This window comes from Monodelphis domestica, chromosome 2, assembly GCF_027887165.1.
Source record: "Monodelphis domestica isolate mMonDom1 chromosome 2, mMonDom1.pri, whole genome shotgun sequence".
NCBI classification, from domain to species: Eukaryota; Metazoa; Chordata; class Mammalia; order Didelphimorphia; family Didelphidae; genus Monodelphis; species Monodelphis domestica.
Window position 1 is genome coordinate 42,936,794 of NC_077228.1, and position 72,089 is coordinate 43,008,882.

General features: G+C 39.0%; 1 protein-coding gene across 5 annotated transcripts; it reads right to left on the reverse strand.

Moving 5' to 3' along the window:
- Positions 1–8,903: 8,903 nt before the first annotated feature.
- LOC100009738 (calcium-activated chloride channel regulator 1-like) lies at positions 8,904–60,419 on the reverse strand. Of its 5 annotated transcripts, none has more exons than XM_056815389.1 (15): positions 60,309–60,418; positions 59,750–59,973; positions 43,078–43,218; positions 42,748–42,895; positions 41,515–41,620; positions 39,042–39,219; positions 36,426–36,647; positions 35,428–35,661; positions 30,764–30,938; positions 26,484–26,590; positions 18,514–18,729; positions 17,531–17,792; positions 12,232–12,396; positions 10,169–10,537; positions 8,904–9,339 (listed from the first exon to the last, which is right to left on the reverse strand). In XM_056815389.1, the coding sequence occupies exons 2-15, from the start codon at positions 59,906–59,908 to the stop codon at positions 8,951–8,953; spliced, it is 2,871 nt and encodes a 956-aa protein (XP_056671367.1). In that variant the 5' UTR covers positions 59,909–59,973; positions 60,309–60,418; the 3' UTR covers positions 8,904–8,950. The 5 variants fall into 5 exon arrangements, 4 of the variants coding, with proteins under 4 accessions (XP_056671367.1, XP_056671366.1, XP_056671368.1 ...); XM_056815388.1 differs by having other exon boundaries at positions 10,169–10,540; XR_008916077.1 differs by having other exon boundaries at positions 9,200–9,339; positions 10,169–10,428; positions 60,309–60,419.
- Positions 60,420–72,089: the final 11,670 nt, after the last annotated feature.

Sequence of the window (72,089 nt, forward strand, 5' to 3'; positions counted from 1 at the left end):
ATGTGAGAACTGAGGGGAGGGGACTTAGATGGTTTCCTTAAAGATAGCGGGTTCTGAGGAGAGGAGGAGGAGAGGTTTTGCTCTGAGCGAGGTGGCTCTGAAGGAGGACTGAGGAGGTTGCTCTGTGGGAGGACCAGGAGAGAAGGCTGACTCCGAAGGAGGAGAATTCTCTGGAAACATTTCTTGAAAGGGGGCTCTCTTGAAGGTGGAGCCTGAGGTTGGCATGAGAAGCCTTACCTAGAGAGATCTTGGATGAGTGATAAACCAACTGACTGATTTATTCATTCTTATTCCTTTCTTCCTTTCTCTCTTTTTCTATTGATTAATCAGTGTATTATAAATTAAATTTCTCTATAAAACCCAGTTGGCTTGGGCATATTCATAAATTGGGAATATATTCCCTGGCGACCATCTTATATTTATATAAAACCAAGACACAGTAGAAAACATATTTCAGCAGTCATAATTGATATATATATTTCCCTTGCTCCCAAACATTTTAATTATCACAGTTTATGGCTCCCACTCTCTTATCTACAACTATTTAACACTCAAAACTATTTTAAATCTAACACTACCCATGAGCAGTTAATGTTTTTCTAATTGTTCAAGTGTAGTTTTAGTTGTGTGGAGAGTGTTTTGTAGTTGTGTTCATATAGTTCCTGTGTTTGTCTCGGGAGGTAGATTCCTAGGTATTTTATTTTGTCTAGGGTGATTTTGAATGGGATTTCTCTTTCTAGTTCTTGCTGATGAGCTGTGTTGGAAATATATAGAAATGCTGATGACTTATGCGGGTTTATTTTGTATCCTGCAACTTTGCTAAAGTTGTTGATTATTTCGATTAGGGCTTCTGGGATTTAATGGTTACAAAGCACACCAAGGACAGAGAATGTCCTGGGATGGTACAGAGGCATGTTCTGGTGTCACCTGGGAATGGACCTCTTCTGAATATCTAGGCTGTGTAAAAAATGGACTTGAACTCTGGACTACAATCCCCACAAGCCTTTGCTCTACTTCCCCAAAATGCTTTGTAATCTCACGGGAATTCTGAGGTGGGTCGAGATTGAGGAAGGATTTATGCTGGTGACAAAGGTTTTGGGTCTCTTCTGGCTCTTTTTCCTTCTTTTGGACTTCCGTTTTGGAGCAGAGGTGTCTCTTGCATGATGTGAAGTTTTTTTGTCTAGGCCTCTGACCTAGGCATGTATTTTTTCTTAATCCTGTATTTTCTTTAATCCTTACTCCTTAATAAACCTCTAAAAAATATAATACTCCTTGTAGAGAGAAACAAATTTCTACCTGCCTCAGTCTCCCCATATTCCTAAATTTTAATCTTTACAGCTGCTACATGAAACCACTTACTTTGTCCTTTGTGACATGAGGAAATCTTTTCCCTGCCTTTTCCTATAATTAGCACATAATGCAAATTGTAATATTATAGTTTCCATTGCCTCAAACAACCTTAATAATTGAAAATTCTTAAATTGTTAGGGAACATACATTGAGATGTAGGTGAGGTTTATTCATAGATGACTTGTATTTGTAGCCTTAATTTTCCACAGTTGAAGTTTGGACTTTGAGCTTGAATCTATAGCTCAAAGTTTTTTTGAATTTCTTCCAGAATCTAAGGTAAGCAATACATCCATAAAATATTGTTACTCAAGTGTATATAGATGGTTATAGTTAATGTGTTCTTTGCAAAAGGATATTCTTTCAACTCAGGCATCTATTCCTGTCAGAGGATGATTTCTGAAAAAGTCTGTTGGCTAAGCTACCCAAATGCAAATGTGTAATGCCAATTGCTATTGTACTAATTTTCTCTGTTTCTATCTGGTGTTCTAGTTTTTGCCCTAGTCCTGGTTTCTACACTTCTCTCTTAGGAGCTGACTCTCCCCCTTGTGACCTGTCTGCCAATCAGGGGAAGCAGTTACAGGACATCCTTCAGATCTCCAAGCTGTTCCCCACCTACCTAGGACCCATGCATGCACTAAGGACAGGCCCCTAAAGCCCTGGACATTGCCTATAGTCAATACCTCTCTCTCCTAACAGTAGACAGGGACAACTCTACAACAATTCTCAGCTCTGCTCTGAAGAAGCTACAGAAACCTGAGACCATTGCCCCTTTTCCCTTAGATATTTGGAGAGAGGGGAGATGACTCCCAGAAATTCGGGGAGACTATTGTCAGATAAATTCTTCTGTTCCCTTATATCCTTGTGACTCCTAGCAACAGTAAATACCTTCTCCCACCCAAAGGTGCCCAATGGTTGTGTCCATCCTCAGGGTTGACCTCCCCTATGTAGCTAAAGCTTCCATAGACTCCAACCAAGCTATAACAGCAAAGGTCTTAATTGGAGAGGGCTAGATCTTCTATTCCTCCAGCAGGGTAGACACTGTGCTGCTCTAGATGCAGATCACACAGGTCTAGTTAGGGATTCTTTCACAAATCCCCGTGGACTTGTGGCTTTGTAAAGGAGCGCACTAAAACAGCCTAACTTGTGGTCCTAAGGTAGCAATACCTGCCCCTAAATGACATCCATGCCCCTATGAGAATATTGTACCCATGAGTAAGGTTACTCATGGTCCTAAAAGAAGTGGCGAATGAAGAAACAGATTAATATCATGGGAACTTGCAACCCAGATGATACCCTAATGGACCCTTGTCCCAAGAGCTAAGAATGACATATCCTTATTTATGTTTCACAAGGTTATGTTATCCCAGGTTTCACAAGAACATATTATCTCAGGGTTCACTGAGCTGACCGGCCAGACCATATGTTAAAAGGAGCCATAAGGACCCTGGCTTCAGGAATTCTTGTCCTTCCCCCTCATGACATATCCAAGGAACTGATAAGGACCCCAGCCCCAGGAGTACCTGTTCACTCCTCCCCAGCCCAGGAATTCCTCTGTACTCCCCCTACGCTAGAAGTGTATAAAAAGCCTGAAAGCCCAAGACCCAAGGCCAGCACTTTTGGTGCTGAGCCTCAAGCTATAGTTTGGTTAATAAAAGTACCTTTTGTGGATTGCATTCCTCTGTGTGTGTGTCCTCCTTGGAATCAGAACCAGAACTGGACATTACAGAATGACTTATAGTCTTTTTCTCTATGTATTTAAGAAATGAAGCCTTTATTTGAAAGACTTATAAAGAATTTTTTGTGCCATTATGATTACTGTGTATTATTCTCAGTCCTATTTCCCTCTGTTTAGTTTCTGACTACCATCTCCCAAAATTTGTCCTCTTTTCTATCAGCCCCATTCTCTATCTCTTATCTTCTTATCTTCCTACTTTTCTGTATGTAACCAATTTATGGTGTATGTTCTTCCCTCATTGATCCAATTTTGATGAGAGTAGGGTTCACATGCTCCCATCCTCACCTTCCTTTCTTCCCCTTCCCTTTAAAAACTCTTCCATGACTTTTATATGTGAGATAATTTACTTCATTCTATTTCCTCTTCCTAGTCTCCTAATTGATTCCTCTTTCTTGCCCCTTAATTTAATTTTTTTAGATCCCATCCCATCATATTCAACTCACAACTTTGCCCTCTGTCTATGAATATTCCTAACTATTCTAATAATTATAATTTTTCAGGTGTTAAAAGAATCATTTTATTATTTAGGTATATTAAAAAAATTTACCTTAAGGAATGTCTTTTTCAATTTCTCTTTCCTGTTAATCTTTTATGCTTCACTTGAATCTTGTATTTGAGAGTTAAATTTCCATTCAGTTCACATCTTTTCATCAGGAATGTTTGAAAGTCCTCTGTTTAATTGAATACCTGTGTTTGCTTTTGTTTTCTTATCCCTGAAGGATTATGCTCAGTGGTGCTAAATAAGTGATTCTTGGTTTAAGTCCTACTTCCTTTGCTATCGGGAATAGTCTAGGTTCTCTGATCCTTTATTGTAGAAAGAACTAAATCTTATGTTATCCTGACTGTGGCTCTACAATATCTGAATTGTTTCTTTTTGCCTGCTTTCAATATTTTCATTTTTAAGTTGAACTTCTGGAATTTGACTATAATATTCCTAGGAGATATCTTTTAGGAGATGATTGGTGGACTCTTTCTATTTCTATTTTTACACTCTGGTTATATAATATCAGGGCAGTTTTCCATGATAATTTCTTGAAAGATAATGTGTAAACTCATTTTTTTTATTTTGACAATGGCTTTTAGATAGTACAATAATTTTTAGATTATCTCTCTGGGATTTATTTTCCAGGTTATTTGTTTTACCACTGAGCTATTTCACATTTTATTGTATTTTTTCATTCTTTTTACTATAGTTGTTCCTTGATGTCTCATAGAATCATTAACTTCCACTTGCCCCTTTCTGATTTTTACAGCTTGATTTTTGTGAGTGAACTTTTTGTATCCCCTTTTCCATTTGGCCAGTTTTACTTTGTAAAGATTTCTTTTCCACAGTTAACATATAGTCATTAAAAACAAAACCTGAAACTGACTGTGACTCAAATAAGGAACTCCTTATGGCAAAACTCATATTTAAATGAAAGAAAGAAGGGAAAACCATCAGTCTGTTCACGTTTGACCTAAATAATACCTCATATAAAGATTTAAGGAATTAGATGTAGTAATTAAAATACCTAATGAAATAGAGAATGTAAACTGATGAAAATGTTTCTTGATGCAATGACTCCTGTACTCTGGCTCATGAATAGAGAGAGCTGCTAAGGGAACCTGAAGCTGCTTATTCGTGATGGATGGTAGGAATGAGAAATGCTGAGGGATGCTAGTACAGGGAAGCTGCCACACAGGGGGACTGCTCTGAGGAATGCCTACTGATCCCTACCAATGACTGATGGATCAATCTATTTCCTAACCACCTCCTCCTTTTCACTCCCTCCATTTTCCAACCCTCTCCTTCCTGCCTCCCTCACCTCCCAGTTCTTCTTGAAGCCTTTGGCTTCTTCCCTCCCCCCTGAGTGAACTATAAAGGTACTCTTTTCTTTTCCATTTCAAGTCAGGGGGTTTATTGGGATAACATGACTGGAAACTGAGGTAAGAGGGATGAGGATGTCCCTAATCTAAAATGAGGGCAAATTGAGGGTTTGAGAGAGCAGTCTAGTCACAAACTGTGACAGAGAGACAGTTAGAAAGATGGATGAAGGAGAGCTGTTGAAAATCTTCTTTTTCACCAAGCCACCAAAAAAAATCTCTCCTTCAGCATGGCTTTCCTCCAACTCTTGGTCAGTCAAATCTCAGAGAGTGTAGAGGTTTCCCCTTGATCAGAAAGCCCCAAACCAAGCCAGCCCTACAAGGTCATGGACAGAAGCTAACTGGGACCAGTTCTCAGCTTCTTCTCTTCCAGTCAGGCTCAACTGCCTCTCCTCCTCCTGGGAACATTCTGTCTGGAACCTTCTTCCTGATTGACAGACAGGTCCCCATCCTTGCCTCTTGCATCTTGGCTTGTCCTGCAAAACCTCTCTTTCTCTTCCTGTCTCTATCACACTAAGGAACTGTGGCCAGAAGTTCACAATATTGTATGGGAAGCAGCAACAGAAAACATTCCAAAGGAAAAGAAGAGCAAGAAACCAAAATAGCTTTCTGATGATGCTTTATAATGGATGAGAAAAGCAAGTACAAGAAACTGAAAGGAGAAAGGAAATGTATGGGATGGAATTGTGCATTATTCCCCAGTATACATTAATAATCATAGATTGGCAACTTCCTATAGAAAATTAGTGAGTTAGGTGCCCTTTTCTAGGGAGATATCAGTCTCTCCTTATGAAGAGTAGAGAGATCCCCCTCCCCAAGCAATTTCATATATATTCATACCTAAATATAGACCTTTAACATACTCTTTTCTAATATGACTAAGAGATGCCCCTCCTTCTTTTGGTTCCTGTGGGAAAGATTTTGGGTGTCCTAATTTCCATGAGAGAAATCTTAAACTTATAAGTTATAATCTTGACTACATGTCCTAAATGTTTCAGCCTGAACAAGTCTAAGTTTTGATGCAACTGAGAAATTGCAACCTTAAGGAATTTTCCATATTTTAAGGAAATTTCCATAACTTGGAAGTGTTGGGAAAACTTAAGGAGGATAGAGGAAAACAAGATAAAAAATAAGACAAAGAAAAGCATTATGTCACACACAGATGGTGGGAAAGAGGAGAAGGTATTGTGTTGAATCGCTAGAAATTCTGAGAAAATTTGAGCATCAATGGCCATTGCTTCTGAGAGGTGTCTCCAGACAGAGGTCATTCCCTCACTCCCTCACACACTCTCTCTCCTGCTCTCCTCCTGCTCTCTCCCCTCCCCACCCCACTCTCCCCTGAGGGCATTGCTTCTGAGATTTCTCTCCAGATAGTGCTCCCTTACTCTATGCCCCCCAGCCCCCTCCTGAATAAGCCACATGAGCTCTGCCAGCATCTTACAAAGTCTCTTATCTGCTCATTAGAGTGATTCATGAGAGAATGAGCCCCCCCCCATTCTACTCCACACAGAAAGATATACTCAACTGAAAGTAGAATTCCAGAGACTAGCAAGGAGAGAGAAGGAAGTTTTCTGAAGTGAGCAATGCAAAGAAATAGAAGAAATAATAGAATGGAAAAGACAAGAAATCTCTTCAAGAAAATCAAGGGAACGTTTCATGCAAAAATGGGCATGATAAGAGGCAAAAATGATCGGGACTGAACGGAAACCAAAGAGGTTAAGAAGAGATGGCAGGAACATAGGGAAGAATTATTCAAGGAAGATCACCAATAACCATAGTGGTGTGGCTACTGCTCTAGAGAGAATGAAGGCAAGTGACCTTTTAGGAAGCATTGCTAACAGTTAGGCTAGGGGAGGAGACAAAATTCCAGGTGAACTACTTAAAATCCTGAAAGATCGTGCTATTGAAATGCTGCACTCAATCTGCCAGAAAAGGAAAATACCTTCTCAGTAGGCCATGGTACTTTCACAAAAGTCAGCCATTTATCAGGACATGGAAACATCATAGTTAGATGTAGAAAAGCATAACTATGAATGCATCCTTTCTAGACCATAATAAAAATTGTGTATAGAATTGGGGACCATGGAAATACAAAGTAAAAACTAACTGAAGGCTAAATAACTTGATCCTAAGGGATGAGAGGGTTAAAGACCAAATAAGTAGTTTCATTAAAGAGAATGATAATAATGAGGCAAAGGCAGTAATTAGAAGAAGATGTATAACTGAATGCTTATACCAGCAAGAGAAAGAACAGGTCAGTGAACTAAGAATGCAATTTAAAAAACTTGAAAAAGAATATAATTTAAATTCCCAATTAAACACCAAATTGGAACTACTACAATGGTCGTTTATGGTACTTTACGATTTAGCACTATCTATTCGAAACTGCCCATCCCCTCATTTTACAGATTAGAAAGTTGAAGGCTCAAAGAGGTGAAGATATTTGTGCAAGGCCGAGCAGAGAGTGGTCTAGTTAGAATGCATTGGAATCTAGGTTCTTTGATTTCATAGCTATTAACCTTATGGTAAACCAGATTTATTCAGTGGTCAACTCTGTGATTTGTTTATCTTATTCTTACTTTATCATATTCTGATAATATAGAATTGAAACTATTATTGATTATTCTAAAATATGCTTCTCTTTCAACTATTAGCAAAGGTTAAGATACTATGTAAGTGAGTTATTCATTTAGCTGTAGCTATAGCTAACATTTATATAGTGCTTCCAAGTGCTTTATAGGTATTATCTCATTGGGTCCTCTGAAGAAACCTGGGAGATAGATGCTATTATTAGGCTCAGTTTTTCAGATGAAGAAATCAAGATGAACAGAGGCTAAGAGACTTGGCCAGTCACACAGCTGGGAAGTGTCTGAGGCAGGACTTGAGCTCAGTTTTTCCTGATTCCATGCCCTGAGCTCTCTCTCAACTGTGTTCTCAGTTGCCTCCAATTCATCATAATAATGGAACTTCTCGGTTATTTGATAGGATTAAAGTCTGTTTCGATTTTCAGTGCCAGTGGGAACAAATTTCGGCATTTAGCAACTTTGTGTCTAGAAGCTTTGAGTGTGGCTTATTTATGGACTCAGTGTCTATCTACATAAGACTCACCTGTGTATGTTTAGAGAGTATTTATTATAAGGAGCCCCCAAATTTGCCTTCCACTGTGATGTCACAGATAGAAGCCGTTTCGATGGGAAGTAGGAGAATGAGTCCCTTTCTCACCTTGTTCTCACTAGTACAGGAGTACTACTCAAATAAGCTACCAGTTTAAGGGCATGGATTTCCTTCCTCTTATAGTTCAGGTGTAAGGACCCTTGTGAATCAGGATTCCCCTGATTCACTAATTCTGAACTTCTTCCATACTCCATGCTACCTTTTGATTCTGTTGCTTTATTCTGATAATTTCCATTAAAATACCTACTTTCCTTTATATAGTTATTTTGTCAGTCTGACTTTGCTGGTACACAGTGAGAAGATTACCAGGAATCCAACTGCTCCAGTAGATTTGGGGATAAAGCAAATTCAATGATTGGCCCATTTGGGAGGGAGGGCAGTTTCTTCCTATTACAGGTATTCTATTCATGGCTTCCTTGGCTGAAACACCCCCTTTTTAACTTCCAAATAATTCCCAGTTTCTTCAAAACTGTCCTAGTGAACTCAGCAAAGAGAACAATTATTTAGCATTTATCTCCTGTCTTCAGATTAGTTATCATTTTATTTCTTAATTCCTACATCACTTCTAATCCACACACACATATACCTTCAGGCACAAATATGAAAAATTAATGTTATTTCCTGTAAAATAAAATTATCAGCTAATAAATGAAGTGACTATATGTTTATATATTTATTTTCAATACATTTTCAAATGTTTTAGTTAATCCATTTATTCATTTAATGTTAACCGCATAGTTTGCTTTAAGTTTATGTACAAATTTATAAGTAGTCTACAAAATTCAGAGAATCCTTTTATTTTGTACTGATATTATAATTATTCCATCTTTAGTCTTGTGTTCTTGTATTGCTCAAAAGATACACTATGACACATGCAATGATAGCAATAGCTACAAGGATGCCAACCACAGATAGCACTATTATTGAAATGCTAGTACCAGGACTGGAATCATTTTGATCTTTTGGAGAACTAGTGAACATATATACTTGAGCAATGTTGGAGATGGGAGACATCAAGTTGGCTTTATCAACAGCCTTAATAGCCAGATAGATGACGGTGCCATTTTCTATTCTGAGGCCTTTTGGTTTGAACACGAAGACTTCCTTGGAGTTGGCATAATTTGGAATGAGGTTATCAGTATTCACTTGAAGAGCAGAATCAAAGTATGAGCTTAGGGTAGGTAAATCTTTGCTCATTCTTATAATATACCGATCAGCTAAAAGAGAAGAGATTGTTAGTTCAGGACCATAGACCATACAGGGCACACAGGGTATTATTCACTGGGAAGTTTGTTAAACAGAGTCCAGAAATAAGCCAAGTGGTCAAACTAAGCAAGAATTACTTGTTTCGAGGGAAACTGAATCTTAAATGTACCTCAAAAGTACTTGAATCTACCATATAGACTAGTAGTAAATACGGACTAGCTGAAAACTCTTCATTGGCCAGGGAATTTGACCTTAAGTTCCCTTTAAGTAGAACTGGATCTAGCCTTTGGTCCATTTGACTGGCCAGAGGAAAAATATCTCCCTGTGTGTAGAGGCAGTGTTTAATGTTTAGAAGTCCCTGCTAGGACCTAACAGAACTGAATTGGGCTGGGATGCCCACCTGTAAGTAGTTGTTAGAGTTACCCCAAAAGCCTCCATTGCTCTGTATCTTCAAAGCTATAACCTAGGAAAGGGCACAGGCCTACTAGAGTGTGTAATTCTCCAATCATGGTCATCTGTATCCCCTCTCAGACCTTTCCCACACATCTGCTCTGATGTGCTAAGAGATATATCGCTGAATTATTTCCTTAGCAGTTTTCCAAGTTAAACTTTTATTTTTCAGGGCTCAGCTAACCTCAACTGTTTGTTTCAGAGTTCTGGAATAACTCATCCTCAAATCAGATCTGTTCAGTTAGCCAAATAATTGGTTTTTAAATCACTGTTTTCTGGATCTGTTAATTTTGTTCTTCATAGCCCAGCCTTCATTTTGTGGGTTTTCTACTTTTCTGTATTGCCAGTGTGTCTCCTTGGTTCTGAATCCAAACGGAATGGGGCACTTACCTCGTCCTGTATCAAAGTCATCCCCGGGGGCTGTCCAGGTCAGACGAATGTGACCTTTTTCAACACTAGCATCTAGGTCCCTGATTCGACTTGGCGGGAATACATCAGGCGTATCAAGCACATCAGGCTGGGAAGGCCGGGAAGGCCGGGAAGGCCGAGATGGCCGGGAAGGCCGAGATGGCTGGGAAGGCCGAGATGGCTGGGAAGGCCGAGATGGCTGGGAAGGCTGAGAAGGCTGGGAAGGCTTAGAAGGCTGAGAACTGGGAACATTTGATACGTAAAACGAACCTCCTGAGGATACTACATTAAAACCAGTTTGAGATATAAATGGACCAACTGTAGGTTTTGGTTTATTAACTTGGATTTGACCTGCTGTAGGGAAAAAAAAAATATGCCAATAATCTTGCCTTTGATGGTCAGTTCCACACAATTGCTATGAATTTTTGTCATTTGTTATCTCAGAACGGAGGTGAGCTGGGACTTGGGCCCAACTGAGCTCTAATGTAGCTTCAGACACCAGCTGTGTGACCCTGGGCAAATCACTAAACCTCTATCTGCCTCAGCTTCTTTAACTGTAAAAAGGGGTTAATAATAGCATTTATTTCCCAGAGTTGTGAGAATACAATGAAATAATATTTGTAAAGCTACTGGCACACAGAAAGCATTAAATAAATGTTAGCAGTTATTACTATTTTGCCCTTTATCTTTCTACATACAAAATAACTTTTCTTATAAGCAAAGCCATTCATAGTATGGGACAAGCAGTTTGTTGGCCCAGAATGCTGATATCCAGAGGACATATTTCTTTCCCACATGGATGTCCTTTCTTCTTGCGAGGACTCATTTCTTCCACATAGTCTACTGTCTCTACATCTCTTGTCTCTCCACCATACTGCTCCACCATATGGCACATCCAATCCCACACTACCATTGCTAGGTTGTAATCTACATTCTCCCTTAACTCCCATGGGGCAGAACTCTAGGGAAGATGAGCTACCAGGTCCCCTGATATAGCTGTAGTTATTATTAGACTCTTGTCCACTGTTTTACCATACCCTATTACACTTCAGCCCCCACAACTTTTGACCAAGGGAGAAGATTTCTATTGATGGCTGCATTGGCTCTGAAGCAAATACAGCAATATGGCTGATGAACTCCATGGAATTTCAAGGAAGTAACGATTTGTTAAAAATCAATTGCTTGGAATAATTATTCTGGGGCATGACCTCTAGAATAAGTGATTTCCAGTATTCTCAGGGACAGTTCAGCATCATTTATTATGTTCTGAATATCCATACGATCCACTTTCATCTTGCTTAGAAACCTTATATTGGCCATGCCATCATCAATGGCAGATCTTCCTTTGCCCATTTTTTCTGCTAGTTTGTGTTAATAATTTCCTGTTCTCTTCCTGTTGGTGGGTAAGAGGGACATGTCAAAAATTGACCTTATTTTGCTCAATGAGGGTAAAAAGAAGCTACAACCCCAAAGTTGCAAAGGAGCATATGAAGCAGTTAGAGGTATTCTAATATAGAATGAACTTTTTCAATGGATTTCTCCATCACTAGAGACTTTTTCAAACAGAGAGTCTATGTAGTATATTGTAGACGGGGTAGTCTTGTTTCAGAATTGGGTTGAACTACAAGACTGGAAATCCCTTCCAGTTCTGAGATATTGTGATACTTAGTCCTAATCTTTCTGCTTCTACTCAGGAATTTGTGTCTGGGCAATATTGGAATATTTGTGTCTTAAAATCCTGATTTTTCTACCAGTTATATATACACTGGGACAGATTTCTTTATTTGTAGAGGTCTGTGGAATTTAGACATATTTGAAGTAAAGTAAGATGCACTTTATAAATAACCTCTGTATTGTAGAATTGCAGAATCTCAGAGTTGCAATGGGCCCGAGTGGCCATGTACCACATTATGTGAAAAGAGCCCACTTAAACTTAGGTATTCAGATTTAATAGTGATGGGGAACCCCTTGTGAGGTCGATTCTCATTTCTGAGGCAGTGGCTTTCATTGCAGAAACGCTCTAATTGCTAAGAGGTTTTCCTTACCTTGGTTTATTGAGCCTTGTATGTACATGGCTCTATTCACTTGGGATCTTGACCTTTGGGTGTTTGTTCTTCCCAGGGCTCTCACTTTTAAGCTGTATTGACCATCTGTTTTATAGCCTAGGAAATATCTTGAGTAGACCCCATCATTCTTGAAAGAATCAGCACCTTAGTGTAGAAATAAAGGCGTTAATACTCAGCTTCATGATGAATGGATATGTAAATTCTCAAAACTACAGTTAGACCTAGGAAGACACTAATAGACTCTTCATATAGGTGTGGATTTACATGTATGCTATTTCGACACACAGACACACATATTCTTAAAATGCTTCAAAGTTTTTAAAGGTTATTTAAGAAATATGGTCTCATTGGAATCTCCCAACAACTCTGTCAGGTAAGTCATAAAACACTGATGTGCCCAAGTCAACTTGTATTAGAGATAACTGACTGATAAGTTTTAAGTGTGAGTATTTACCCTATGGAAATGCCTAACAATCAAGGTTTTATTTCTCGTTTTATTGATTGTCTAGATAAAAATGTGATGGAGATTAGACCTAGAAGTATGTTGTGTACACTTTGTCCCCCAGAGAACCAATTCTTAGACATTTATCAGCATATCCCTGAGGAGAAATATTGTTATACCCTTTATTCAAGTGAGAACACTGAAACTTAGATCAAATAAATGAAATTTCCACAAAGAACTGTTAACTATAATTGACAGGATTTGAACCCATGTCGCTTGCTTTTCTCCAGATCCAGTCTTTTGCTAAGTATTATCAATTCCAACTCTATATCATCTCTTACATCAGTTTTTTTTTTTCCTGCTCAGATAGCCACTGACCAATTCAGGCATTTGGATGATTATAATAGCCTCCTAATTGGTCTCACTGGCTTCATTATCATTCCTCTGCAGTCAATCTACACCACAGCTGCCAAATAGACACCTCTAAAACACAGATCTAAACACTTCACCTCACTGTGCAAAAATCTTCAACTGTCCTCTCAGAGCTTCATCTGCCCCAAACTCTAAAAAATACTTGTTGATCTCTTCCACCTCATGTTAGAGTATTGTTATCAATTCCTTATATATATGTATATATATGTATGTATATTTGTATGTATGTATGTATATTTTTGAATCTTTCTTGAATTCTTGAATCTCTCACTTCTTCGCCTTCGCCCAAGTGCCTCCCTGTTCCTCCCCATTTTTGGAATGTTCTTCCTCCCGTCCCTTGATTCTTGAATTCTCTCACTTCCTTGAAAGCATGGCTCAGGTCCCATCTCCTACACAGGGGCTTTCCAGATTCCCCAGACTTGCTAATTATTTTCCTATCCTCTCCCACACCCGAATTTCTTTGAACTTACCATGCATATACTTTGCATTTACCTCTCTGTGTATATGTTGTGTTCAGCTATGTAAGAAGCATGGAAAGGAAAACTGAATCAAGTTCTGGATTTTCTGGCACTGAGTTGGAGCAAACAACAGTTGGAAGGTTAGAGTGAAATTGATGGACAACAATGATAGTTGGTGGGGGGAGGGGTGTCTGGAGAGTGATAGTTGGTCTGGAGGTCTCTTTATCCTGGGTCTTGGACTATTGCCCGATCTGTTCCTTCTCCTTTCTTTGTATCTTGTTCCACTGTTCCAAAATTTTTCTCTCTAATCTCTGTGACATCATTATCTAATTGGATTTCTTCTATCTGCTCTTTAGTATTTTTTCCTTTTTGTACCCTCTATTTGTATGTCAATGCAATTTTCCCCCAATTCCTTTTCTTTACAGATTACCAGTATGCATTCTCAGTAATTCATGAACTTAGTAAACAGAGGATTTTTGACAAGTGCAGGCAAAGAGATTGCATATGCCAAAGTCATCATGCAACTTCTTGAGAACTTATGACTGCCCAAGGAAGCGGTGATAATCCCCTACAGATCACACACAGGAGCTAAAGATCACATGTCCATAGGAAACCATAGAGCTGACATTACAACACAATTTGGAGCTAGAGAAGGACCTCTTCATATATTGAATTTCTCAGTAGTTGAACAGGACAGTATAACTAATGCCTACAACGAACGGGAAATTCAGTCATGGATAAAGATCTTGGGGGCAACTAAATCTGTTTCAAAAACATCTCCTGAAGACAGTGGAATCACAAATTATGTTCAAATAATGGGGGCTCTCACTTGTGGTTCCTAGTAGCTGCTAGCATGTGGCAGTGGCCACACCCTGGGCAACGGCTTCGACAGGCCGGCTAAACCTTGTGAAGGTAGCCATCGGGTCGTAGACCCCTGGTGAACCAAGGCTTTGCTCACCCAGCATATGAAGACTGGTTCATCTGAACATACGGAAGAAACCAATAAGAAGGTTCAACAGCTGAGATGACGATGCAGCAAAGCACTGTGGAGCGCTGAGGGTGTGTTGGAGCTCAAAGGACAACATGGCCACCCAGTGCAGTTGAGGAAGTCTCCAGTTTTAACGATTTTTACTGCCATTGGACCCAGCCTTCCAACATTGAGAGAGTGGGACTATCTCTGTGCAACGAATTTTCTACTTAAATCTCTTTCACGCACAAATGTCTTTGTGCACACTCATCTATACAACATAGATGAAAACACACAAAGATAATCGTCATCCTCGATTACCAAGATACTACTACTAATGGGCGCAACAGGGAAAAACAGAGAATACCAAAACTAAAATCCAAGATGGTAACTCTAAGACCCCTAACAATAGGACACTATGGAACCCAAGCCGTTATCGATTCAGTGAGATGATTTTGAACTGCACCAGGAATATCCTCATATGTCATAAGAGTCTGTCAAAAATGTAACATTTGTATGCAGTTCAATCAGGAAGTTTATAAGACCAAAAGATTAGGTGGTTGTCCCTTAGTATATTTTCCATTTGAATGCATACAGATTTTATCAATATGCCAAAAGACAAAAGGTTTAAGTATTGCCCTGTCATCCTAGACAGACTTATTAGATGGCCAGAAGTTTTTCCTGCCAAAAAGAACAATGTGGCATTTGTGGTCAGAATCCCATTAAAAGAAATTATAACTAGTTTTGAAATTCCCACAAAATTGGACTCAGACCGTGGGAGTCACTTTACTCAATCAATACTCAATGATATTTATAAAAATCTAGGAATACAAGCAACATACTGGATACAATATCATCCCCAAAGTTCAGGGCAAGTGGAGAGATTAAATAAAGACATCAAATTATCGATAGGAAAATTTTGTGCAGAAACAAACAAAAAATGGAATGACATTCTACCATTAGTTCTGTTCCATCTTAGAACAAGATCCAGTGGAGATCTTCACATGTCTCCATTTAAGATGCTATATGGACATGCAATTTGGCAAGGAATGACTTGTAAAAGAGCTTACGTTGCAATGATAGGGGGAAGATTGTCAATTAAAAAAAATATATATAAGCTTTTAACAAAATATATACAAGCTTTACAAACAAGAATAGCAGAGTTGCATGAAATGGGCTTGATAAAACAAACAGTACCCATGGATTACAGTTTCCACAACATCAAACCAGCAGACAAAGTATACTTAAAAATTTTCAATAGGAAATTGGCTACAAACATAAATGGACTGGACCACACAAAGTATTGCTTACTACCCCAACAGCTTCAAAAATTTCAGGGGGAGATTCATGGTTCCACTGTTCCCACATAAAACCAGAAAAATCTGATACCATTGTAACAGACATAGAAGATGAATATAGCTACACAAAAGATAGCACTGTGAAATGAAAACAAGAAATGAAAACAAAAACTGATTAACCTAAAAAACTACACCATAAAGAAACAATAGTGACACATAATGTTTAAGACAACGAGATCCCAGCAGTCAAGCATGCCACAGCAAGAAGAAGACAACTTTCCAGTCCAGAGGAAAAGCATCGTAGAGAAAAAGATTTTAAACCAGTGCAGAGGAAAAAATGAATGAACAATCTTATCCTGAAAAAAATGTAATAAGGCAGCAGAAAATGCTGCTCCAATCTGAGGCTGTATTTTGAGACACGGTGTCCAGGATAAGTAAGAGGATTATTTTACTCTGTTCAGACCAAATCTAAAGTCTTGTTTTTAATGTTGAGTGATACATTTTAGGAAAGATGGGTAAGTTGGAGACCTCCAAAAGGAGGGCAATCAGTTCCATAAAGGGTCTGGAGATCATTTCATATAGGGGCCTGAGGATTCTTAGCCTAGAAGAGGGACAATTGAGGGGCTATGACAGCATTCTTCTGATATTAGAAGGCCTGTAATACAGAAGAGGATTTGGATTAGTTTGCTTTGCCTCAGAGGCCATGGGTGAAAATCATGGAGAGGGCCATACAAGCTGGCTTTCAGGAAATCCATGAATGGAACAGAAGTAGTGATTCCCATCTCATTGAGAGTATTCAAGCAAATACTTGATGTCTTCTTTTTAATTATGGTACAATCCTGTTCAGAGAATCTGGGAGATTTCGTAGTGAATTCCAAATAATTTTCAGATAATTCAGGAAGAATCCTGTTCAAGTACAGGTTATATAACTCATTGGTCTCCACTCTTAGCTCCCTTCCCACTCTGAGTTTCTGTGATTCTTTGGGTTGGAGGGCATTATTGGCAGGATTCCCGAGTTCTGCTCCTCAGTATTTTCTTATAACAAACCAAGCCTTTAGCAAACACATGCTTCTCCTGGAATATAAGCCTGGTATTTAATACAATAGAATTTTAAAAGACCTTAGGAGTCATTTAGTTGAAACTGCATCCTTCCTGTACATTAGGAAAAGTTTGAGATAAAGAATGATGAATAATAGCAATCAGATTTATCAAATTTAAATCATTAAAGAGACAGCATGGTATTGTTTATGGAGAGCTTGCCTTTTAGTAGGAACACATAGGTTCAAGTACCATTTTGGAGACATAATTGTCTCATGTCTTGTGATCTTGGTTAAGTCATTAAACTCTAAATGTCATAGACAATTAGTTGTGGAGAAGAGGCAAACCAGCAAATGAAAAGGGAGTTTCATTATATGGGAGTTACCCGTATCAGTGAAATCACAAATCTAATTTTTAGCCTATTCTATTGAAAATGTTTTCAAAAAATTATACCAATCTAGGTAGCACAGAGGCAGCAATTTTCTAAAAAATTTAAGAGAAGAGACAAAGCTGATTCCTCTCCTTTTCAGTATCTGATATTTGGAGATGCACCATTTTGGAGTTTGCATGCAATAAAAAAGCATCACATTTTTTTTTTCTAAAAAGAGAAAGAAGCTGGAAGTTTTTGTGGTGGATAAATTACCTGCACCATTGTCCAGGAGTTGCAGTGTCACTGTTGTTCCATCTGCCGATTCAATGAGAGCTGTTACATTGGCTCCTAAAATAGGCAAGGATCCTTGATGAACTTCTGCATAAACAATCATTGGGCTAGGGAAGCTGCTGGTGTCTTTATGCATTCTAGAGTCCACCGTGAAGGGGGGTACAGTAGGATTTGCAGCACGAGAGGTTATTGTCAGAGTCAGGGTTTGTGCACTTGATTTCAGGCTATAAGTCCAAATTCCAACCTGAAAAATGCAATAGAAATTCATTAAAGCAAAACTATGTTATGACCTGCCTTACCTACCTTCTCTATTATCCACTATCTATCTTAAGGTGATATCTGATATATACATTGAAATTCAAGAAGATTAGAGACTTTATATGACTTTGCTTCTCTATCAGCAATGATGGTCATTTCAGATCTTATGAGAAGGGAATCTAGACTAGAACTTTCCCTGTAATATGCATAATGCAATTATTGTTGAAACTTTTGCTATGGAAAATGTGATCTTAAAGATATGCCATTGCCATAATCCTTTTTTTCTTAGAAGCAAGGCAAAGATTTCAGTTGGTAGGACACAGGAGATCTCAAATTCTGGACAGAGAAATGGGAGAGGGGGGTGACCTAAGTGTTCACAGCACTCAGAAAAAGTTTCTATAACTTCCAGGCCTGTCTTTTTTATCTCCCATGTGCTCCAGCCTAGTTCCCGCCCTTCTGACACCTATTTGACAGTTTCTTCCTTGCTTCATTTTTTTAAGCCTTTGCTTTTTTTGTTCAAATTTGTAAAATTTCTATGAGAACATATAGAATAAAACTGTGGGGTTTCAAATTATAAAAACACACTAAAAAAAAAAACAAACAAAACCCCTATTGTCACTCAGAATACTTGGAATCCTAACATGAAAGTCTTCACTTCATTTTCTCAGAGTTTTAAGAAAACACAAGAAACAAAGCTGGGTCCTCACCTGGGCAGTGTTTGGTATTTGGAGGTATGCCATTTGGGAGCTTGTTTCCACTGCAAAATTTTTATATATGTTGCCACTGGGATCCGTGACAAACATTTCAGGTTGTTGTGCTGTCCACGTGACAAGAAATAGAGTGTCTTTTCCTACTGTGTTGTCAAAAATAACTGTGCCATTCATCCAGCCTTCATTTGTCAGAGTGATTCCCTTACTTTCAAGCTGTTAAGAAAATGAATAAAACATTTAGTAACTGAGCAAAAAAAAACACATCAACGAGTCATATAACAGTTAATCTGAAGGAGATGTCAATGAGCAGAAGAGTACAAATTGCAGATGTTTCCAACCAACATTGGTAAAGGGAATTGCCTCAGCTGGGAGTTGTAAACCTTAAAATTTCACAGACTTATGAATGTTAAAAATTTTACTCCACATTGAGGATTCCTCCAATTCCCTACTTGAAATAATTCCCTAACAGATAGTGAGAATTCTACTTGAATGTGAAAACTTCTTGCCTTGGGAGTATCCCTACTCCACCCCTACTTAAGACTGCTTTAGGGCAGAAAACTCCTTGCTAAACAATGAAAGTACTTAAAAGTACTTAGACCTAAAAGGTGAAAACTTATTCAGAGGTTTTCTATTAATGAAATTAGTAGACACAGTAGCATTTTTTTCTGACTTACTAAAGAGATTAAATCTACTCAGCTATGAATTCAAAATGGGCTGTCCTTTGGAAACATCAACAGTGATTGGTAGATGGAAGAACTTAGGGGAGGTAACATAGGAGATTTTGCCCTTAAAAATAAGAGCTCAGAGAAGATCTAGGGGATTCTGAAACATTCAGATTGAGGAAGACTCATTCTGAGGAGTGATTCTGAAACATTCAGATGGAGGAGGGAGCTGGTAAAAGCAGCTGAGATGATGGTGGCCTGGTGTCACTAGAATAGTTGCTTAGACAGATCTTGTGGTGAGTAATAAAAAACTGACTGATTTTCTCTCTTAAGACTCAGGTCTAGGCCATATTGGCTTGAGGCCCTTCATACTTATTCCTTTCTTACTCTCTCTCTTTGTTTGATTAATCATTGTATTATTAATTAAAATCTCTATAAAACCCAGTTGACTTGGGCATATTCATAGTTGTTCTATATTCCTTGTCTCCCAATAATTTTAAATTCAACAGTTTAAGGCCTTCAACTAATTTAAATCTTACAGAGTCCCTTTACCAATTAAATCAGAGGTCCTTTCCTGTTCCCTGTGGTTAGCATCCATTAGGAGAAGACAGGTGTCATGGTTACCCAAATGTGCATGAATAATATTCCTGGCACAAAGGACATGCAAGATAGGACTAAATGAGACTTCTTCGTTTTAGTCTAGGCAATATTCAAGTTTAGCTCATTCTCTCTCTCCTTCCACTCCTTTTGTGTCCTTTTTCTATTCCACTTCCCTTCTAAATCAGATTTTCTCCACAATAGGTGGAGAACAGATAAAACTCATCTATCCAGTTTCTTGAGTTTAACTTCCTGATGTGGAATCAGCTTCTCACCAGTAGACAGGTAACACTTTTGTTGGGTGGAAGGAATATCATGGATGAAAGCTCAAAATTTGGAGTAGTCTCTGCCTACAAGAAGCTCATATTATGATTAAGGGTTTGGAACAACATGCAAAGTAAACCTTCCTATCAAAGATACTTGTAGTGCAAATGGGAAATAATCTCAGAGGGAAGGCATTGGCAGAGTCCAAATCCAGATTTCTTTCCACTGAACCCCCTGCTTCAAGGGTGTGGCCTGATCAGGCCTTTTATATCTCACCAGTTAACTCTGTCCCACTCAGCAGACTCTTTTAAATCTTTCCATCTCTCTTTAAGCTTCTCATGCTTTCCTCTAACTTGCCTTCTCCTCTGAAAACCTTGCCTCATGTTTCCCTGAATAAAAAGGGAATTGATTGAGAGTTCCTACTTTCTCCCTCCTCCTCTGGTTGAGTTGCCACATCTCACAGATACTTTCTACCTCTATCTCCTTTACTTGTGTCTCACAAGAAGAGGTGGCCCTTCTGTTTTCCAAGGCAAAACCCTACTCCAATACACAAGAAATCCAGTGCCATCTTGTTTTCTCAAGTAGTGTTTCCCCACCATCATTCTCACTCTTATCTTCCTTCTCTTTTTATCTGCTTGGATCCTTGTCCTTTTGTCTTCTTCTCTACTACAGTCACACCAGGGGCTCTCCTATTCTCAAAAACACAATCACTTGATCTGTACTTCCTTGTGAACAACCATCTCATACATCTTCTCACTTTTACAGTCAAAACTCCCTGGGAAGGCAGTCTACAGGAGGTGCTTCTGCTTCCTTTTTTTAATCCTCTTTTCAATTCTCTACAGTCTGACTCTCAGCTTCATCATTCAGTTGCAACCACTCTCCAATGCTGATTGTCCCTTTCATCTTGATCACCAATTCTAATGATCTTTTCCCAGTCCTCAGCCTTTCTGATCTCCCTATATAGCCACTGACACTATTGATCAGCTTCTCCTCCTTAATATTTTCTTTTGTTTGGTATTTCATACTACTCTCTTCTAGTTCTTCTCCTACCTTTCCCACCTATTTGTCCCAGTTTCCTTTGCTGAATCTTTATCCAGGTCAAGCCTGTTCATCATGACTATCTTGGGCTGCCTTCTCTTCTCCCTCTAGACCATTTCACTTAAAGATCTCCTTAGCTTCCATGGATTCAATTATTATCTATGCTGATGATTCTCAGATCTAATTATCCAACCACAATATCTCTGCTGACGTCCAGATTTGTTTCTGCAGCTTCCTATTAGATATCTCAAACTGGATGTTCTGTAGATATCTTAAATTCAGTATGTCAAAAATTGAACTTGTTATTTTCCCCCCAAATCTCCCCTCTTTGAAACTACACCCTTCTCTCAGTCACCCAGGCTCACAACTTATGTTTTTGCCTCTATCCGTTCTCTCTTTTTTGTCCAATGTGTTGTCAAATTTTCCTTGATAACATCTCTCACATATGCCCCCATCTCTCCTCTGACACTGTGGGCTCATGGTGTATGTCCTCATTACCTCACTCCTGGACTATAGCAGTAGCCTGCTCATGGGTCTGCCTCCTTTACATTTCTCCATTTGCCAGGTTACTTTCAAATTAATTCCATGATGTCACTTCCAACTCTGTAAACTCCAGTGACTCCTTTTGCTCTCAGGATCAAATGTGAAATGCTCCCCATGGCTTGTAAAGTCCTTTGTAATCTGATTCCTCTCCTGTCCCTCAAACTTTCCAGTCTTCTTATCCTTTCCCACCCCATACCCTGACCCTACCATGTACCTGCAATCCAGCCAGCACTGGTCTCCTTGTTGTTCCTTGTACGGAACAATATTTCTAGATTCTGAACATTTTCACTGCCTCTCTTGGATAGAATGCTCTCCTTCCTTATCTCCTCCACCTCTTGGCCTCCCTGACTTCCTTCAAGTTTCAGCTAACATTCCATAGCTTAAAGGTCTGTCTCTCTCATTCCTACTACTACCCCTTTGCAATTATCTCCTACTTGCCATATCTAGATCTAGTTTATACATTGTTGTTTGTTTGCATGCTGTTGCCCCCATTAGATTGTTGGCTCCTTGGACTTAGAGACTTCAATATCTTTGTGTCCCGAGGCTTAGCACAGTAAGGGGCATACAGTAGGTGCTTAATAAATACTTATTGACTGACTTACTACCTGGTTTTTTTCCCATGTATAAGAGAAGGCCTTCGGCCTATTCAGAGTATTGATGTTAGTCTAGTTTTTCTGAAACATCAGTGACTCATTTGGGTATAGTCCTTGGTCTCTCCCATATCCCTTCAACAAAATCTACTTAAACACCTTGTAAAGTATTTTACATTAAGTTATTGGATTTGATTCTCAGAACAACCCAGTGAAGTAGGCCCTATAGGCCCTATATAACCTCCAGTTAACCGATGAGGAAACTGAGTCACAGGAGGTTAAGTGAATTGCTCAAAAGCACAGAGCTAGTAAATACCTGTGGTAAGATTTTAACTCTGGTCTTTTGAACTCGACATCCAGCCCTCTAGGCACCACTTCATCTTGCTGCTTCTAAATTCCCACTTGTCCTCTCAGAGTTTAGAGGACCTCCTCCTCTTCCAAATCATAGCTCCTGTGTTTAACTACCCTGCTGCCTGTTATCAGAGTTCCCTGGTCTTGATACCTGACTACCTGAATCTCTGACATGTCCTGTCACCATGACACCTTACTCTGCTGGAGCCATCTTCTCTGTTGCCCATTGTTATCCTCTCTAACTGATGGGGCAGAGAAAGTAGGTAGACTTAGGCTGACTACCTGTGGCCTGACTCATGCTCCTAACTTTTTTCTTGCTGATTATTAGGAGAGATTTTCTAAACCATTGTTCTTTCTCCACAAAAAGCTTTCTAGTATTATGGCCCCAAGAGTCTTTGACCTTGCCTGTCCTATTTCACTCTAAAGACTGGTATAGACACTTATATGGGGAAGGAACAAGATAAAAACGTGGAAATAGAGATGTGGACCTGGAGTCAGTAAAACCTGAGTTCAGATTGCCTTCAGCCCTAGCTGTGTGACCCGGGGTGAGTGACTTATCCTTTGTTTTCCTTAGTTTCTGCCACTATAAATTGGGGATCTTGATAATATCTATCCCCACAAGATTGTTTTGAGGACCAAATGAGAATATTTGTAAAGTCCTTAGAAGAGTATGGTAAAAGTGGAGATTTGAACTCCAGACTTCAATCCCCAGAAGTCCTTGCTAGATCCCAGAATGCCCTCTAATCTCACTGAGATTTCCACCTGGGTGGGTCAAAATTTCTATTTAACCTGTCTGTAAAAGCTACTGGGTCTCTTTTCCTGTTTCCCCTTCCAAGCAGACACGTCTCTCATGATGTAAGTGAAACTGAATTGGGCCTCTCGGCCTGCGTGCTTTCATTATTCATCATTCAGTATTTTCTTCATATTTTAATCTTCAATAAACCTCTAAAAATATAATACTTCTAGAGAGAAACTAATTTCTACCTGCCACAATTTGGCCCCCTCATTTTCACTGTTATAGTATGTGGTACATGGCAGTTGCTTAATAAATTCTTTGTTTTTGTAGTTCAGTTATATCCAACTCTTTCTGACTCCATACTGGGTTTTCTTGGAAGAGATACTGGAGAGGTTTGCCATTTCCTTCTCCAGGTCATTTTACAGGTGATAAAACTGACGTAGACAGTTAAGTGCCTTGCCCAGGGACACACAGCTGAGGCCAACTTTGAACTCAGTTCATCCTGACTCCAGGCTCAGTGCTCTATCCACTGTAGCCCCAGCCTTCCTAATCAATACTTGTAAAATCTAAATCTAATTGATCCAACCATTTTGGAAATCATGCTAGAATTATGTCTAGAGGGTTATAAAAATGTATATACTCTTAGACCCAGTTAACCACTGATGTGTCCCAAGAGAAAAGAAGAACCTATGTATTCTAGAATATCTATAGGAGCTCTCTTTGTGGTGTCAAAGAACTTGGAAGGGACGTCTATCAGCTGAGGAATAGTTGAACCAGTTGTGGCCTAAGATTGTGATGGAATACTATTGTGCCAGAAGAAATGACTAATAGGCTAATTTAAAACAAAAACAAAAAGAGAAATATGTGAAATTATGAAGAGTGAAACAAGTACGACCAAGAGAACATGATGTACAACTTGTAAAAATTGAGATTTGCAAAATGAATGTTTGAAGAAGAACTTGTGAATGCCTACGTCCAGCAAAAGAAAAGATAACTAGAAACACCACAGACACAATTTACTTATGCATATATCTTTTATGTCAATCGATGCCTACTATGTAATTAGACTTTGCTCCCCAGCACTCCCTTTCCCTGCATCCCATATACTAGTTTAGCTACCTGCTAATGTAGGGAGGATATATTTTCATGTAACCCCGCCCCTCAATCTTCCTGGAAAATGTCTGGGGGGAGAGCTTGGCAGGAAAGTTGACTCACCTGGTCATACTTAAGCTTTGTGGTTCTATTTGTATTTCTTCTACTTCAAATGATTACTAATGAATTTTATAAAATATAATACTTGGAATTATTGGACATTAATTTAAATCTCAGACTACTCAAGGGTGGGGATAGAAATACCTGGGAATTGTGATGTAAGGAAGAAACAAGTTTAAAAAAAAATTCCTTGGGGTGGGGGTTGGAACTAAATCATGCCCTGAAGGAAGTAAGATGCTCAGTTTTGAGGGTACTGCCCAGGACTGGGTTGTCCCGGTTTGAGAAACCTACTACGTCCTATAGCCAGACATGATCATGGTCTACCGTGGATATCATCTTCCTATCATGTTGTCCACTATTGCGCACAATGCCTGGCACATTGTACGCAGTTAATAAACACCTGTTTCTTTCCATCCAGCCCAGCTCCCAATGCCTCCCTCTCCCCTTTATCTTATTTTTACTGTATAAATATCTTGTATTTAGATCATGTTGTTTCTCTTAATTAAATGTAAGCTCATTGCAGTGCATAAATGGAGATTTTGAATCTTAGACTTCATTCCCCAGAAGTCCTTGGTATTTCCCAGAACTCCCTATAACCTCTCCTGCATCTCCACATTGGTGAGGTCACAGGGAATTCTGGGAAATACCAAGGACTTCTGGAGAATGAAATCTAAGGTTCAAAATTTCCTTTTCTACAGCAGGCAGGGCCAGATTCATTTTTTCTTTATATCCCCATTTTTAGGACTATGCTTGACACATAGTAAGTATTGAATCAATATTTGTTGTTGGATTATTGATAATAATCCCAATAAGGTATAGCATAATGATGAAACTGGACATGTGCTATTTTTGAACGGATTTTTCTCTGACATCCATTCTCATCTCAATCTCTAGTTGGAAAATCCTGCCTTTTAGATCCCTGAAAGAGATTTAACTGTTGGCCATGGATTCAGATAGCCTTCAAGGTGCTAAAACAATTTGGATTTGTAGAAAACCCATGCTATAGCTAGAGATCCAATAGAGGGAACCAGTGAAGGTGGTGTTATGGTTCAGGAGTGGCATGGTGATGGAGGTAAGTCGTGGAGAGATACGATGCATCATTCACAATGGAATTTAGTGTTGCTAACTTCCAAGGCTGTGGAAGGAGCCACCAAGTCTGTATAACTTAGTTAAAGCAGGCTGGGAGAAGGGTTTGTGCCCTATGTCAGAGGATACTTAGAGCAACATATGAATTAGCGTCATGGTATTCTTGGCCCTTTTTTGCAAAAGCACTTTAAGCAAGACTTTTCTGCTTACACTGGATAGCCAATGGAAAAGCCTACAGCCTAAAGGCTGCTAGGTGGTACCACTGTAGTATATCTCTAGAGTTGGAGTCATGAAGACCTAAATGCAAATTTGGCCCTCAACAATTATTAATCTCTGCCTCAGTTTCCCCATCTTTAAAAATGGGGGTAATAATAGCATCTACCTCCCAGGGTTGTTGAGAAGATAAAATGAGCTAATTTTTGCACATTTGTGCCTGGTACAGAGTAGATGCTTAATGAATAAAACTTGTTTTATATATATATATATATATGTATATATATATATATATGTAATATATATATGTGTGTCTGTGTGTGTGTATATACACATATATATATATATATATAAAGAAATACTCTTTTTATGCTTTCAGTCCCTCATGATTCTAATATCACAACCATCCTGCTGAATGTGGAGTCAGAGTATTTAAATTTCATATCACATCGTGACCACGCATGACCTTTGTGACCTTAAGCAAGTCCATTTGGCTCAGTTTCCTCACATATAAAATGTTGGGTTTGACTTTGACCTCTGAAGATCATTCCAACTCTATATGTAGGATGCATGATTCTATGGACCTCAAAAGTTCTTCTAAGCTCTAAATCTCTGATTTTAGAATACGATAACGTATACGTAACATGAACATAGAAATGAGAAATCGAGACTGACCTCGATGGACCTTTGAGTGATGGCTGCATTTCCTGATGAGAGGGCACTGAATGCATCAATGAGTCCATTGTTCTGGACATTGTCTGTAGCGGTTGTCTTCATACCTCCTAAAGTAGAATTATATTACTAGAAATTCATATGTTGGCGCAGTTTAATGACAAATTAACAGTTTTGAACTTAGGCCAGATTTGGACTCAGGACCTTCCATCTCCAGGCCTGGTTCTCAATCCACTGAGCCATCCAGCTGCCCCCTGCAGCCTCCCACTTAGAAGGTCAATGCAAAATTTTCAGTCTTGTGAATATTTCCTACTTTTATACACATTAAAATCTCATTGATCTGGAATTCAACTGAGGCCTTGAGAAGAGACAAAAATGCCTAATGAGCCAAAATAGTGTCATAAAATCCGTAATTTAAATCAGTTTACACATTTCATTCATAATTGAGCTTTGTGAACCTTAATTCTTTAAGAATACATCAGTTCAACTATGTAGGACTCCTCTCCATGTCTCAGTAGATATTTTAATTAGTAGCTATGGCCAGAAAAATGTATTGCTTAGTAGACAATCTTCTGGTGATTCGTCTTTCCAGTTTTAGGAATGCTGCTCATTTCATTTCAGTTCTACCAACAATCATTAAGCCTCTACTTTTTCAAGAGAAATCTGCAACAGTGAAATAGTACTTAATCCACATAGATCTTACATTCCCTCCTGGACATAAGAGTGAGGTATGAGACAAAAGAAACTACATGTGGGCAAATAGGAAAATTCAGGGAATGACAGAATGAGAAAGAGAGAGTGAGACACAGAGACAGAGACAGAGACAGAGAGAAAGACACAGAGAGAGATAGACAGAAAGAATATCAGCATCTTGAAGAATCAGAATCATTGGAGAATATATCACCCATAATCAAGTCCTCACTCAAAGCCTTTCTATCTTCCTAGAACCTGTTTGAATTTGTACTCAGCTGACATAATCCTTGAGATCCTAGAGTCATCTTCAAAATAAGGATTCAGAATATAAGATGTTGGAGATCCAGGAATTTGGTAAATTGCTAACATTTCCAATCAATACATAAACATTCTCATTATTTGTACTAGTAATAACTATTTCATTGGGTTGGCGCCAATTACCATATTATAACTTAAATTACAACTTCAAAATTGCAAATTTGAATCCATGCAAATTCTCTGCTAAATTTTGAAGGTCCATTGCAATCTGACTCAAAATATTTTTCCAGTCTCCTTATGGTATTTCTTCCCCTCATACAGCCTGCAATTTGGCCAAACTCACCTTCTCTTCTGTTTCATACAGTCTATCTCCTGTCTTCATAACTTTTTGTTGAAGGTCCCATTTGTCTAGAATTCACTTTTTCTTTCATAGGTTCCCCGCCTTCCTTTAAGATGTATCTCAGGTACCATCTTGTGCCTAAATCCTTTCCTCATGTCTTCAACTATTAGCACCCTCCTTATCCAGTTAACTTGTATTGAACTGTTGGGTATACCTTCACATTCATTCACTTAATACTCTTCCATTATATATTTTTGTTGTCACCCTCAGTAGAATATAAGCTCAATCAAAATTGAGATTGTTTCATTTTTTGTCATTAAATTCTCTACAGCTCTGAGTGTGCCTCTCATATAGTGGGCATTTAATATGTGTTGACTGTTGTGCAGACTGGGATCCAATGAGTTTTACATTGACTTTACTCTTACTCCTGAAAAATTCTCAAGCTCATTATTAAAGTTAAGGGTAGTATATTTTTGGAGAAAGAAGAAGAAATTACTATGAGGCAGCATGATGACTTTATGAAAATCATGGCTACTTAACCGTATTTCCTTTTATAGAAAGATGGTTAGCCATTGTTATAGAGACTTTATCAGAGCCTTAGACAAAGTGTATTTTGTCCTTTTTCTGGATAAGATGGAGTGATTTAGGTTAGACTATATATTTAGAACTAGGAGAACCCAATCATTTTATTAACAGGGAAACTGAGGCCCAGATAGTACAAATTTCTTCTGAAAGATCACATGGTAAATGATAGATGTGATATGATAATATGGTTTAACACAATTTAGAGCTGGTTGAATGACTGGACCCCAAAAGTCACTGTGAAGGTTTGGTGACAACTTAGATTTCATGGTAGGCATCATTGGGCTCTAATGCATTATAAATAAGGAAGAATAATGGAGAACTAATGTAAAAAATGTCATGAAAGAGATGTACAAACAACAACAACAAAAGATGATAAGCTAATCATGTGGTGATATCAGTTACCCCTATTTATAGCCTGAGTAATGATATCCATATGAAGTTCAGATAGCTTTAAGAAGCTCTTTAGCTTCTTAGGAAGAATCCCTGTGACAACATTATGGAAAGGCATAGACAGATAGGCATGGATAGTTTGCAATCGGTGTCTGGGGGTGGGAGCAATACTCACATCAGTTAGATCATGGATCCATTGTAGATCCATTGTATTTGAAACAACTTGAAAGGAGGTCTCTGTAGGAAAGCCCCAGGGATATGTACTTAGTTAGCTCTTTGCTGCTTAACACTTTATCAGTGCCATCAATGACATACTTCTCAAACTTGCAGCAGACAGAAAGCTGGGAAGTCTACTCAAGTTGAATGAGACAGAAATAGAAAAGGTGCTTGGACACGTTGGAATGAATATTTAAAATCTAATATTGGATTATCATGAAGATGTTAAAGGGAGAAATATTATGGTTTATGTATGGGTTAAAAAAATCAAATTCCCAGGTATAAGATAGGAAAGGGTAGCAGTTCATGTGAAAAAGTTCTGGAGGGTTTTGGTAGACCGCAAACTCAATAGGGATCAACAATGAGATATGTACCAGTCAGAAAAGTTAATGGGATCTTGGGCTAAACTTAGTGTCTAATAGTAGGGAAGCAATAGCTATTCTACTTTACTCTCTTCAGAGGATCCCAGGGTATTGAGTTGAGTTCAAAACACATTTTAGGGGGATTAAAAAGCTAGAGATCTGTAGAAGAAAGATCACTAGGATGCTGAAAATCAGTAGAAGAAACTGGGTGATTGACATGGATAATATTTATGGGCTACCAATTAGAACAGAGATTGGTTATTATTATTTTGAAACCTTTCTGTCTTAGAGTCAATACTCCTTATTGTTACCAAGGCAGAAGAGTGGTAAGGGCTAGGCAGTTGGAGATAAGTGACTTGCCCAGAATCACATAGCAAGGAAGGGTCTGAGTTCAGAATGGAACCCAGGACCTTCTGCCTCCAGGCTTGGTTCTCCACTGAGACACCTAGCTGCCTTGATTAGATTATTTTACTGCCACAAAGACCAGAATTAGGAATAATGAGTGGGAGATAAATAGAAACAGATTTTTGTCTTGAGATGAGGAAATGTCAAAAATGGAATAGGTTTTTCAGAAGTATTTCATTTTTCCCATATGAATGGCTTTAAGTAAACATTGGATGACAGTGGTTGGAAGAATCCTTTCTTGGGTATGGGTTGTACTAGATAGTCTTTAATATATCTCAAAGATCAGCTATCAGACTCTGTAATTCTCTCATTGGGCAGACAGCCTTTGAGACTTACTGGGGTGGGGGAGTATATCAGGAGCAAACAGAAATGAGCCTCTCTCTGAATGTATTGCAGCATGTTCTCAGATGGCAGACCCTCAGGCTATTTTTGGACTTCATATGGAGGATCTCCAATTTGGTAAGACTGTTGTTTTGTAATTCCCCATCATCATGCAAGGTAACTTCTACCCTGGAACTCAAACTTCATCAGTCCGGGGAGTATTCCTTCTCTCCGATGGGAAGAGATAGGGTATGGAAGGCATATATGGAAGGATATAGAGCAGAGAGCTCCTCTTATATCTTTCATTGAATTATAGTGCCCAAGACAGTCATCTCTTCATTTCCCAGCAGACTCTATTCCTTTGGACTTCATCTTGCCTCTATTTTGGGCATCTTCCTCTCCTTTACCCTCTCCCTTTAGAGTTTTGCTAAATGTTTTACATTCTACTATATCCCCGTTAGACCGTGAGCACTCTGAGGGCAGGGGTTGACTTTTGCATTTCTTTGTATCTTAAGCACTTAACATAGTGCCTGGTACATAGTAGACATTTAAATATTTATTGGCTGACTTATTAACTGACCTTCCAGATCTTGTGCCCAACTTCTCTAGCCTTCAGAAACCCTGGGTCACCTGCAGATCCTAGGGGAGAACTTGAGGGGAGGTTTGATCATTCCATGCCTACTAAAGAAAACTTTTCTTCAGGTTATATTTACCTGTCATTTCTGACAATTTCTCCAGGCCTTTCTCTGTAGAAGGTCCCAAAACAATTGTGTGGATAATGGCTCCACTTTGTTTCACTTCCTCAAAACATGTGTTGGTTGTATTGTCTTCTCCATCAGTCAAAAGGACCATTTCTGAACCATCAGTTAAGAATTTCTTTTTAACTACCTGAAAACACAGATTCATTCCAGGTATTGGTAAATAGACTTATTAGTGTTGCCAGATAGCCCTTAGTGAGTGGAGCAGGCCAGAAATTAAAGAAGGAAATAAAGGGAAGAGCTCAGGAAATCCATAAGGATCTTCCTGCCTTGCTGTCCTCAGATGGGAAATGTGGGACCTTTAGAAACTGAGCCAGAAAGTACACAGTCTTGAGATCATAGTCCCAGTTTCCCTTAGAATGTAAGCCATATGGATTCCAACCAGACTTTTCCTATACTTGTCTAATTTACTCTTTCTTGATTCTCTAGGACTTCTTCATAATATCTGTTCCCACAATTTTCCTAACTTTTTGAGACTCCAACTTCACATCCATATTTCCTAACCCCAGCATATTACATCATCTCTTATTTTGCTGAAAGAATTGAACATTTGACATGTTTTCTGGTATTTCACCCATTTCCCCTCTCCTGTTTGAGAGGAAACAGAGGTGCTGTGATAGCAAAGCCAACCCTTCCATTTTTCCCTTGATCCCTTCCTTTCCCTTTCCTCCGGCACCCTACTCTATTGTTACTTCTTGCTTTCCCTCTCATATATCATTGGTGTCCTCTCTGTTAATTTCTTCCTCCATTTCTACGAATATTAGGTTGTCCCATGGAATGCTATATTTGGGCCACAGGCTCAGACTCTCTCTTTCTTCTCCTTCATTGTTAAGCTTCATGACCTTCACTCTGATACCACTCAAGTCCGTACAATCTGTGGGTTCCATCTGTGCTCCTGCTCTTTTGCAGTTTGTACCTCCCCAGTCATCAATGACCTGAAAGTCTTCATCCTTCTAGACCTTTTATCCCCCATCTTTCTTGATATACTCTTTTCTCCTTTTGGCTTTCTATAACACTATTTCAACCTTGCTCTTCTACATCTCTGATGGATTCTTTACTGTTTCTACTCCCCTATTTCCACCTTCTCAGCATGGACACTCCCCAAAGCAATGTGTATGGTGCTCCAATTTTCTCTCTTCCATCTCTCATTTGGAATTTCTTCCACCAGGTTAGACACAAGGTTTACAGCTTACTGTAGGTCTCAAGTTTATCTTTTACCCTAGGATATTGATAGGGCATGAAAAACTGAATGAAGACTATCCAAATCCAAAGTTCAGATTAACCTTGAGAAGACTAAGTACTCAAAGTTCCCATTCCCTCTGAAGACAAATGTGGGAATCACTTTAAGTGTTTATACCTTTTTTTAGCTGTATATCCAAAATTAAAGTTGACTCTAGGCTTCGCATGTAATTTTTGAGAAGCTATATAAATATAATGCATGGTATGACCAATTCCTATCCATCAACTCACAAGGGTCTTTTTTTAGACCCTTGTTGGTATAATGAGGTGGTTGAACTCAATGATTACTGAAATGGTTATATAATTTTATTTCATTTCAAGATAAGTCTTTAGACAGTATTAGTGCAACAGAAGGAGGAAAGCCCCCAGGAGTGCTAGTAGAGCAATCAGTTCATCACCTCTTGGCTGTGTGTGGTAATATCCTGTAAGTGGATGACTACCAGCTCTTTGTCTCAATGGATTCATTGTTAATAGAACCAGAAATATCTGGCTTTGTCAGAATGGAGCCTAGATTCAGGATCATTGCACTACCTGGTTGCCATGCTAGCCTAGTAGTAGTCTCTCGGTGACCAAGAATGACAATTGTCTTTGTGCAGTTTCATCTATTGATGCACCCTTATGTGGCTTTGAAGACCAAAGACTGAGGTGCAGAGTTTGTGACACATGGGGCATGGGACGCCAGTTGTTACGGGAGGTGCGGTTGTGGCCTGGTGTCGGCGTTCACGCGCAGCGGCAAGACATCGATGTCGCTCATCTTCAAAGGTGGTGGCGGCATGGTTAATGTGGGTTCGCCAGCTGCTTCTGTCAGAGGCAGCGAGTTCTAGTTGCTTTGGTGTCATGCCAGCCCACTTCAACTTTGACTTTAGCTGATCCTTGAATCTTTTCTTTAGTCGGCCTTGTTTCCTGAGTCCAGCTGACAGTTCACCATAGAATACCTGTCTTGGTATTTGCTGTGGGTCCAGGCGGATGACGTGTCCAGACCATCGTAGCTGGGCTTTGAGGACCAGGACTTCGATGCTGGTGGAGTTGGCTCTGTCGAGGACTTCCTGGTTAGTGATATGGTCATGCCATCGGATCCTCATGATTGACTGCAGAGAGCGTTGGTGGAATTGCTCCAGCTGTTTCATGTGCTTCCAGTACAGTGTCCATGTCTCGCAACCTTACAGGAGCGAGCTGAGGACCACTGCGTTGTACACTTTGAGCTTCATCGCAGTGCTTACACCTCTATATTGGAGGACTTAGGAGCTCAGGCACCCGAGTGCCTGGCTGGCCTTTTGGATCCTGGCATTGATCTCATGGTCTAGGGACTCGTTGTTGGCGATGGTGCTGCCCAGGTACTTGAAGGTGTTGACCTTAGAAAGCTGCGGGCCATCGATAGTTATGCACAGCTGCTTAGTTGGCCTCCCTGGTGCGGCTTGGAACAGCACCTCTGTTTTGCTGAGGCTAATAGTCAGGCCAAACTGTTTTGTTGCTGTGGAGAACCTGTCCACAATGGTTTGGAGATGATTTTCTTGGTGAGCCATGAGAGCACAGTCATCCGCGAAGAGAGCTTCCAGGATGAGTCTCTCTGTTGTCTTTGTTTTTGCAGTTTTGCAGTCAGGCGGCGAAGGTCGAATAGTGAGCCATCCAGCCCATATTTGATCTGGACGCCCATGTCTAGATCCATCACAGCATGTCGTAATACTTGGGTTAAGGATAGGTTGAAGAGTACCTGAGAGAGGACACAGCCTTGTTTCATGCCATTGGAGATGTTGAAGTGATCGGAAGGCTCTCCACCAGATAGGACTTCCCCTGTCATGTCGACAGGAAAGAGCTGGATCAATTTGATGAATTTTGCTGGGCAACTGAGCTTGCTAAGAATCACCCACAATGTGTCCTGTTCACTATGTCGAAAGCCTTTGTCAAGTCTATGAAGACAATGTAGAGACTCAGGTTCTACTCAAGGCATTTTTCCTGCATTTGCCTCACAGTGAAGACCATGTCGATAGTGCTACGATCTGGTTGGAAGCCACATTGTGATTCAGGCAGGTTCTGCTCTGAAACAGATGACAGGAGTCTGTTGAGTATTACACGGGCGAGGATCTCTCCAGCAGTGGAGAGTAGTGAGATGCCTTTGTAGTTGTCACAGGCTGCTGTGTGCCTTTGTTCTTGTATAGGGCTACGATGGAGGCATCTCTGAGTTCTGGGGGCATGTCTTCCTCTTCCCATATGCTGGTCAGCATTATGTGGAATGCCTGGAGTGCCTTTCACTTTAAGGCCTTGTATACCTCAGTTGGGATCCTGTCTTTACCAGGTGCCTTGCCTGCACTCATTTGCTTAAATTCTTTTTGGACTTCCTCTATTGAAAGAGGGACGTCAAGTTGTTCAATGGTGTAGTTTTGGGGGATCTGGTCAAGGGCGCTTTGGTCGACTGAAGAGGGTCGGTTGAAAAGCTGACTGAAGTGTTCTTTCCACCTGTTGCTGATGCCTTTTTTATCTTTTATGAGAGTGTCACCGTCAGAGGATAGCAAGGGTGTGGTGGTGGGTTTTAATGGCCCATAGATAGTTTTGAGGGCACTGAAAAATTGTTTGTAGTTTTTCGTATCAGCAAAGTGCTGGATTTCTTCTGCCTTTTTTTCTCACCATCAGTCTTGCATCTTCCTGATCTCACGCTGCACCGTGGCTTGGAAAGATTTGAATCTGTTCTTTTTAGGAGCAGAGTTTGGGTTATTTTGCCACTCCATAAAGGCTTTGTTGTTTTTGCTCAACAGGTCTTCAATAGCGGTGTTGTTCTCATCGAACCAGTCCTGGTGGTTGAATTGTTTGGGGCCTAGGACTGCCTTAGTTTCTGCTATATATCATGGACTTTATTATATACTGTGCATGGTGCCATTATCATTGGTTTTACATTCCCATAGCTAGTATGGGTCAGGGTATTGAAGATTTAGATCTAGAAGATCTAGAAGAATCCTCAAAGGTCATCAGTTCTTTTTCTGCCATTCTACTAATGGGGAAACTGAAGCCTAAACAAATTAAGTGTGCAGGGTCACATAGTATATTTCTGAGACAGAATTTGAAATCAGCTCTTTCTGACTCCAAGTTAATTGTTCTGTTTACTATATATATATAGTTGCTTATGGTCAAGTTGAGTCTATATATATATATATATATATATATATATATAAAACTATCTCCTTCCACATACTAAAAGCTTAATCAGTATTTAACTAGAGTTTCTTGATTTCATCATTTGCCAATATTCTTTTCCCCCTGGAAATATATTCACTTTTTAGATGTATCAAATTATACTAGACAGAAGACATATGAGAGATATTCAGAACAGAAATCCCACTTTAAAAATTTCTACTACAATAGAGACAGTGAAGGGTAGATGCTTTCACCATAAATGCTGTTCTGAGTCCAGAGCAGATGTGTGCTCCTCCTCCAGCAACAGTAACAGTAGGTAACCTTGAAATGAGTGTCTTCCGCTGAACGTCAGACTCTATTTGCATCAGTTCACTTTGTATAGTGGCTGAACTGTCAAATGTGACTATTCCAGTCCATGATCCTTTTTCAATGATCTGAAGCAGGAAGAATTGCAAGGCTTGCCTTAGTCGATTCAGCCGGTTTCCAACCTGAACAAAAAACACAAGTCAAATTCATAAGCTGTCAAGTTGTTATTTATAAGGAAGTTGTAGCAGAAGGGACTAAGCTCCGATGTTGAATTCCAGGGACTGTGGAGACTCTGCTTCCCAAGGTTAGGACAATGGAACACAAGCTTTGAAGTATTCTAGGTAACCAAGATCTTCCTGACTGAAAGGTCAAAGCCCTATCTGCTATATTACATTAATGAAGAAATTCTATGGGAGGACTACTAAGCTATTGTGACCAGTGGGGAGAGTAAGATGGAGGGGACAATGCCCACACTAAAGAAGCTATAGGTTTTTTAAAGTATGGAATGTGAACTGCATTTTTTTGGTAGGGTGCATGACGCCTTTTAAAAATCATCAATAAACAGAAGGAAAATATGAAGTCATACAAAATTGATTGGAATGTTTGGTAATGAGGATTATAGATATTCATAGTCTGAAAAACTAACCAAGGAGCAAATTCTTAATTTAGACCTTCTTTATCTATGAAAATGTCATCTGTATTTAGGGATAAGGTTAATTGGCCATGAACACTAGTTGGAGAAAGTGTGTGAGAAGAGGAGAGGGAGGAGTATGAATATGAAGGCTTAGAGGGAAACTTGGTGAGTGGTGAATGATTCCTTGTTCTGAACTTTCATTTAAATCATGAGATCAATATGATTTTTGACAAGCCCAAGACTCTATGAGGTCAGCATATGTTGCAGGTATATTCTTCCAGCATCCATGAGAATGGGACTGGTTTGGCTTACCTTCATGCTTCTAGACGTATCTATAACTAAAACCAGGATTCTTTCTCCTATCTGCTTCAGTGAGAATCTGGACTTGGGTGGTTCTGCTGCCATCATCGGAGTTGATTTTTTATAGTCTTCTGAATCCTGAATCACTTCCCATGTACTCTTGAGGTAGCACATCTTGTTTTGAAGATTGGGAGCAAATCTATTATGGTTCTTTTCTGTACAAAATTCAACCACCTAAAAAGCCCCAATAGCATTATAAATAAATACATGCTTCTTAATCTGGGGTACATGAACTTGATTTTGAAAGGATATTTTTATAACTATTTCAAATATTATTGACTGTCTTTGTCAGCAGAAGTGTTTTATGCATTTAAAACATATTTCTGATGAGTCCAAAGGCTTCATCGGATTGTTGATGGGTTCATGACAGAAAAAAAGGAAAGAACTGTCTTTGATAAACCACCTACATAAATAATCCAACTAGCAGTATCATTTAGTGCAAAAAAAATTATTCATTTGAAAAACTCTTCTCTTATATCACCTCCCCTAAATTTTCATGCTTATCAATCACAGTAGACACTTTTTCACAGGGCTGCTCATTCTTAGTTCTCACCACTCTTTAGTTCTCACCTTCTCTGGCTACATTATATCTTCTGAGTACTTCACACTTCTTTGTTAAACTTGCCTTTTGTGAGTTACTTGACCTTTGTGTGATTAATTTAACTTTTACAGGTAGTGGATTAGATTTAATAATAGACTTAGTTTAAGGTTTAGCTTCACTGTAAGGTATGAGTTTAGTACCATCATTGTTCAATCAGGAGTTTACAACTTTATCTTCCCCTAAGGTATCTCTAAGTATGGGTGGAGTAATGTAAAGTTCCCAAGACATTCCTGATTCTTGTTAGACCAAGTATCTCCATTGTTACAATAAGGAAATAGCTAAATCAAATCTTCTTAAGTATAGTCTGAGTAGTTTTTAAGATTCACAGCTACTTTGCCACATCCCCTCCAGCATTCACTACATTCCTTAGCTGTTATGTTAACCAATCTGTGTGAGGTAATACCACAGAGTTGTTTTGATTTGCATCTCTCTAATTATAAGAGATTTAGAACACTTTTTCATGTGCTTACTAATAGTTTTGATTTCTTTGGCTGAGAACTGCCTGTTCATGTCCCTTGCCCATTTGTCAATTGGAGAATGGCTTGGTTTTTTGTACAATTGATTTAGCTCTTTGTAAATTTGAGTAATTAAACCTTTGTCAGAGGTTTTTATGAAGATTATTTCCCAATTTGTTGCTACCCTTCAGATTTTAGTTACATTGGTTTTGTTTGTACAAAACCTTTTTAATTTGATGTATTCAAAATTATTTATTTTACATTTTGTGACTATTTCTAAGTCTTGCTTGGTTTTAAAACCTTTCCCTTCCCAAAGGTCTAACAGGTATACTATTCTGTGTTCACCTAATTTAGTTATATTTTCCTTCTTTATGTTCAAGTCATTCACCCATTCTGAATTTATCTTGGTGTAGGGTGTGAGGTGTTGATCCAAACCTAATCTCTCCCTCAAACCATTCATTAGAGGATGGGATTTGGCTATTTCCTGATCAATAACAACAGAGATACTTGGAATGACAGAATCAGGTCTTGGAAACTACAATCTCTACCCTACTCAGGGTAACAGGATTTAGGAAGGGCTGCAGCAAAGCTCAAGATTTAATTATTTGAGAATATGACCTTCAACAGACATGTGCAAAGGGGACAAACCTCTGGGCGGTACTGGGTTAAGCTAGAGCCATCATTGGCACAGGAGATACACAGGAAGTGAGGTAGAGGAGAGCTGAGGAGTGCTGCGACTTCCTGTGTGGAGGAGAATGTTGTTGGTTGGATCCTGGTGCTTGGAGTAGAGGCCCTCAGACTGTTTCTCCATTTTGGTCACGTGAGTGATAGGGACTGATCTCTTTTCTTTGCCTCGGCTATCCAAGGCCTTGAGCCTTTCGCCCAGCCTAAGCAGAGTGGGTATTTAAGCCCTATTCCCTTCTCTCTCCTTTCTCTCTCTCTCTCTCTCTCTCTCTCTCTCTCTCTCTCTCTCTCTCTCTCTCTCTCTCTCACACACACACACACACAGACACACACACACACACACATACCTTTCTTCCTACTGTTTTGTAATTAAAACCTCCATAAAAGGTTGACTGCTGACTTGAGTTTTCATTTAGGAATTACATAGCTGAAATTCTTGGTGACCTTAAATTAATATATATGAGTCTTTTAATGTGATTTCCATATCACAGTGTCCTCAGCCTTCCCTTTTAGAGAAATATTGGCTCACTAAGGAGAGCTGTTGAGCTCAAGAGGCCTGCCTTAAGTCATTAGGACAGATGTTTCTTACAGGAGCAGACTAGTGCAGTAGAGAGAGCCCTGAGCTAGCCAGGGGCACCACTCGCTTCATTTCTGCAAGTCTGTTTCCTCCTCTGTGAAATAGGAATGAGGGTTATGGCAAATGAGGTCATTCTAAGCATCAGAGAAGGTCTAGTCAAAGTGTCTTGTAAACCTTAACACTAAGTAAATGCCAGCTATTAGGACTATTTTCTGTTTATAAACTTCAGAACTGATGATCCAAATACTTACAGAATCGATGCTTTGCATGAACATAATGGAGGCTTTCTCACTCTGAACTTTATCGGGTATGAACATACAGTCTTTGTTTAACTTTCCTGTTTTGGGATCTGTCCAACAATCTCTGATGGAACAGCTTCCTCCAGAACATGCATATACCTTATTTGTACCAGTGATACCCTCAGAACACCTGAAAAATATGAAGATTAGATTTTACGAACATTAGACCATTTAACGTCACTCCCCATAAAAACACTTCAACCTATGTGTTAATCTTGCTATGCATTTCTTCATCAAAGAGAGTGTGTTTCAAGCAACCCAGGAAGTAGAAACTTCTCTTATAGCCAGCAAGAACCGTTTTTGTTTGGCAGAGCACCCCTGTTGGCAATGTTAGCCTGTCTGCAGGAAGCCAGGTCTGCTTTACTGGGATCCCTAATGCTGTTTCTCCAAGGGATGGGCACCGGGCTCCTTATTGTCATTTTTAGGGGAATTAAGAGGGAATCTTCCTCATTCTCAGTAACTTTTGGAGCTCCTCAGTGTTGTCATCTCCATTAACAAGTGGGGCATCTAAAGTTCTTTATCTGTTTTCCTAAGAAGCCAATTTGCTTTCTCTTTGATCTCTTCATAAGGTTTCAGTCATTCAATAGATTAAAAGTGCCCAAGAGAATGTCTCTTAAAACTCTCTCATCTAGCCAATGTGAGGTTGCTTTCTGTTGTAGAGAAATAAGTCAAATATATAAGAAACAAGCCATGCCCTGATTAGTAAATGGTCAAAGGATGTGAAAAGATGAAGTAATCAAAGCTATCAATAAATACTTACAAGTCTACCTGCCAAAGCAAACCCAGAAACTCTATGAACACAATTACAAAGTAGTTTTAGTACAAATAAAGTCAAAATTAAAAATTGGAAAAATATTAATTGCTTATGGTCAAGTTGAGTCAATACCATAAAAATGGAAATCCTGTCTAAATTTACTTTATTGCCATGTCAATCAAGCTACATATTTTATGCAGCAAAAACTATTTGATAGAGCCAGAAGAAAATAACAGAATGTATATGGAAGACCAAAAAGTCTTGATATAGTCAAGGAATCAATGGGGGGAAATGTAACTGTAGGCTATTGTACCAAATCTCAACTATATTGGGAAGCAGAAAGTATCCAAAAATTTGGTTTTGGCTGCAAATAGAGTGGTCAGCCTGTAGAATAGATTAGGACCAGAATACACAGTAGTAAACGTCTAGTAATCTAGTGTTTGAAAAACTCAAAACGTCCAAGCTTTTGGGATGAGAACTCAGTATTTGACAAAAAAAATTTTAGAAAACAATTTGACAAAAACTAAGCATAGACCAACAGCTCAGCCCCTATACTAAAATAAATTTAAAATGGGTACATGCTTTAGACATTGGGGCTGATACTATAAGCAAAACAGAAGCACATGGAATAATTTACCTATCAGATCGATGGTTAAGGAAAGAATCTATGATCACTTGAGATAGAGAGCAATAAAAGATGTTAAATGGATACTTTTGATTATATTAAATAGAAGAGTTTTTGCACAAGCAAGGCCAGTGAGTGCAGCCAAAATTAGAAGGAAAGCAGAAAGCCATGAAAAATATTTTTACAGTAAATATATGATAAAGACTCATTTCTCAAATATATTGACAACTGAATTAAAATTATTAGGCTCCAAGTCATTCCCTACTTGATAAATGGTCAAAGTTTATAATAGGCAGTTTTCAGATAGAGAAATTAAAGTTATCTATAGTCTTATGGAAAAATGCTCTGCATCATTAATGCACATTAAAATAACTTTAAGATACCACTTCATATCTTTCAAATTGGCTAATATGACAGAAAAGAAAATGAAAAACTCTTGGTGAGAAAATTAGGACACTAATGCACTGTTGACGGAGTTGTGAAATGATACGACCATTTTGGAGAATAATTTGGAACTATGCCCACAGGGCCAGAAAACTGTGGCTACCCTGTGATTCACCAATACCACTCCTATATCTGTATCCCAAAGAAATCTTTTAAAAAAGTGACAAGGATATTTTTGTACAACGTATTTATGGCAGTCCTTTTTGTGGAGGCAAAGAATTGGAAATTGAGGGGATGTCTATTAATTGGGGATTGGCTGAGCAAGTTTTGGTATGATTATTATCGAATACTATTGTGCTATAAGAAGTGATGAGAAGAATGATTTTATAAAAACCTGAGAAGACTTACGTGAGCTGATTCAAAATGAAGTGACCTATATATTTTAGATCAAATTGTTTGTCATCTCACAGAGGGAGGGAGGGTAAGAAAGGACGGAGGGAGAGGATTTAGAACTTAAAATTTTTAAAAATGAATGTCAACTGGGGAAAATAAAATATTAAAAAATATTTAAAAATTTAAAAAATTACCTATCCCCCCAAAAGAGAATATTATTTCAGTCTGATGTCATACATTCACAAAATGTTAAAAGAAGATAATCATACTTTACTGGTACATTTTTTCCATCAAACTGGTAGAAAGGATTGTCTTCATTGTATTCCTCAAATACACCCCACCGAAAATGAGCCCATTCATGAACTAAAACTTTACCTGTTGGAATATATTTAAAATAAAAAAAATATAATGACTTCTACAATTCAGTGATTGGTTGGGTATCACCTCAGTAAGCCTCCCATTTGACCCTGAAATAATATGTGTAAATCACTTAGCCTGGCTAAGTGATTACACATATTATCTGGCTCATAACAGGTTATTGATGAGGCCTCTCTCCATTCCTCCCTCCCTCTCTGTCTCCCTCTCTCCCTCCTTCCCTTCCTCCCTCCCTCCAATCCTTCATCCCTCCCTCCATTCCTCCCTGCCTACATTTCACCTTCCCTCCCTCCCTCCCTCCCTTCCTCTCTCATTCCCTTCCTTCCTCTCTCCCTTCCTCCCTTTCTCCCTCCCTCCCTCCCTTCCTCTCTCCCTTCCTCCCTTCCTCCCAGCCTCTCTCCCTTCCTCCCTCCCTCTCTCACTCCCTTCCTCTCTCCCTTCCTCCCTTCCTCCTTCCCTCCTCTACTCCCTTCCTCCCTCCCTCCCTTCCTCCTTTCCTCCCTCCCTCCTTTCCTTCCTCGCTTCCTTCCTTACTCCCTCCCTTCCTACCTCCCTCCATTCCTCCCTCCTTTCCCTCCTCCCTCCCTCCCTCTCTTTCTCCCTCCCTCCCTTCCTCTCTCTCATCCCTCCCTCTCTCCCTCCGATCCTCCTTCCTTCCTTCCTTCCTTCCTTCCTTCCTTCCTTCCTTCCTTCCTTCCTTCCTTCCTTCCTTCCTTCCTTCCTTCCTTCCTTCCTTCCTTCCTTCCTTCCTTCCTTCCTTCCTTCCTTCCTTCCTTCCTTCCTTCCTTCCTTCCTTCCTTCCTTCCTTCCTTCCTTCCTTCCTTCCTTCCTTCCTCCTTTTTTCTCTCTTCCTTCACATTTTTCTAATCTGTAGTCACTTAGAGCATTTTTCATGTATTTCTATAAAGCTTTGATTTCTTCATCCCAAAACTCAATGTTCATATACACATAGACTTTGTAATTTAATGTATATTTGGGCATTATACTCGAAATTTCTTTTTTACAGATTGGGAGGGCATTTCAAAAAGCATTTTCAAATGAGGAGAACCATATTCTGTGTAGGCTGTGGTATTTAGATTATTAAATATACTGAAAATTTTATGAAATATTACTTTTAGCAACTATACCTTTTGGTCCAAATACATTCAACATTTCTCCCCGGATGATCCGAGGAGTTAAATAAATTCTCTCTCCCCTCTCTCCACATTTTCCAAACTGGTCATTTCGTGGAATATCATTGCCTGGGGAATTAGGAACTTCAATGATGATATCTGCCTAGAAATATTTTTAAAGGTTTTAAAAATATATATGTATATAATAATAATAATAATAAAAACTCTTGGTATTTGAATTAAAATATCCAGGAAAATTTTCATTAAATATTAGAGAATTATTTATTTAAACAAGTTTTAGGTCACAGTGATGGTTTAATAATATTAAGAACTAGAGGATCTTACATTTTTGTAGGTCTCATGTTTTGGTTTCTCATAATCTGATTTTGGCTGCCATGTCTTGGGAATCAAGATGGAAACGCTTTCGAAGTAAAATCTTTTTTCTGTCGCTCTATATAAGTAAGTTGATGCCTCTGAGATCATGTCCTATGGGAAAAGAAGTCCATCAGAATACTTGACAGCTAATGGAGAAATGAACAACTAGTTATTTACCTCCACAATGAATACTGATGCTACAAAATGGCCATACTATTTTAATCAAGGGAAAATGGGGAAATGTGAAGATGCTTGTACTGTTCCTTCTGACTTACACTATTATTTTGTTAGTGTGCTGGTCATACATGTTGTTTAGGAAGAAGCCAGAGTACACATGCCCCTCTTCACTGACCCCAACCATCCATACCCAGCACCAAGGTGATAAGAAGCATTCCAGTCTAACCTTGGCCCCTACTGTATCCCCTTATGTTAAATACATACTCACATAGACTTAATCCCATATACAAACCTACTAAGAATCAGGGGTATACCATGTCAATTATAGGTAATTTCTTTTTTTAAAAACCCTTACCTTCTGTCTTGGAGCCAATAGTGTGTATTGGCTCCAAGGCAGAAGAACAGAAAGGGCTAGGCAATGGGGGTTAAGTGACTTTCCCAGGGTCACACAGCTGGGAAGTGTCTGAAGCCAGATTTGAACCTAAGACCTCCTGTCTCTAGACCTGACTCTCAATCCACTGAGCCACCCAGCTGCCCCCCAGGTAATTTCTTGATTGCTTGTTTGTTTTATTTTGTTATTTAGTCAAATTAGAACATTATTCCTTGGTTACAAGAATCATATTCTTTCCCTCCTTCCCTTCCCCCCAACCTTCCTCCAGATGATGCACAATTCCACTGGGTATTACATGTGTCCTTGATCAGAAACTATTTCCATGTTGTTGGTGTTTGCACTAGGATGTTCATTTAGAGTCTACATCCCCAGCCATATCCCCTCAACCCATGTAATCAAGCAGTTGTTTTCCTTTGGTGTTTCTACTCCCCCAGTTTTTCCTCTGAACATGGATAGTGTTTTTTCTCATAGATTCTTCCAAATTGTTCAGGATCACTGCATTGCCATTAATGGAGCAGTCCATTACACTCAATTGTACCACAGGGTATCGATCTCTGTGTACAATGTTCTCCTGGTTCTGCTCCTTTCACTCTGCATCAATTCCTGGAGGTCGTTGCAGTTCCAATGGAATTCCTTCACTTTATTATTCCTTTGAGAACAATAGTATTCCATCACCAATATATACCACAATTTGTTCAGCCATTCCCCAATTGAAGGGCATCCTCTCATTTTCCAATTTTTGGCCACCACAAAGAGTGCAGATATGAATATTCTTGTACTAGTCTTTTCCTTATTATCTCTTTGGGGTACAAACCAGCATTGCAATGGTTGGATCAAAGGGCAGACAGTCTTTTATCACCCTTTGGGCATAGTTTCAAATTGCCCTCCAGAATGGCTGGATCAATTCACAACTCCACCAGCAATGCATTCATGTCCCCACTTTTGCACATCCCCTCCAGGATTCATTACTTTTCTTGGTGTCATGTTAGCCAATCGGCTAGGGATGAGGTGATACTTCAGAGTTGTTTTGATTTGCATCTCTCTGATTATAAGAGATTTAGAACACTTTTTCATGGGTTTATTAATAGTTTTGATTTCTTTAATGAATTTAAATGAAAATTGCCTATTCATGTCCCTTGCCCATTTTTCAATTGGAGAATAGCTTGATTTTTTGTACAACTGGTTTAGCTCTTTATAAATTTGAGTAATTATACCTTAGTCAGAGGTTTTCTGTAATGAAGAGTGTTTCCCAATTTGTTGCTTCCCTTCTAATTTTGGATGCATTAATTTTGTTTGTACAAAAACTTTTTAATTTGATATAATCAAAATTATTGATTTTACATTTTGTGATTTTTCTAGCTCTTGCTTGGTTTTAAAGTCTTTCCTTTCCCAAAGATCTGACAAATATATTATTCTGTGTTTGCCTAATATGCTTATAGTTTCCTTCTTTATATTCAGGTCATTCACACATTCTGAGTTTATCTTGGTGTAGGGTGTGAGATGTTGATCCAAACCTAATCTCTCCCATACTGTCTTCCAATTTTCCCAGCAGTTTTTTTATCAAAAAGTAGGTTTTGGTCTCCAAAACTGGGATCTTTGGGTTTATCATAGACTGTCTTGCTGAGGTCATTTACCCCAAGTCTATTTCACTGATCCTCCTTTCTGTCCCTTAGCCAGTACCAAATTGTTTTGATAACTACTGATTTATACTATAGTTCGAGATCTGGGATTGCAAGTCCTCCTTCCTTTGCATTTTTTTTTTTGCATGATTTACCTGGATATCTTGATCTTTTTTTCTTCCAAATGAACTTTGTTGTGTTGTTTTCTAATTTCACAAAGAAGTTTTTTTGGTAGTTCAATGGGTATGGCACTAAATGAATAAATTAATTTGGGTAGGATTGTCATTTCTATTATATTAGCTCGTCCAACCCACAAGCAATCAATGTTTTTCCAATTGTTTAGATCTAGTTTGAATTGTGTGGAGAGTGTTTTGTAGTTGTGCTCATATAGTTCCTGTGTTTGTCTAGGCAGATAGATTCCTGAGTATTTTATATTGTCTAGGGTGATTTTAAATGGAATTTCTCTTTCTAATTCTTGCTGCAGAGATGGATTGGAGATATATAGAAATGCTGATGACTTATGTGGGTTTATTTTGTATCCTGCAACTTTGCTAAAGTTGTTGATTATTTTGACTAGCTTTTTGGTCGATTCTCTGGGATGCTTTAAGTGGACTATCGTATCATCTGCAAAGAGTGATAGCTTGGTCTTCTTATTGCCAATTTTAATACCTTCAATTTCTTTTTCTTCTCTGATTGCTACTGTTAGTACAATGTTAAATAATAGAGGTACCTAATGTTTGCAAAACACCACTGAGGATAGAAAGATGGATCCAATAGAGATCCTGCTATTTAGGAATTTACAATCTAGAGGTTGGGGAAGAGCTATATTTTCAAAGAATTATAATAAGGGAATATGGAATATATGCAAGGAGTTGCCCAGTGCACTCAGGGGACTTTGAGAAAGGGGAGCCCTGACCCTTCTAGCTAGCTTGAGAAGGGGACACTTGCTTGTGTGACCTTCTTCTAGTTGTTTAATCTATGTATCCCAAACAAATTCTTAATGTGAGAGCAATTGCTGATCTGTATTGGGTGATCAGGGGTTCTTATCTAAGGTCTCTGCATTTGTTTTTAATATTTTGATAACTAAATTTAATTATAGTTGATTTTCTTTGTAATTCTGTGATTTTTGTCCATTCAAACAATCTGAGATGGGGATCCATTGTTTTTACCACAGTAACAAAGGGTTATAGGACAATGAAGATGTAAGATGGTACTTTTACTCTTACAAAAGCTTTGTAAAGGTTGTAGTAGCTGCTCCTCCCTATACTAAGGGCAAAATGACTACCATGAGACCTGGAGCTCTAACAAATGGGACCTGAGTTCTTCTCTTAAACAACAGTAGATTTATTAAAGTGGATAATTAGGAGTTTGGGAAGCATGGTAGGCTAGGCAGTTCCCTATGCTTTTGTTTTTTTTTTACCCCAAATCTTTAGTCTTTGAATCAATACTGAGTGGTAAGGGCTGGGAAGTGTCTGAAGCCAGATTTGAACCTAGGACCTCCCATCTCTAGGCCTGGCCCTCAATCCACTGAGCTATCCCCATGGCTTTTAAAATCTATCTGTCCCAGATCCCTCTGACCCACACTCACTTCCTCTCTCTCTCTTTTCCAATGTTTCTATCTAACTATGTAGGCTGTGCCCACCAACAAAAAGTCTTTAATGAAGTACAAATCTGGTAGTCGCATAAGGAACTAGTGGCCAGACAGATCAGGTCACCACAAGTTCAGGTTGATGATAGCAGAGGTAAAGTAGCACCCTGAAGGTGTCAAGATGGTGTTTATAGTCTTCACAGGAGTCCAAAGATGTCTCTGGCATGAAGGAATTGCTGCCTGAAGCTCCCAGGGATACATAACCCAAAGGAGGAGCTTTGAGATCAGGAGTAGAGAGAGAGCTAAGTCCGACCGCTGAGACCATCTCCCTCCTCACACTGTCCTCCTGGCTGTACGTGAATTGTGTCAGAACACTGCAACAGAATTTCAAATTCTCCTCCTGCATTCTGCCCCTTGCCTTCCCAGCCAAATCGGCTTTTTCTTATTCTGCCACACATCCCCTTTTCCCTGCATTGCATTATTCCTTTCTTTCACAGAAAATAGGAGCACTTTTCTAGAAGAAGATTTCTCACCAAGAATTTCCTGTGCCGGGAATCTCACTCTACTGTACCATAACAGTTCCCCAAACTTTTTGGCCTCCATTCTTTCCAGAGAAATCCATTACTCAGAAGCATTAATTAAGTCACTAGTGTGTTCTAGACACTATCCTAGGCTCCAAACATATAGTAACATCAAAACAAAAACAATAATTACATGGCTAACGTAATAGAATAATGTAATAACATATTAAGAAGTGCTGATATTTATATAGTATTTTAAAGTTTGTAAAGTGGGACTTCTGGGTAAAGATGGCTGCAATCTAGAAGCCACACGCATCCTCTCCCCGGCACCAAATGAAATAGACCACACCAAAGGAGCATAAAAATCACCTCTGGAGGAACAGAAGGATTCCCCAGTATCCCACAAAGGTGAAGGTATGTGGGGTTTGAACATTTCCATACTATAATAAGAAGGAGGGAAAGCTTGCACAGAAACGTGAACTGAGCTGCCCTCCCCCGCCCCTCCAACCTGCCCCCCAAACCAGAGTGAGCTACCCGAGCACTCATTGGGACAGTGAGTGAGAGAGAGACAAGGGGAACGTCTCTGTCTGGGGGGGCACTCCAGGGTTCTTGGGATCCGGGGACTGCCAGGAAAGAACGTCTCAGGTGGTTTCACAGGAGAATCCTGCACTGAGGACAGGGACCCCCAGAGCTGTACTTGGGGTGAATGCACTGAGCTCCGGGAAGAGCTAAACACCAGGGGTGGACCAGGCGCTGATTATCTGGGCGGAGCTAAACGCCTGGGCGGCTTGGCTGTGATCAGGAGCCCCGCACTCTAAGAAACCTCAGAGGCTGGGAAGAACTAGTCTGAGGCAACCTAAATTCACAGAAAACCCGCCTATATCACCCAGACCCCAGACCAAAAAGGAAAGGGGAATAAATCCACCAAAGTGATGGCTCACATGGCCCAAAATCAAGCCTCCAGGGAGAAAGGGGAAAAGTTGACTATTGAAAACTTTTATGGTGGAAGTACCCAAGGAAAAGAAGAGAATGAGGATGAAATCCAAAAAAAATCAGAACATGCCTCCCAAAATGGAAACTATCAACAAGCTCCGGAAGGTCTCAAACTGGAGCTCACCCAAAAGATGGAAACCTGGAAAGAAAAATGGGAGAAAGAGATCAGCAGTCTGATAGATAAGAATGCTCATTTAGAAAAAGAGCTGGAAGCCTCCAATAGAAGGGCAGATAAAGCTGAAAAGCAATACCAGTCCCTAAAGACCAGAATGAAGCAAATGAAAGAAAGTGAGATGATAAAACAGCAAGAATCAATAAAGCAAACCCAAAAAATTAATGAATTAGAAGAAAACATATAATATCTCACTGAGAAGGTCACAGATCTCGAAAACAGAGGGAGAAGAGAAAACCCCCGAATTATTGGTCTCCCAGAAAAACCAGAGATAAACAATAAACTCGATATTATTCTACAGGAGATCATAAAAGAAAATTGCCCCCAAATTCTGGAGCAAGGGGGCAAAATAGAAATAGAAAGGATTCATAGAACACCTTCTATACTAAATCCCCAAAAGACAACCCCTAGGAATGTAATTGCCAAATTCAAGAGCTTCTAAGAAAAGGAGAAAATCCTACAAGAAGCCAAGAAGAGGAGCTTCAGATATAAGGGGGCTCCCATAAGGATCACAAACGACTTAGCGGCTAACACACTAAGAGACCACAAAACATGGAACACTATATTTAGAAAGGCAAGAGAGCTGGGTCTCCAACCAAGAATCAACTACCCAGCAAAACTGACCATATACTTCCAGGGGAAAGTATGGGCATTCAACAAAATAGAAGATTTCCAAGCATTTGCTAAGAAAAGACCAGAGCTCTGTGGAAAGTTTGATATCCAAGCACAGAAAGCAGGAGAAACATGAAAAGGTAAATATGAAAGAAAGGGAAAAGGAGATAAATCTTATCTTTTTCTTTAAGTCAATCTCTTTTCTATAAGGACTACATTTCCATCAAATTATATATATTAATATGTGGGGAAAATGTTTGTGTAACTCTCATAAATTGTAGCATCATAAGAGTAGTTAGAAGAATCATGCATGGGGAAAGATTGGGGCATTAATAAGATTTGGGGAAAGTGGGGGAAAAGAAAGGAAAAGGGAGGGGGGAACCGTCGATAATACTAAGATTAACGTCAAGAAATAGGGGTGGACTCGATAGAATAATCTTTCCCATATAAAGATACACATGGGAAGGGGAGGGGAAGAACTCTCATATGAGGAGAGGAAGAGTGCGTGAAGTGGAATTACTTAAACCTTACTCTCAGTGAAATCAAATCTGAGAGGGAAGAACATCTAGATCCAGTGAGATTCTGAATTCTATCTTATCCATTAGGACAAGAAAGAAAGGAAAATTAAGGAGGGGGAGGGGGAGGGAATATAAAAAGGGAGGGAAGGAGAGGGGGGAGGGGAAGGGAGCATAAAAAGGGAGGGGCTAGAAAGGGAAGCAATTCAAGGGAGGGGACTAGGGGGACTGACCTAAAGTAAATCACTGGTTCAAAAGGAGAAATCTAAAGAAGAAAGGTCAGAACTAGGGGAAGATATCAAAATGCCAGCGAATCCACAAATGACAATCATAACTTTGAACGTGAATGGGATGAACTCACCCATAAAACGTAGACAAATAGCAGATTGGATTAGAACCCAAAATCCTACCATAACAAAGAAACACATATGAGACGGGTTGACACTCACAAGATTAGAATTAAAGGTTGGAGTAAGACCTTTTGGGCCTCAACTGATAGAAAGAAGGCAGGAGTTGCAATCATGATATCTGACAAAGCCAAAGCACAAATAGACCTGATCAAAAGGGATAGTGAAGGTAAATATATTCTGCTAAAAGGGAGTATAGACAATGAGGAAATATCACTAATCAACATGTATGCACCAAATGGTATAGCATCCAAATTTTTAATAGAGAAACTAGGAGAATTGAAGGAAGAAATAGACAGTAAATCCATATTAGTGGGAGACTTGAACCAACCACTATCAAATTTAGATAAATCAAACCAAAAAATAAACAAGGAAGAGGTAAAAGAGGTGAATGAAATCTTAGAAAAATTAGAGTTAATAGACATATGGAGAAAAATAGAGACAAAAAAGAATACACCTTCTTTACAGCACCACATGGCACATTCACAAAAATAGATCATACACTAGGTCATAGAAACATGGCACTCAAATGCAGAAAAGCAGAAATAATAAATGCAGCCTTTTCAGATCACAAGGCAATTAAAATATTGATCGGCAAGGGTACATGGAGACCCAAATCAAAAATTAATTGGAAGTTAAATAACATGATACTCCAAAATCGGATAGTTAGAGAAGAAATCAAAGAAACAATTAATAATTTTCTTGAAGAAAATGACAACGGCGAAACATCCTTTCAAACATTATGGGATGCAGCCAAGGCAGTACTTAGAGGAAAATTCATATCCCTGAGTGCATATATTAACAAATTAGGGAGGACAGAGATCAAGGAATTGGAAATGTAAATCAAAAAAACTTGAGAACAAACAAATTAAAAACCCCCAGAAGAAAACCATACTGGAGATCCTAAAAATTAAGGGAGAAATTAATAAAATCAAAAGTGACAGAACTATTGAGCTAATAAACAAGACTAGAAGCTGGTACTTTGAAAAAATAGACAAAATAGACAAAGTACTGGTTAATCTAATTAAAAAAAGGAAAGAAGAAAGGCAAATTAACAGCATCAAGGATGAAAAGGGGGATCTCACCTCCAATGAAGAGGAAATTAAGGCAATCATTAAAAACTACTTTACCCAACTATGTGGCAATAAATATACCAACCTAGGTGATATGGATGAATATTTACAAAAATATAAGTTGCCTAGACTAACAGAAGAAGAAATACTTTTCATAAATACTCCCATATCAGAAAAAGAAATCCAACAGGCCATCAAAGAACTTCCTAAGAAAAAATCCCCAGAGCCTGAGGGATTTATCAGTGAATTCTATCAAACATTCAGAGAACGGTTAATCCCAATACTATACAAACTATTTCACATAATAAGCAAAGAGGGAGTTCTACCAAACTCCTTTTATGACACAAACATGGTACTAATTCCAAAGCCAGGCAGGCCAAAAACAGAGAAAAAAAATTATAGACCAATCTCCCTAATGAATATAGATGCAAAAATCTTAAATAGGATACTGGCAAAAAGACTCCAGCAAGTGATCAGAAGGATCATCCACCATGATCAAGTAGGATTTATACCAGGGATGCAGGGCTGGTTCAACATTAGGAAAACTATCCACATAATTGACCACATCAACAAGCAAACCAACAAGAACCACATGATTATCTCAATAGATGCAGAAAAAGCCTGTGATAAAATACAACACCCATTCCTACTAAAAACACTAGAAAGCATAGGAATAAAAGGGTCATTCTTAAAAACAATGAACAATATATACCTAAAACTATCAACTAATATCATCTGCAATGGGGATAAACTAAATCTATTCCCATTAAATCAGGAGTGAAACAAGGATGTCCATTATAATCTCTACTATTTGACATTGTATTAGAAACACTAGCAGTAGCAATTAAAGAAAAAGAAATTGAAGGCATCAAAATAGGCAAGGAGGAGACCAAGTTATCGCTCTTTGCAGATGACATGATGGTCTACTTAAAGAATCCTAGAGATTGAACCAAAAAGCTAATCGAAATAAGCAACAACTTTAGCAAAGTTGCAGGATACAAAATAAACCCACATAAGTCATCAGCATTTCTATATAATTCCAACACAGCTCAGCAGCAAGAACTAGAAAGAAAAATCCCATTCAAAATCACCTTAGACAAAATAAAATACCTAGGAATCTACCTCCCCAGACAAACACAGGATCTATATGAACACAACTACAAAACACTTTCCACACAACTAAAACTAGACTTGAACAATTGGAAGAACATTAACTGCTCATGGGTAGGACGAGCCAATATAATAAAAATGACCACCCTACCCAAACTCATCTCTCTATTTAGTGCCATACCCATGGAACTTCCAAAAATTTTTTTTACTGATTTAGAAAAAACAATAACAAAGTTCATTTGGAAGAACAAAAGATCAAGGATATCCAGGGAAATAATGAAAAAAAAAATACAAAGGAAGGGGGTCTTGCAGTCCCAGATCTCAGACTATATTATAAAGCAGCGGTCATCAAAACAATTTGGTACTGTCTAAGAGACAGAAAGGAGGATCAGTGGAATAGACTGGGGGCAAGCAACCTCAGCAAGACAGTATATGAGAAACCCAAAGATCCCAGCTTTTGGGACAAAAATCCACTATTTCATAAAAACTGCTGGGAAAATTGGAGGACAGTGTGGGAAAGATTAGGTTTAGATCAACACATCACACCCTACACCAAGATAAATTCAAAATGGGTGAATGACTTGAACATAAAGAAGGAAACTATAAGAAAATTAGGCGAACACAGAATAGTATACATGTCAGACCTTTGGGAAGGGAAAGACTTCAAAACCAAGCAAGAATTAGAAAGAGTTACAAAATGCAAAATAAATAATCTGGATTACATCAAACTAAAAAGTTTTTGTACAAACAAAACCAATGTAACCAAAATCAGAAGGGTAGCAACAAATTAGGAAACAATCTTCATAAAAACCTCTGACAAAGGTTTAATTACTCAAATTTATAAAGAACTAAATCAATTGTACAAAAAATCAAGCCATTCTCCTATTGGTAAGTGGGCAAGGGACATGAACAGCCAGTTCTTAGCCAAAGAAACCAAAACTATTAATAAGCATATGAAAAAGTGCTCTACACCTCTTATAATTAGAGAGATGCAAATCAAAACAACTCTGAGGTATCACCTCACACCTAGCAGATTGGCTAACATGACAGCTATGGAAAGTAATGAATGCTGGAGAGGATTTGGCAAAGTGGGGACATTAATTCATTGCTGGTGGAGTTGTGAATTGATCCAACCATTTTGGAGGGCAATTTGGAACAATGCCCAAAGGGAGATAAAAGACTGTCTGCCCTTTGATCCAGCTACAGCACTGCTGGGTTTGTACCCCAAAGAGATAATAAGGAAAAAGACTTGTACAAGAATATTCATAGCTGCACTCTTTGTGGTGGCCAAAAATTGGAAAACGAGGGGATGCCCGTCAATTGGGGATTGACTGAACAAATTGTGGTATATGTTGGTGATGGAATACTATTGTGCTAAAAGGAATAATAAAGTGGAGGAATTCCATGGAGACTGGAACAACCTCCAGGAAGTGATGCAGAGCGAAAGGAACAGAACGAAAAAAACATTGTACACAGAGACTGATACACTGTGGTACAATTGAAGGTGATGGACTTCTCCATTAGTATCATTGCAATGTCCCTGAACAAGCTGCAGGGATCTAAAAAATACTACCCACAAGCAGAGGATAAACTGTGTGAGTAAAAACAGCGATGAAAAGCAACTGCCTGACTACAGGGTTGGAGGGGATAAGACTGAGGAGAGACTCTAAATGAACACTATAATGCAAATTCCAACAACAGGGAAATGGGTTCGAGTCAAGAACACATGTGATAACCAGTGGAATCGTGCGTCGGCTATGGGAGAGGGATAGGTGGGGGAGGGAGGGAAGGGGAGGAAAAGAAAATGATCTTTGTTTCCAGTGTATAATGTATGGAAACGACCAAATAAAATAATGTTTAAAAATTAAAAAAAACCAAAGAAAATGAAATCCAACAAGCCATCAAAGAACTTCCTAAGAAAACATCCCCAGGGACTGATGGATTCACCAGTGAATTCTATCAAACATTCAGAGAACAGTTAATCCCAATACTATACAAACTATTTGACATAATAAGCAAAGAGGGAGTTCTACCAAACTCCTTTTATGACACAAACATGGTACTGATTCCAAAACCAGGCAGGTCAAAAACAGAGAAAGAAAACTATAGACCAATCTCCCTAATGAATATAGATGCAAAAATCTTTAATAGGATACTAGCAAAAAGACTCCAGCAAGTGATAAGAAGGGTTATCCACCATGATCAAGTAGGATGTATACAAGGGATGCAGGGCTGGTTCAATATTAGGAAAACCATCCACATAATTGACTACATCAACAAGCAAACCAACAAGAACCACATGATTATCTCAATAGACTCAGAAAAAGCCTTCGATAAAATACAATACCCATTCCTATTAAAAACACTAGAAAGCAAAGGAATAAAAGGGATGTTCCTAAAAATAATAAACAGTATATATCTAAAACCATCAGCTAATATCATCTGCAATGGGGATAAACTAGGTGCATTACCAATAAGATCTGGAGTGAAACAAGGATGTCCATTATCATCTCTACTCTTTACCATTGTACTGGAAACACAAGCAGTAGCAATTAGAGAAGAAAAAGTAATTGAAGTCATCAAAATAGGCAAGGAGGAGACCAAGTTATCACTCTTTGCAGATGACATGATGGTCTACTTAAAGAATCCTAGAGATTGAACCAAAAAGCTAATTGAAATAATCAACAACTTTAGCAAAGTTGCAGGATTCAAAATAAACCCACCTAAGTCATCAGCTTTTCTATATATCTCCAACACAACTCAGCAGCAAAAACTAGAAAGAGAAATCCCATTCAAAATCACCTTAAACAAAATAAAATACCTAGGAATCTACCTCCCGAGACAAACACAAGAACTATATGAACAAAACTACAAAACACTATCCACACATCTAAAACTTAGACTTGAGCAATTGGAAAAACATTAACTGCTCATGGATAGGATGAGCCAATATAATAAAAATGACCATCCTACCCAAACTTATTTATCTATTTAGTGCTATAACCATTCAACCCCCAAAATATTTCTTTACTGATTTAGAAAAAACCATAACAAAATTCATTTGGAATAACAAAAGATCAAGGATATCCAGGGAAATAATGAAAAAAACTACATATGAGGGGGCCTTGCAGTCCCAGACCTTAAACTATATTATAAAGCAGCAGTCATCAAAACAATTTGGTACTGGCTAAGAGACAGAAAGGAAGATCAGTGGAATAGACTGGGGGAAAGCGATCTCAGCAAGACAGTATACAATAAACCCAAAGATCCCAGCTTTTGGGACAAAAATCCATTATTCAATGAAAACTGCTGGGAAAATTGGAAGACAGTGTGGGAGAGATTAGGAATGGATCAACACCTCACACCCTACACCTAGATAAATTCAAAATGGGTGAATGACTTAAACATAAAGAAGGAAACCATAAGTAAATTGGGTAAACACAGAATAGTATACATGTCAGACCTTTAGGAGGGGAAAAACTTTAAAACCAAGAAAGACATGGAAAGAATTACACAATGTAAAATAAATAATTTTGACTACATCAAATTAAAAAGTTTTTGTACAAACAAAACCAATGTAACTAAAATCAGAAGAGAAAGAACAAATTGGGGGGAAAAATATTCATAGAAACCTCGGACAAAGCTTTAATTACTCAAATTTATAAAGAGCTGAAATCAATTGCACAAAAAACCAAGGCATTCTTCAATTGATAAATGTGCAAGGGACATGTATAGGCAGTTCTCAGATAAAGAAATCAAAACTATTAATAAACACATGAAGAAGTGCTCTAAATCTCTTATAACCAGAGAGATGCAAATCAAAACAACTCTGAGGTATGACCTCACACCTAGCAGACTGGCTAGCATGATAGCAAAGGAAAGTAATGAATGCTGGAGGGGATGTGGCAAAGTGGGGACATTAATTCATTGCTGGTGGAGTTGTGAACTCATCCAACCATTCTCGAGGGCAATTTGGAACTATGCCCAAAGGGCAACAAAAGAATGTCTACCCTTTGATCCAGCCATAGCACTGCTGGGTCTGTGCCCCAAAGAGATAATAAGGAAAAAGACTTGTATAAGAATATTCATAGCTGCACTCTTTGTGGTGGCCAAAAACTGGAAAACAAGGGGATGTCCATCAATTGGTTGAGCAAATTGTGGTATATGTTGGTGATGGAATACTATTGTGCTAAAAGGAATTATAAAGTGGAGGAATTCCATGGAGACTGGAACGACCTCCAGGAAGTGATGCAGAATGAGAGGAGCAGAACCAGGAGAACATTGTACACAGAGGCTGAACAATCTGCAGGGATCTAGGAGAAAAAACACCATTCATAAGGAAAGGATAAACTATGGGAATAGAAAAACCAAGGAAAAGCAACTGCCTGACTACAGCGTTTGGGGGGACATGACAGAGGAGAGACTCTAAGGGAACATTCTAATGCAAATATTAACAACATGGCAATGGGTTCGAATCAAGGACACATATGATACCCAGTGGAATTACACATCGGCTGGGGGGTTGGGGGAGGAAAAGAAAATGATCTTTGTCTTTAATGAATAATGCTTGGAAATGATCAAATAAAATATAATAAAAAAAAACTTAAAAAAAGTTTGTAAAGTGCTTTATATCTATTAAAGTTCACATGATATACTTCATTTATGGGATGTTCTCCTTCCTCATTTATGTCTTCTGACTGCTTCCTTCATGTCCCAGGTAATTTCCCACCTTCTATAAGAATTCTGTCCAAATTCTCTACTAATTCTAGTTGCCATTTATTCATTCTCTCAGTTGTTTCCAGCTCTTCATGACTCCATAGACTTGTCCTTACAGTTTTCTTGTCAAAGTTACTGGAGTGCCATTTCTTTCTCCATTGTGTTCTCATTTTACAGATTAGAAACTGAGGCAAATAGGGGTTAAGTGACTAGCCTAGGGTCACACAACTAGTATCTTCCCAAGTCCGGGTCCATGCTTACCTTCTCACTATTTTTTGCCTGTCCATCCCATATATAGTTTGTACATACTTTGTATGTTGTCTCAACATTAGACTGTCCTCAGGGACTGCCATGTCTTTCATTTGATCTTCACCCAACCCTGGGCAGTAGTTGCTATTATTTTCTATGTTTTACAAATGAGAAAACTGAGTCAGACAGGTTGAGTGACGTGCCCAGGGTCACTCAGCTAGTGTCTTAGGCAGGATTTGAACCTAGCTCTCCCTGGTTCTAAGTCCAACAGTGTGTGTGTGTGTGTGTGTATATATATATTTTATGTATACATTGAGCCACAGGCACAAATTGACTCAATAAATTCTTTTTTAAAAACCCTTACCTTCTGTCTTAGAATCAATCAAGAGTGGTAAGTGATAGGCCATAGGGGTTAATTGACTCACGCAGGGTCACACAGCTAGGAAGTATCTGAGGCTAGATTTGAACCCAGGACCTGACATCTCTGGGCTTGGCTCTCAATCCATTAAGCTACCCAGCTACTCCCCAGTCAGTCCATTTCTGAAAGGAGAGGGGCACATAGAGCCCACTCAGGGAGACAGTCCATCCTTGCTGTGGGAAGAATGAATTTTCCAGAGTCCAGGATCTAGAATAAATTATGGGAGTGCAAAGGGCTTTTGCTCTATAGAAATCATTTTCAGCAAAGAGAGGAAGGCAGCCCATCACATCACCAACATCAGAACAGTCTTTTATACTACTTATACTGCAGCCTCAGAATAATTTCTACCACTGCAGCCATGGTTGGGGAGAGTGAATCTGGTCCCAGCTGTTTTCTTGGAGCTACTTCCCTCTTCTGAATGTCCTCCCTCCCTCTCCCTCTCCTCTGAGAAGGGCATGCTGCCCATCCAGATAATGTGGAGAAGGTGGCAATGGTGGAGGCTGCAGGATGTTCTTTACTTCCTGACAGTCTTTTGCTCTGGAGCCATTGGATAGTTCCTTCTTTTAGCTAGAATGAACTGAGTCTACAACAAACCAGGTTTCTGAAGATGTCAGATCTCTCTGAATATGTTCCTCAGTCCCCAGGATCTTTTTGCTTCTTTGTTTTTAGTCCCAGGGGCTCTTGGAAGAAATGGCAGCCTCAAACGTGGAGCGCTCAGATTTCAGAGGGTCCCTGAACTTGGAGGAGAAAAAAACCACACCACATCCCTATTTACACTAAGCTTTGTTTTCCTTTATAGAAATCCTCTGTATTTTTATGCATTTACAAACATTAGTCCAAGGAGTCCAGAGACTTCACCAGGCCAGCCAAGGAATTCAGGAACCCACAAGAAACCTTACAAGAAGCCTGGCCTCCTGAGAAGTGTCACTGTGTCAGTGAAGGAATGCTTGATTGCCATTAGCTGTGTTATCTGAGGGAAGTCACTTAGCCTTTCTGGTTCTGTTTCCTTATTTGTAAAATGAAGGTTTGATGCTTGCTCTTTCTACCTGACCACTTCCAGTAGGATTATTGTAGTTGTTCATTCATGTCTGACTCTTCATAACCCCATGTAGTGTCTTCTTAGCATTGATACTGGCATGGATTGCCATTTTCTTTTCTGGGTCCTTTGACAGGTGAGAAGCCGAAGCAAGCTAGTATCATATATCTAGCTGGATTTGAACCCAAATCCTTCTGAATCTGGACCCTGAACTGTATCCCCTGGATCCCCTAGCTACCCTTAGAATGGTCTATAAATGTCATCTCAAATGCCTACATTAGGGGACAGGCATTTCTGAAGCATCACTTATGTGTCAAGCACTGTCTTAGGCACAGGGGAGCCAAAGGCACAAGGCAAACAGTTTGTGTCCGGAAAGAACTCTGTCTGCCATGGGAAAAGTGAACACAGATGAGTAACTACAAAACAAGCATGAGGAGTCATTTCAGTTTCTGTCATGGGTGGAGAAGAATATGGAATTCCCCAGTCACCTGCCAGGTAAAAGCAGAATTCCCTTTGCCTTGTCCAGTGCAACTATGATAACGGTGACTTCTAACAGGGACCAAAGAACCACCCATTCTGTGGGTTGTGAGATCCCCAAACTAGGAATGGGAATACGAAGGGATTGGCAATTCTTTCTGGTAGTGATGGCAAGACCTCTCCCCAAACTCTTCCAAATGGCTCTGTCTTTGTCTTCTGGGCCATCTGGGGACTCAGAATTTACCATTAATAATACTTAATTACTCCTCAGGAAAGATCTGATTTAATTAATATAAAACCAAAAAACATCAATAAAATTTTTTTAAAGATTGTATTAGTTTTCTTGCTTACTACATCATATGGTGAATTCATATGAAACTTGCAAGCCAACTGAATCTCCAGATCTATTACCATTAAAAAATAGTGATAAAAGATTCTCCCTTAAAACACACACACACACACACACACACACACACACACACACACCCACCACACACACACACTCACACACTCAAACATTCCAAAATACAAATAAAACTGAAAAGCAAACATTTAAAACCTCTCTTACCTCTATTTGCTGAATAAGTTTTTCATCCTCTGGTACATTTGGGTCAATTGCAATGACCACGTCTTCATAGCCATTTCCATTCAGCTTAATGAGGGATGCACCTGTACCCTGAAGCAGGTACAGGGTCAGGACCATAATGGGCATCTTAAATGGCACCATGATTCTCTATGTCCAGTTCTTCATAGAAGAACCCTCACTACGATATTTCAGGTAGCAGAAAAGTGCTGGAGAGATGACACCAAGAACTAGGTTAGAGGGACAGCTAGGATTCTCCCCCCTCCCCCCCCCACACACACTTCCTGTCTCTCTCTCTCAGATGGCCCTAAGGGCTCTAATCAATGTGAGGATTATCAGAAATTTCCAAAAGACTACTCTCACACCGTGGCTCTTTCTGAAAAGGGGGTTATTCTTCAAGAAGGGAAGTTAGGGAGGTGGGAGAAGGAAAGAGGGAATTTAGGGGCTCCCTAATCTTCTATGAGATTCAATACTGGGAACTACAGTTACTTTGTCCCTGAAGGGATATTGTTGAGGACCGAAAAGGTTCTTCAGAGCTATGTACCAATCTTTTTAGGGTGAAGTCCCGAGCCAGGAATCCAGAGCCCAAGAGAAGTGACCAGTTTCAGATGCTGGCTTTTTTAACTGCCTCCTTGACAAGATTCTTCTTTGGAATCTTCCTTCCTTTTCTCCTTGATTGACAGTTCCTTCAAGCTTCCATTTCCTTGAATTTGTTTGCCAATCATACTGGTGTTACAATCTCTTCCTCACAGTAGGCCAAAGGCTTGTCTAGAAAACCTGCCCCTTCTGCTACTATTTATGTGCTCTTCAAATTATCCACCTCAACTTTCCCTGGACTTGGGCCATGCCTTTAAAAATATACAACTTCTTCCTTGTTGTGAATCAGAAATAAGTTTAATGGTACTTTAAAAATACTTGCCTCCAACCCTGACCATCTTGAACAAAAAGAGTACAAAGCAAATATTCATTTTGTTGATATACTTTTTAGTCACTTGCATTCCTTACATTCCCAGATGTTGAAAGAAAGATCTAACCTGAATAAACTATGAATCCAGTCTTGCCTAATTCCCAGAAACTGGAGGATTGGTTTTTTAATATTCTGTTTTCTCAATTACATGTAATAATACTTTTTAACATCCATTTTCCAAAATTATGAGATCCTCATTGTCTCCCTTCCTCCTTCCATAATGGTTGGATCAGTTCACAACTCCTCCAACAATTGATAAGTGTCCCAATTTTGCCATATCTGCTTCACCATTTGCCCTTTTCCTTTATGTATTTATATTGGCCAATCTGATAGTGTGCTGTGATACCTGAGAGTTGTTTTAATTTTCAAGAATGATTTAAAATATTTTTCATGAGATTATTGATAAATTTTCTTTCTTCCTCTGAAAACTGCTTGTCATATCCTTTGACCATTTGTCAATTGGAGAAAGACTTCTATATTCTTATCAATTTGACTTAGATTTTTCCATTTTAGAAATGAGACCTTTATCAAAGAAGATTTTTGCAAAATTTTTCCCAGTTTGTTTTTTCCCCATCTAATCTTGGTTACTTTGTTTTTGTTCGTATAAAACCTTTTTTAATTTAACACAATCGAATTTGTTTATTTTATATCTCATAATGTTTTTTATTCTCTTGAATGCACATAAATTCTTCCTTTCTCTGTAGATCTTGTGAAGATAGAATTAACTTTGTCTAATTTTAGTGCATCAAATAAAGAACTCAGAATACCCCTGCTTAACACTGGAGTAAGATAATTTACAAGTCACTTACTATAGAAAACTCTCACCTGCAAAGGGACTGGGCAATGTTGGAAAATTGAAAGACTGCAATTGGTTTCTGTGAAGAGGGGGAGAGCCAGAAAATGAGGTGGAAAAGGGGTATAAAAGAAGAGACCAAAATCATCTGGGCTCTCTTTCTTTCCTTGTTTTTTGGAGAGACTGGCTCCTGAGAGACCATTCCTTCCTTGACTTTTGGAGAGACTCTTTCCTTGGATTCTGCATCTTTGAGTAGAGCTGAAGAGACACGCTTTTGCTTGGAGTCATTCCAGATTGGTGAAATTCTGACTGAAAACACCACCAGAGCTTCTGGCTGAGGACTTCCTGGAAATCCACATGGAGATGGGGACTTGGCGAAGCTCCTGCCAGGGGCTGAGCCAGATTTCACCACAGTAGCACTTAGGGCTGGTAGGCTAGACCAAGCTTTGTCTCCTTCCTATATTTCCCACTTTCACTATTTCTACCTTGTAAATAAAAGTTGCTGGCAGTCATTTTGATTTAGGGGCTAATATTTTGTAATTGGCAACCACATTATTTTTTAACTCTCATACTGAGTCAAAACCTAAATTTAATTGTTACAACAAAGAAAGGTACATTATTTGATGCTTCCCTAATTTGCTTATGGTGTCGCACTTTATGTCTAAATTATATACCCATTTTGACCATATCTTGGTAGAGAGTATTAATTATTGGTCTCTATACCTAGGCTCTACCTTGGAGTTTTCTAGTTTTCATAGCATGTTTTGTCAAATATTGAGTTGTTATCCCAGAAGCTAGGATCATTATATTTATCAAACACGAGATTGCTAAGGTCTTTTAACCCTTTAAACTGAGTAACTAATCTCTGTCTTAGCCAGCACCAGATGTTTTTGTTGATTATTGTTCTGTATTACATTTTGAAATCTGGTACTGCTGGACCACCTTTCTTCAATTTTTTTCATTAATCCATTGATATTCTTGATCTTTTGTTCTTCCACATGAATTCTGTTATTATTTTTCCTAGTTCTCTAAAATAATTTTTGGTAATTTGATTGGTATGGCACTCAATAACTAAATTAATTTTTATTACATTAGTGTGGCCTACTCATGAACAATTAATATTTTCCCAGTTATTTAGTTCTGACTTTATTTGTGTGAAAAGTGTTTGGAAATTGTATTAACATAGTTTTTGGATTTGTTTTGGCAAGTAGATCCCCAGGTATTTCATAATGTCTAAAGCTATTTTAAATGGAGTTTCTCTTTCTCTCTCTTGCTGCTGAACTTTATTGGTAACATGTTGAAATGCTGATGGTTTATGTGGGTTTATTTTATATTCTGTAACTTTATTAAAGTTATTATTTCAACTAGTTTTTTAATTGATTTTTTCAGATTCCCTAAATATACCATTCTATCATCTGTCAAGAATGATGGTTTAGTTTCTTTACTGCCTACTTTAATTATTTCAATTTCTTTTTTTCACTTATTGCTAAATCTAGAATTTCTAGCACAATTTTAAATAACAGTGATGATAATGGGCATGCTTGCTTCACTCTTGATCTTACTGGGAAAGCCTCTAACTGAAACCCATTGTAGATGACATTTACTGATGGTTTTAGATATATTCTGTTTATTTTAAGGAAAGGTCCATTTATTCCTGTGCTATACTAGTATTTTTTTATTCAAAAATATTTTATTTTCGAGACTTCCGGGTAATCATGGCTGCAATCTAGACGCCACACGCTTCCTCTCCCCGGCACCGAAGGAAATAGACTACATCAAAGGAGCATAAAATCACCTTTGGAGGAACAGAAGGACTCCCCAGTACCCCACAGAGGCAAAGGTACCTGGGGCGTGAACATTTCCACACTAAAATAAGAAGGAAAAGCTTGCACAGAAAAGTGAACTGAGCCGCCCTTCCCCCACCCCACCTCCCCCACTAAACCAGAGTGAGCTACCTGAGCTCCCACCAGGACAGCAAGTGAGTGGGGAGCGTCCCTGTCTGGGGGGGGGGCACTCCAGGGTCCTTGGGATCTGGGGACTGCCAGGAAAGATCGTCTCAGGTGGTTTCACAGGAGAATCCAGGGGAGCTGTACTTGGGGCGGGCTGCACTGAACACAAGGGCGGATTATCTGGGCGGAGCTGAACACCTGGGCAGTGTGGCTGTGATCAGGGTTCCAGCCCTCTAAGAAACCTCTGAGGCTGGGAAGAACTAGTCTGAAGCAACCTAAATTCACAGAAAAACCACACATATAACCCAGATCCCAGACCAAAAAGGAAAGGGGAATAAAACCACCAAAGGGATGGCTCACATGGCCCAAAATCAAGCCTCCAGGAAGAAAGGGAAAAAAGTGACTATTGAAAACTTTTATGGTGGAAGTACCCAAGGAAAAGAGGAGAATGAGGAAGAAATCCAAAAAAATCCAGAACACGCCTCCCAAAATGGAAACTATCAACAAGCTCTGGAAGATCTCAAACTGGAACTTATCCAAAAGATGTAAACCTGGAAAGAGAAATGGGAGAAAGAGATCAGCTATCTGACAGATAAGAATGCTCAATTGGAAAAAGAACTCGAAGCATCCAATAGAAGGGCAGACAAGGCTGAAAAGCAAAACCAGTCCCTAATGACCAGAATTAAGCACCTTGAAGAAAGTGAGATGATAAGACAGCAAGAATCAATAAAGCAAACCCCAAAAATTAATGAATTAGAAGAAAACATAAAATATCTCACTGAGAAGGTCACAGACCTGGAAAACAGGGGGAGACGAGAAAATCTCCTTATTATCGGTCTCCCAGAAAAACCAGAGGTAAACAACAAATTGGATATTATTCTACAGGAGATTATAAAAGAAAATTGCCCTCACGTTCTGGAGCAAGGGGGCAAAATAGAAATAGAAAGGATTCAGAGAACACCTTCTATACTAAATCCCCAAAAGACAACCCCTAGGAATGTAATTGCCAAATTCAAGAGCTTCCAAGTAAAGGAGAAAATCCTACAAGAAGCCAAGAAGAAGAGCTTCAGATATAAGGGGGCTCCCATAAGGATCACACACGACTTAGCGGCTAACACACTAAGAGACTGCAAAGCATGGAACATGATATTTAGAAAGGCAAGAGAGCTGGGTCTCCAACCAAGAATCAACTACCCAGCAAAACTGACCATATACTTCCAGGGGAAAGTATGGGCATTCAACAAAATAGAAGATTTCCAAGCATTTGCTAAGAAAAGACCAGAGCTCTGTGGAAAGTTCGATATCCAAGCACAGAAAGCAAGAGAAACATGAAAAGGTAAATATGAAAGAAAGGGAAAAGGAGATAAATCTTATCTTTTTCTTTAAGTCAAACTCTCTTCTATAAGGACTACATTTACATCAAATTATATATATTAATATGTGGGGAAAATGTTTTGTGTAACTCTCATAAATTGTATCATCATAAGAGTAGTTAGAGGAAACATGCATGGGGAAAGATTGGGGCATTAAGAAGATTTGGGGAAAGTTGGGGCAAAGAAAGGAAAAGGGAGGGGGAATCGCGATAATACTAAGATTAACTTCAAGAAATAGGGGGGGAATCAATAGAATAAACTTTCCCATATAAAGATACACATGGGAAGGGGAGGGGAAGAACTCTCATATGAGAAGGAGAGGAAGAGAGCGTGAAGTGGAATTACTTAAACCTTACTCTCAGTGAAATCAAATCTGAGAGGGAAGAACATCTAGATCCAGTGGGATCCTGAATTCTATCTTATCCATTAGGGCAAGAAAGAAAGGAAACCCAAGGAGGGGGTGGGGGGAGGGAGTACAAAAAGGGAGGGAAGGAGAGGGGGGAGGGGAAGGGAGCATAAAAAGGGAGGGGCTAGAAAGGAAAGCATCTCAAGGGAGGGGACTAGGGGGACTGACCTAAAGTAAATCACTGGTTCAAAAGGAGAAAGCTAAAGAAGAAAGGTAGAACTAGGGGAAGATATCAAAATGCCAGTGAATCCACAAATAACAATCATAACTTTGAACGTGAATGGGATGAACTCACCCATAAAACGTAGACAAATAGCAGATTGGATTAGAACCCAAAACCCTACCATATGTTGTCTTCAAGAAACACATATGAGATGGATTGACACTCACAAGGTTAGAATTAAAGGTTGGAGTAAGACCTTCTGGGCCTCAACCGATAGAAAGAAGGCAGGAGTTGCAATCATGATATCTGACAAAGCCAAAGTACAAATAGACCTGATCAAAAGGGACAGGGAAGGTAAATATATTCTGCTAAAAGGGAGTATAGACAATGAGGAAATATCACTAATCAACATGTATGCACCAAATGGTATAGCATCCAAATTTTTAATAGAGAAACTAGGAGAATTGAAGGAGGAAATAGACAGTAAAACCATATTAGTGGGAGACTTGAACCAACCACTATCAAATTTAGATAAATCAAACCAAAAAATAAACAAGAAAGAGGTAAAAGAGGTGAATGAAATCTTAGAAAAATTAGAGTTAATAGACATATGGAGAAAAATAAATAGGGACAAAAAAGAATACACCTTCTTTTCAGCACCACATGGCACATTCACAAAAATAGATCATACACTAGGTCATAGAAACATGGCACTCAAATGCAGAAAAGCAGAACTATTAACTGCAGCCTTTTCAGACCACAAGGCAATTAAAATATTGATCGGCAAGGGTACATGGAGACCCAAATCAAAAATTAATTGGAAATTAAATAACGTGATACTCCAAAATCGGATAGTTAGAGAAGAAATCATAGAAACAATTAACAATTTCGTTGAAGAAAATGACAACGGCGAAACATCCTTTCAAACCTTTTGGGATGCAGCCAAGGCAGTACTTAGAGGAAAATTCATATCCCTGAGTGCATATATTAACAAATTAGGGAGGACAGAGACCAAGGAATTGGAAATGCAAATCAAATATCTTGAGAATGAACAAATTAAAAACCCCCAGAAGAAAACCATACTGGAGATCCTAAAAATTAAGGGAGAAATTAATAAAATCAAAAGTGACAGAACTATTGAGCTAATAAACAAGACTAGAAGCTGGTACTTTGAAAAAACAGACAAAATAGACAAAGTACTGGTTAATTTAATTAAAAAAAGGAAAGAAGAAAGGCAAATTAACAGCATCAAGGATGAGAAGGGGGATCTCACCTCCAATGAAGAGGAAATTAAGGCAATCATTAAAAACTATTTTGCCCAACTATATGGCAATAAATATACCAACCTAGGTGATATGGATGAATATTTACAAAAATATAAATTGCCTAGACTAACAGTAGAAGAAATAGTTTTCATAAATAATCCCATATCAGAAAAAGAAATCCAACAGGCCATCAAAGAACTTCCTAAGAAAAAATCCCCAGGGCCTGATGGATTCACCAGTGAATTCTATCAAACATTCAGAGAACGGTTAATCCCAATACTATACAAACTATTTGACATAATAAGCAAAGAGGGAGTTCTACCAAACTCCTTTTATGACACAAGCATGGTACTGATTCCGAAACCAGGTAGGCCAAAAACAGAGAAAGAAAACTATAGGCCAATCTCCCTAATGAATATAGATGCAAAAATCTTAAATAGGATTCTAGCAAAAAGACTCCAGCAAGTGATAAGAAGGGTTATCCACCATGATCAAGTAGGATTTATACCAGGGATGAAGGGCTGGTTCAATATTAGGAAAACCATCCACATAATTGACCACATCAACAAGCAAACTAGCAAGAACCACATGATTATCTCAATAGATGCAGAAAAAGCCTTTGATAAAATACAACACCCATTCCTATTAAAAACACTAGAAAGCATAGGAATAGAAGGGTCATTCCTAAAAATAGTAAACAGTATATATCTAAAACCATCAGCTAATATCATCTGCAATGGGGATGAACTAGATGCATTCCCTTTAAGATCAGGAGTGAAACAAGGATGCCCATTATTACCTCTATTATTTGACATTGTATTAGAAACACTAGCAGTAGCAATTAGAGAAGAAAAAGGAATTGAAGGCATCAAAATAGGCAAGGAGGAGACCAAATTATCGCTCTTTGCAGATGACATGATGGTATACTTAAAGAATCCTAGAGATTCAACCAAAAAGCTAATCGAAATAATCAATAACTTTAGTAAAGTTGCAGGATACAAAATAAACCCACATAAGTCATCAGCCTTTCTATATAATTCCAACACAGCTCAGCAGCAAGAACTAGAAAGAGAAATCCCATTCAAAATTACCTTAGACAAAATAAAATACTTAGGAATCTATCTCCCGAGACAAACACAGGATCTATATGAACACAACTACAAAACATTTTCCACACAACTAAAACTAGACTTGAACAATTGGAAGAACATTAACTGCTCATGGGTAGGACGAGCCAATATAATAAAAATGACCACCCTACCCAAACTCATCTATCTATTTAGTGCCATACCCATGGAACTTCCAAAATTTTTTTTTAGTGATTTAGAAAAAAACATAACAAAGTTCATTTGGAAGAACAAAAGATCAAGGATATCCAGGGAAATAATGAAAAAAAAATACAAAGGAAGGGGGTCTTGCAGTCCCAGATCTCAGACTATATTACAAAGCAGCGGTCATCAAAACAATTTGGTACTGGCTAAGAGACAGAAAGGAGGATCAGTGGAATAGACTGGGGGCAAGCAACCTCAGCAAGACAGTATATGACAAACCGAAAGATCCCAGCTTTTGGGACAAAAATCCACTATTTCATAAAAACTGCTGGGAAAATTGGAGGACAGTGTGGGAAAGATTAGGCTTAGATCAACACCTCACACCCTACACCAAGATAAATTCAAAATGGGTGAATGACTTGAACATAAAGAAGGAAAGTATAAGAAAATTAGGCGAACACAGAATAGTATACATGTCAGACCTTTGGGAAGGGAAAGACTTCAAAACCAAGCAAGAATTAGAAAGAATTACAAAATGCAAAATAAATAATCTGGATTACATCAAATTGAAAAGTTTTTGTACAAACAAAACCAATGTAACTGAAATCAGAAGGGTAGCAACAAATTGGGAAACAATCTTCATAAAAACCTCTGACAAAGGTTTAATTACTCAAATTTATAAAGAACTAAATCAATTGTACAAAAAATCAAGCTATTCTCCAATTGATAAATGGACAAGGGACATGAACAGGCAGTTCTCAGCCAAAGAAATCAAAACTGTTAATAAGCACATGAAAAAGTGCTCTACATCTCTTATAATCAGAGAGATGCAAATCAAAACAACTCTGAGGTATCACCTCATACCTAGTAGATTGGCTAACATGACAGCTATGCAAAGTAATGAATGCTGGAGGGGATGTGGCAAAGTGGGGACATTAATTCATTGCTGGTGGAGTTGTGAATTGATCCAACCATTCTGGAGGGCAATTTGGAACTATGTCCAAAGGGCGATAAAAGATTGTTTGCCCTTTGATCCAGCCATAGCACTGCTGGGCTTGTTCCCCAAAGAGATAATGGACAAAAAGACTTGTACAAGAATATTCATAGCTGCGCTCTTTGTGGTGTCCAAAAATTGGAAAATGAGGGGATGCCCATCAATTGGGGAATTGCTGAACAAATTGTGGTATATGTTGGTGATGGAATACTATTGTGCTCAAAGGAATAATAAAGTGGAAGAATTCCATGGAGACTGGAACAACCTCCAGGAAGTGATGCAGAGCGAAAGGAGCAGAACCAGGAAAACATTACACAGAGACTGATACATTGTGGTACAATCGAAGGTGATGGACTTCTCCATTAGTATCAATGCAATTTCCCTGAACAATCTGCAGGGATCTAAAAAAAAATACTACCCACAAGCAGAGGATAAACTGTGGGAGTAAAAACACAGATGAAAAACAACTGCTTGACTACAGGGTTGGAGGAGATAAGACTGAGGAGAGACTCTAAATGAACACTATAATGCAAATTCCAACAACAGGGAAATGGGTTCGAGTCAAGAACACATGTGATAACCAGTGGAATCATGCGTCGGCTATGGGAGAGGGAAAGGCGGGGGGTGGGGGGGTGGGTAGGGGAGGAAAAGAAAAAGATCTTTGTTTCCAATGAACAATGTATGAAAACGACCAAATAAAATAATGTTTAAATAAAAAAAATATTTTATTTTCCCAATTACATGTAATAATAATAATAATTTTAAATATACATTTTCCAAAATTGTAAGATCCAAACAGTCTCTCTCTCTTCCCTCCCTCTACTCGGGAATGGTAAGCAATTTGATCTGGGACATATATTATCATATAAACCACACTTCCATATTGACCATTATTGTAAGAGCACCCCCCACAAAACTGAAACCCCCAAATAAAACCATAAATAACTGATATGAAAGATATTATGCTTTGATCTGCATCCATCTCACTCCAACAGTTCTTTTCTTGGAGGTGGATAACATTTTTCATAAGTACACCATGTTAGATAGGTACTTAAAACAGACAATGCACTGGGTCAGTCTGGAATCTTTCTAGTGTTTTTAACAGGAATGGATGTTGTGTTTTGTTAAAGCACTTGTTTGCATCTATTGAGATAATCATGTGATTCTTGTTATTTAGGTTATTGCTATGGTCAGTTATGCAGATAGCTTTCTTTATATTGAGCCAACCCTGCATGCCTGATAAAAATCCCACCTGGTCATTGTGAATAACCTTGTGATATATTGCAGTAATTTCTTTGCTAGTATTAAAATTTTTGCATCTATATTTTTTAAGAAAATGGACCGATATTATCTTTCTCCGGTTTTGTTCCTTCTGGCATAGATATTAGCACATGGGCACCCTTCTTTGCCTATTTTCCCAAGTTCTTAATATAGGATAGTGTAGCATCCCAAGCATATTCACATCTATGAAATATAGATGACTGTATTACTACTGTTGTCTCCAAGCATGAGGCTTTACCAATAAGCTTTGTGAAGGTAACCTTGACCTGATCACGAGACCTATTGCCCAACACAAGTCCATTAACATGTTCGGAGACTTGCCCGGGAAAGTGCGGTTATGTCCTACAGGCCCAAAAGGTGTTCCCTCTACCTTGCCACCCAATCTTAATTGTCTATACTTTGTGATGTGGTTACTACGTCCTTGGGAGTACCGCCCAAGCAGGACATGAATAAATTCAGAGGCAATCCCATGAACTTCCTCTTGGCCTTTCTCCCTTCCATGGAGCTCCACTGGGCTCCTCAATGACTATGTCTCTCTCTTCTTGACCTTCTCCTTCCCCGAGGCTGTAACCATCTCGGCCTGCATTCTCTATCTTAATCTCCTCAACCACCTTGTATTCCATTATCCTCATTTTTCGCCTTAAGGAAAATCATAGGGGTTGCCTGCCCTATCCTATCACTGATTTGTCCGTGTCTTTCATTTCCACCCTGGTTCTCGGTCCCTACCTCTCCTCGGGTCCCATCACAAAGGTGAGCCCCTTCCCTTGTGGGACCCTGCTGGTCAGGGAAGTCCATTAAGGAAAACCCCACACTTGGCACCCCGGATTTGGGAGCGAAATTCCTTTGTCCCAGGCATTCAAGCACGTGCAACTTGAGGAGCGATCACTGAGGTATGGAATCACAAAGGCGTGACCTTGCAGGTGGCCTCTGAAGGTGAGAAACGTCTTTTATTTCAATTTCTTATTTTAGAAATTATCTAGAACCACGGGTCCATAAGCCTCATCGTATACTAGTCACCTTAGACGGTTAATGTCTCTAATTGAGCAGAAAGGTATTGAGATCTCTGAAGCATTGCTTAAATAGGCACTGAAGCAAAATCTGAATTCCCAGCAAGGGGAGTTCCCAAAGTGCAGCTATGAGATCTGATTGGTAAAAGAAAAAACGAGGCAGTATCAGAAAGAAAGACAAAATATCACAAGTCAGTTGGAATACTTGGGAAACTACAAGGATGGCCTTGACGGCACAACCTGTGCAGACTTTAGGCATCACAGGTGCTGGAAAGCCAAGCCTCAGTCTAACCCTAATTCTCAGAATGACGAAGGTCCCTCCACCTGTGGAGGAAGAAGCCTCTGCTCAAACCTATCTCTTAGGGCAGATGGCCGAGAGAGCGCCATTGGCAAGTCTAACACTTTCTCCTAATCTTTTCACTATGGAGGATTCCATTCTAAAAAGCGCAGAAGCCATGACGTTCAATGCGTTTGGCTCACTGCTCCCTCCTCTACCTTTTAAAACGTGGGAAATGAGGCAAAGGGCGTTCAACGCAAAGCCATTTCAGCATCCCGATCACAAGGTAGAAGGATCTTTCCAAAGGCAAGAGGAAGTCTCTTCCTCGGAAGCTTTCAGTCTTCTTCAGCCACATTCATCCTTTAAGGCTTCTTGTCTTGTGCAGCCCGCCCCCTCCCCCGCAGAACTCTGCAAGCCAAAAGGGCAATAAGGAGGCTACAGATAGCCCCCTGCAAAGGAGAAGCAGGATTTCTAGATTGTGCTAAAACATGCAAAAAATATGGGAAGCTCGCAGCATTACAGAGCTGATCAAAACTCTTTAGCAACAAATTTTACACCAGATAATTGGAAATTAAGACA

Coding starts and splice junctions, on each gene's coding strand:
- LOC100009738 (XM_056815388.1), bottom strand. CDS start 59,908: ATGGTGCCATTTAAGATGCCCATTATGGTCCTGACCCTGTACCTGCTT. Junction 26,591..30,763: donor GAAATTGTCAGAAATGACAG/GTAAATATAACC, acceptor ATTCTACTTTAG/GAGGTATGAAGACAACCGCT. Junction 12,397..17,530: donor ACTCCTGGACAATGGTGCAG/GTAATTTATCCA, acceptor TTCTACACTAAG/GTGCTGATTCTTTCAAGAAT.